Source organism: Lathyrus oleraceus, chromosome 7, assembly GCF_024323335.1.
Source record: "Lathyrus oleraceus cultivar Zhongwan6 chromosome 7, CAAS_Psat_ZW6_1.0, whole genome shotgun sequence".
NCBI classification, from domain to species: domain Eukaryota; kingdom Viridiplantae; phylum Streptophyta; class Magnoliopsida; order Fabales; family Fabaceae; genus Lathyrus; species Lathyrus oleraceus.
In genome coordinates this window covers 405,416,896-405,488,984 of record NC_066585.1, presented here as the reverse complement: position 1 = coordinate 405,488,984, position 72,089 = coordinate 405,416,896, and the positions used below count along the sequence as shown (strand labels likewise).

Genomic DNA, 72,089 nt, shown 5'->3' with positions numbered 1-72,089 from the left:
GCAAAAAAAGGAGAATGTTACTTGGCCTCAGAGGTGTGCCGAGCAATGTTGAAGGACCAAGAAGAGATGCCTAAAGTGATTGTTATCGAGCGTGTTACCACTTTGATGAATTCAGTTACAAAGGTACCGAGTGTGATATCACATAACAAAGAATGTGAGAAGTCGGGTTAAACCTACGGTAGGGGCAAAATAGATAAAGTTCGAAGATGGAAAAATGGTGAAGGCGGGTGTGGTAGTGGAAGAAATAGTGGATGCATAGAATGGTATAGTAAATTCTTTCACTAAAGAGTTATATGTCAATTCCGTTATACATTTCAAGAAGGTGTGCAAGAAATATTCTGATTTGTTGAAATATGTTGAAAGCATAATTCTTAACCAGGTGAAGGAGAAAATTGTTTGTGCATGGACCGATCAGGTCAGACACCTTGGGAATACAACAACAAACTGTGTTGAGTCTGCCCATGCTACATTGAAGAATTGGTTGGGAAATAGTAAGGGCGATTTGTCTAGAGATTGGGACTCCGTGAACCAAATGATCCAGAACAAGCATAATGAGATACATATATCATTTGGTCAGAGCATCACAGTTTTGGAACACAGATCTAAAGACAACAATCTTTACTCTCAGGTGGTCGGAAACATATCTCGAGCGGGTTCAAATTATTTTTTTCACGAAGATAAATGAGCTGATAATGTAGGCTCTGATAGCGCAAAGTGTGGATGCACAATTGTGAAAACCTATGGTCTCCCATGTGCTTCTCTTATTGCAAATGAGGTGAAACTTGGTAGTGCGTTAAGAATGGATGAAGTTTCCAGTCACTGGAAGAGGCTTAGGTTTGATGATTATGGTGTCATGAAAGACGGTAAATCAAATATCTCTATCATGACAAAATGGGAAGTGATACAAGAGATATTTTTGAAAGCCGATGACAATATGAAACTCCACATATCAAAGAACAATTGAGGAAGATTTCTTATCCGGAAATCACTGACTTGAAACCACCCTCTCAATTAGGGGTGGCAAAACGGGCTCGGCCCGCGGGGCATGCCCGTTTTGCCCGCACTTTTGTGCGGGGCGGGCCAAGGATTTAGGCCCTCACCCTCAAATGTGTCCGTCTCGCCCCGCCCCATTTTTTCGCGGGCTTTTGCGGGCACGTGTATTTACATAATTTTTTTTTATTTTTAGGCTTAAAGAGTGCAGTGCCCGCGGGCTTTCCCCGCCCCGCCCTCACTTTTTTGTGGGGCAGGTCTAAGTTTTAGGCCCGCATCCTCAACTATGACCGCCCCGCCCCGCCCCGTTTTTTTGCGGGCTTTTGCGGGGTGGGCATGCCCGTTTGCCATCCCTACTCTCAATTGGTAAAAGTCAAAAGGTGCTCCGAAGAAGCTTAAGCTTACACCTAGTGACAATTCAACGACGCAATCTCCTTCGTATTTTGAACATGTTGACAAAGTTTTTCCGGACTCACCAACTCCAAAATCTCAAAAAAGTGCTTTTAAAGGAGCTCGCATTAGCAAACCACCTCCTTCACCGCCTCCACCAAAGATTTCACTCATTGACGAGATGCCGATTTTTATGCACAAATACATCGAGTAGATCGTCAATGTTGAGGTGAAGATAATTGCAATTATCGAGTTGTTTTGGATTTACTTGGTAAAGGAGAAGATAATTATACACTTGTCTGCCATCAACTTATCCATGAGTTGATGGATCATAAAGAATCATACATACGACTTTACGGAAAGAAAGAAAACTTTGATGAAATTTATGAGTCTCTTCTTTCTTGCATTAGTGGACCGACACCGGAGGCAAAATGGATGTGCTTCCCCAAAATTAGTCACCTCATAGCACGTGCGTATGATAAAGTGTGTATTGATCTTACATGATACGATTTTTCAGAAATCTTTTTCTCACTGCGCACCGTCCAACCTCAAAATCCAAATGATCGTATTATGTGTATTGAGTTGCTTTCAAAATCACGACACTTTGTTCAAGTTTACTTGAAACTGGGATGCCTTATACCTCTTAGATTTAGCCGACGACAAATCTTTCGATTAATTTTAGTTTTATGTTTAGCTGGACCAATAAGTGTATGTAATTGTGTCTTAATATTAATGAAGTGTAATATATACAATTTCTATATATTTTAATACATTTTTTATCTTTTCCAAAACATTTGTTCATTTGCCAAACAAAGTCATCAATTAGGTTATGTTTTCTGCTTGGTTTATTTTGCCTAGTTTAGGATAGGTTTCGAAGATGTATCTCCAGAACAAGATAATATGGTATCATTCCAAAGATATATCTTCGAAACCAGCACTGATACACATGTTAGAAATTTTGAGATCCACATTTGTCCACAACTTCTAGAAATTAAGGGGCTCTTGCTTTTTATTTCACACAAACAAAAAATGTCTCAAATGTCACAAATAAACATCATCTGGTATGTCGCACATGTCTCCTTCTCCAGTGTGACACCCGGGCAAAAGTTTAACCTCAACGAGTATATCTCTTTTGCAGATCTGCAATACGAAGTTCTTAATCTCCTATCTTACGGAGATAATCAAAAAATTATGAAGCTCGAGTACCGTTCTCCATCAATTAACAACGAAGACAAGATTGAGTTCAACAACTATGAGCTCAAGACGGATGTAGATGTAAGGGCTATGTGCAATATATTTTTCCGTTTAGAAACAAAAATTCCGGTCGAGTTGGAATAGACGATTTCAAGATCGGTCGAAGATATTGTCAAGATGTTGAAGCGTCTACCTGGATATTGAAATGTAATGTTTCATTTTATGTTGAAATCACACATGTACTGTTGATTTTATGTTATGAATGATAATTTTATTTTGTCAAAATACAAGTTTTTGGTTTCTGCCTCTGATACTGGTGCACATATGTTATAGAAATTGATTTACGGACAAATTCCGGAGATGCATCTCCAGGTTAAAGAAAACCCAACTACTAGGGTGTCACTCAGAATGACCTAGGTTGTGTGTGTATTAGGTGCGTTTAGAGAGATATCTCCGGAATTTGTGGGCATTTTAGTATTTTCACGTGGTGTACTATTAATATATAAGGTGCATTAAGAAATTCCCTAAAGATTTTGGAGGGCTTCCATTGATTCTTTAAATATATTTTATACTTTTATAATATTGTGAAGATTAAAAATATAGTAATGATAAACATTTATTTATCATTCTATACAAAAGCACAATTTCAAAAAATGTTAAAAATTTCTCTATTTATTTTACAAATATTTCCTCCAAAATCCTCAATTCTGCTCCCCTCAAAACTCAAGCAAAGTCTTAAAGTTTTGAGTAGAGATGTGACGTCTCTCTTGCGGTCTTGGAACATTGGTCATCTTGCTAATTCGGCCTTCTCCATACTCCATAACACCTAGATATATGTGATTTGCAAAACTAACTTTTAAAGATTTCCTTTTGCATGAGAAACTGAAAAACTAATAGCCCTTGTTGTTTCACGATTTTGAAAAATTGCCATGGAAGAAATTACCGGGTCAATTCATGGACTAGGTCGCTCTCTTTAAGACGCCTTGTGACACTGTCCAAAATTATGTAAAACAATCACTCAACCACGATGCCTCTAGGATAAAACAACCAAATTTTATATTGTTCAATTACCACTTTTACGATAGATAGTCGGTCTAGAATTACACCCTCTGATGGTACTATGGCCAGTCGAATATTGTATAAATACAATTCTTAGTATCTGGTTTTTATATAAGTCATAAGTGGCGCGAAGAAGCCACTCTAAAATAAAAAACAGAAAAAGGAAATTATAGATGAAGTAGAGACGATAGATATGATACAGATTTTAGAATGCAAAAATCTTGAGTGAAGAGAATGAGATGGGAATGCCTATATTTATAGGCGATAATCAGACCCAAATGGGAGAAAACATGGGGGAGATGGAGTGGATCCGACCCAAAACTAGTTGTTATGGAACTTTGTCAATAAGGAAACGTAGAAGGCAAGGCAAGATCATTCAACAATTAGGGTTATCATGAAAGGCAAGACAAACTCAGTCAACAATTAGGATTATCCTTAGAGACAACACATTAATTAATTAGTTAACTATTATTAATTAATATACAACACACCAAAAATTTAATTAATTAATTAAATAATTTTCACCATTTCGTGCACCGAAAAATAATGGATTACCCAAGTCCAAACTCGGCCCGAACCGAACCGAACTGGCCAACTAGACAGACAATAGTGACAGAGGGCACGTGCGTACCTCTTGGGTTACACCCTAAGACACAAATCTTCCATATATAAGCACTACTATAGTGTGATATCCCTCAAATGTGGGACTTTAATGAACTTTTTAAAATTCACTTCTACACACACTATTTCTTACCTATGCTTATTTATTGTCAACTTAAAGCCAACAATCATTTCCAATTCCCCATTAATTCTTTGATTTCCAAAAATTCCACACTTGAGATCTTATCCTTGGATATCTCGAACAAGATATGATTTGTTTTTAATTCAAATTCAAATTTAAATATGAATTAAACTCCATTCAGCTATCAAACAAATCATTTAATCATATTATTAAATCAATAATAATAAAATCTTTAACAAATCTTCTGCATAACACACTCCAAAACACAAAATGTTGGCGCCTGTTGCACAAGGCCTGGATGTCGTACCAACATGTTGGAGGATCGTGCCTATCATGTGTCCTTTCTGCAGCTTGATACAACTTTAGCAACCTATACCAATCTTGAACACTTCTCAAAGTTATTATTTTTTTAAAATGCAGTCAATCCAAAGGGACACTCCAATAGGAACAACAAACTTATGATATTTAAACAATAATCTTAATTTTCATGACATTTATACTTTTAACCACAAACTTACTTACTATTAATTAGACCCTTTAAATCTTTACTAATTAAGCAATGGTCCAAACACCTTAATTGTTACATTTATAACCCAAAATTCTAATAGGAGTACGAACTTGATTTCCAACACAGTAACAAATACCTTAAAAGAATACATTAAACACATTACTGATTTGCTAGATGTGTTTCTAGAACTGTTTTGGCTTGTCTTCTATTGACCTAACCTTTAAATATGGTGTTTCTTTTTTGGTATGGTTTTTGTTCAATCTGTTTTTTTGGTAGGCTTCAGGGTCGATTCATGTGGCTACTGAATTATGATCTTGGTTTGAGTGGTTGACGGTTCTAGATATGAATTTAATGGGGTTTATTCCTCAATTTTGATGCCTCAAAATCTTTTGTTAGAAATGATTGTGATTTCTTATAGTGTGTCGCTAGAAATATGTGATAAAGATTACCTCACATATTTTTCAATAGAGACCGACGATGAAACGACCTCTCCACATCGTTGTTAAGAAGAACATCACAAACACGATGCAACCTTGATTTTTCACACAAAGCAAAAGGTTATTGCAAACAACCAATGTCATTTTTTATCCGACCACCACTATCATGTTAAATAATGACCTTCCTATTGTGGTTTGAGGGTGATGTGCTAAGATGGTCGATTGAACCACGACATGTATTAGGTTACATGGTGTGTTTCATATATAATCAAGTAATTGGTAAATTTTTTACTTTTTACATATTTTTAGCCAAAGTTAAATAAAAATGAATTTGACTAGTCAATAATAGAAACTTTTGTTATTTTTTATATATTAAATTGACTTAAATAGTTTTTTCGTCCATCTAATTTTGGCTTTAGTCCCAAAATATTTTTTTCTTGAAAATATCCCTCAATGTTAATTTTTCTTTTAGTCTTTAAAATCAGAATTTTTATGCGGATTTAAAAATTGTTGATTTCCTGCGGATTTTTCTTTGAATTTTTCTACGGATTTTCACTTTAGGGACTAAAGTAAAATTAATTTTAACATTCAGGGACTATTTCCAAAATAAAAATAAGAATTTAGGAACTTAAGCCAAAAATACGCTAACTTGCAGGGCCGAAACACTATTTAAGCTTGTTAAATTTTTAAGAGACAATGTTAAGAAAATCAGGAGAATTAATAAAAGGAAGAAACGTTGAATTTATTTTATTAAAAAAAACTAGTAAAGGACCCGTGCGTTCGCACGGGTCGCGCAAGTGCAATAATTTATTTAAAAAAAATTAAAATATAATATATTTTTTTGTTTATATATATATATATATATATATATATATATATATATATATATATATATATATATATATATATATATATATATATATATATATATATATATATATATATATATATATATATATATATATATATATAGTTGGATCAACGTACACAAATTTATTGCATAAGAGTTTTCTTGATTGAATTCTAAAGGCCAACCACTCTCTTATTGTAAGTCGAATTCGCTTTGTTGCTTCTTCCCAAGGAATATCTTTATTGTTCTGTTCTGACTGTGTTATATCTGTGAAGTGGCGAATATTTGTCCCTTTATCACGGTGCCTCACATTAGGTCTATATTCATCCTCACCATATGGAAATAATAATGGGTACTGATATCCTAAATAACTGGTATGATACTCATCTATCCTTTGAAGTTCGCCACATTGTTTTTGCACTATAATGTCTCTTTTTCTGCAGTGTCGACATCTCCAACAATTAAAGCAGCTACTTCGGATACAGTTGGTTGATTATATATCCTTCCATCATTTCTTCGTTCAGATATTAAACGAAGTTTTAAATCAGAAACACCTTCTTCACAAAGTCTGTCCCTTGCCATGCGAAATGATTGTGCATGAACATTATGTTCATATAACATTTCAGATAGTTTTCTCACAATATTAACATCAACTCCACTTTTTGACCTATAATGAAAAGAGTTGAAACAGTTTATTGCAAGTTTCTTAAATAAATAAATTTAAAGTTTGGAAAATAATAGATATCTAACCTGAATCCATGCATTCTGTTTTCAATTTCATTCTCAGTGTCATAAACATATAGTTGTGCAAATCGTGGATTTTGACCTGGCATCGGTAACATGCTTCCTATTCGGTGACATGATTGACCTTGGATACGAAAATTGGGAGGGCATCTACCGTTGTTAAATCGATTGTCCACTTTCGCACTGGGAGATGTAAATGCAAACATAACGTTGTACGTTCGAATTTGTTGTTGGAAATTTTTTGATTCACATGATTCGTTGTCAAACAACAGATGTTGTAGAACTTTAGGAGCGGGTTTTAACAAAGGTAACTGAACTTTTCCTGATCCACAACACATGGAAAATTTAGGATTGGACGCATGACGACATTTGTTTTTCCTTTCCGAATACCACATATTTGCACCACAATATTGACATTCAATGACAGGATCCCCTATATCATAATACCCTCCTGATCATCAATAGTATTTAATTCATATGTTAAATGAGTTGTATTTCATAATAATAAAATATTATTTATAATAAATCATTTTAAAATACCTGATGTAATTTCAAAAGTTTCCATAGCATCTGTTCCATTAGACATTTCATCTTCATCAAAACTTGAATTTGTTGCTGAACTGTAACCTTTTGACATAACATTTATTGTGTTAAGAATATTGTAATATTCTATGACATATCATAAACAAATTAACTCAAATGAAAAATAATTAAGAATATACCGTCAGATTCATCATTCATATTATCGTCTCCACTATCAGATGCAAAAAGCTCATTGAGTTGCAATTCTGGTATTGGATCTTGGTTTGATGTTGTTGCAGCAAATGTATTGTCAAACCTCTTAGATAAGTTAACTCCTAATTTGGTAATGTTTCTGCTTGATATCTTTTTTGATCTGATATTATTATTGGTACTTGGCTTAGTCTTTAAGGACGAATGAAGTTGACGACTTACTTCAACGTTGGCTATACCACGACCGTCATTTAGTATGTTTGGCGAAAGTTCTGATAGTGGTATCCTCAAAGCTGTTGAGTCATTGCCGCGTCTTTTATCAAATGTACCGTTTTCTTTTAGAGCAGTTTTCAACCTCTTAGATTTCTTGTCATCAATAACACTCTTTCTATAAATTCTGGCTTTTGCAGCATTCTTCCTCCTCAAAACAGTTTTAAAATGTAATTCTTCATCTACCATTTTGAATATTTTCTATTATAGTACTCACTCAGGCTCTATAATTCAAAATGATCATACTTGATCATACATCTGAAAAAATTACACATATATAACAGATATTATATATCTTCATCATTATAAATAAAACAAAAGATATATAATTTTATAGTGAATAAAAATATCAAATGTTCACCTGATAAAAAACATAACTTACATTGCCATGGCTTTATTTGAATAAAGTTTTCTTACAGCTTTTGCTCATTCAACATGATAAGTTCATTTCTTGAATTTGGAACAATACTTGAAATGCTAATATATAATATATAAGGTACATGTTAAGAATGGATCATTTCCATTATATATATATATATATATATATATATATATATATATATATATATATATATATATATATATATATATATATATATATTGGTACGAAAATTCGTCTGTTCCCTTCAAAATAATTGGCAATTACGTAACATGTGGATATGTGTAATATAGGGAAATGAAAAGTTTTTCATCAGCCTATGTATTAATATAGCCGTAAAACCTAAAGGGATTTCATTAGAGCATGTTTATCTATAGTTTTCCCAAGTTTCTACACATTTACCGATGTTGCTGTGTCAGAAGCATTTGGATATTTGAGATTTTCCAACGTTCTCTCATTTGCAATGTCCATAAAGAAACACACGCTCCTACAATTTAAGTGGTTCATATTTATTATTAAAAAAATTCAATTTGTCATTTAAAGAAAATCAAACAACGATAATATTTGGCAAAAAAAAATACAATAATAATTAATTTGATTTCAGGATATTGATTTCATTTTGGAATGATAAGATTGCAACAACAATAAAATAACGGTAATATTTATTATTAAAAAAATTCATTTTGTCATTTAAAGAAAATCAAGCAACGATAATATTTGGCAAAAAAACTACAATAATAATTAATTTGATTTCAGGATATTGATTTCGTTTTGGAATGATAAGATTGCAACAACAATAAAATAACGGTAATATTTTTTAGTAGTATAAATAGGTAAGAAAAAATATTGTCAATGTAAGAAAAAAACAGTATTAAGAAAAAATATTGTCAATGTACAGAATGAATTTATAAAAATTGCAATTACATAATGATTTTTTTTAAAAAAATATATATGAATCCAAACAGAATATTGTACCTGGAATTAATTTAAAATTGTATTTTAGTAATCTTATAGGGAAATGAAATAAATTTGTTAGATTTCAAAAAAATTAATATTATATTATTCAAATTTGGTTTCTATCTTTATTGAAAAGTATGATAGATATAGGTTTGATGTGATGTTAAAGTAGAACATTAATGATGGTTACTTTTGGGAAAGTTTGCTTCAAATATAAGCAAAAAATATTGAAGTGAAAGGTGTGGATATACTGATTTTTTAGGGTTGAAACACGTGTATTGGAAGTTGCATATCTGTATCCATTACATTTAAAATGGTATAATATTGTCAGTGGTTTTGGAATAGTGGTTTTGGAATATTTTGAGTTATTAAATGGGTAAATGGGATTAATAATGAAGATAATAAATATTAAAGAATAACAATATTAATAATAATAATAATATCAATTTATTCAATTAAATAAAATCCTAATTTTCATCAACCCGTTTCATATTACTTCTCCCTCTTTTCATATTCTCGGTTTGACATCTCAGAAAGACCACTTAAAAAATCAGTATATTTATTATTAAAAAAATTCATTTTGTCATTTAAAGAAAATCAAGTAACGATAATATTTGGCAAAAAAACTACAATAATAATTAATTTGATTTCAGAATATTGATTTCATTTTGGAATGATAAGATTGCAACAACAATAAAATAACGGTAATATTTATTATTAAAAAAAATTCATTTTGTCATTTAAAGAAAATCAAACAACGATAATATTTGGCAAAAAAACTACAATAATAACTAATTTGATTTCAGGATATTGATTTCATTTTGGAATGATAAGATTGCAACAACAATAAAATAACGGTAATATTTTTTAGTAGTATAAATAGATAATTTATTTTATCACATTTTTCACTCACATCTAGTATAAATTTGACCAATTTATTTTATTTAATTTTAATTTTTTTGTGTACACATTTCATTTGAAAATGAACCTCAATCAACATAACACATGCTCCAATTTTATGCAAAATGATGGAAGTCCTCTTTGTATCCCAAATCAACAAAACACCCCATATTTTGGAAATCCACCTCTTATTCCAAATCCACACCATAATTCAAGATTTCAAAATTCTCTTTTTATCCCAAATCCATAAAATAATTCACCCATTGGAAATTACTCATATCATACATCACCTTACCCAATAAAAAACTCTCTTTTAATGTATTTTGATATATTTGAATCAATTTTTTAATTATATTTTATATAATATATAGTTGAATCAATTTTTATGTTGTCGAGGCAAATTTATTAAATTGTAAAATGGTAGAGTTAGTTAGAGTATTAAATAGAGTTTAGTACGAAATTACTTATAGGAACATGAAATTAGCTGTATTATGGATTGTAATTAGGATAATTAAGTAATTATGGTGGTAATTAACTTTTATATATTAAAAGTAGATTATATTTTTTTTCAAGTAAAATAATGATATATGTAAACAATATGGTAAAATTATATTATTGAGAAAAGGAAAAACATAAAAAAGAAATAGTTAATGGAGGAAAACTTTTTTTTATAAATTAAATTTAATAAAAATTTAATGTTAATAAAAAGTAAATAAAATTGTGGGTTATATTTTGTTAAAAAAAATACTTTTTTCCTTTTATAAATATGATAACTAAACTTTTTTTTTATAAAAACATATTGTTAAGAAAAAAAGGAAGCAATAAAAAAAGTTAAAAAAAAAGAATGTACTTTTATATAATTTGTATATAATGAAAATAAATATTTTAAAAAATTAAATAGTTAGTGAGAGTAAATTTTGAAAGTTTTATATATAAGATAGTTAAATGCATAATAATTATAAAATAAATATTTTTCAATTTCATTTATACTAAAGATTCATTTCCAGTTGGCTAGAATTTTTCAGGACAATCATAATGATAATGTTGTCACTCTCGAGTAAGAGTTCTTTAACACTCGCATGAAGTTTTTTTCAATGTGTCTGCTCACTGTCATCGTCTTAAGATGCTCTATGACTAGTTGAGAAATGTTGTCTCTCTTGTCAACAACCATCGTCTGATTCTTCAACTAACATCTGGTCTTACAGAAGCTTACAACAATGTTGCTAACCTTGATTCATTATAGTAATCCTCTTCATGTCTTTCATAAAGCTCAGTCCATGCTCACTTTGGAATAAGCTAGTATGTCTAAAATGACTAGCATCAGTTCTCATTCTGCCATGCACACCGCTCAACATTGACCTTCTAAAGACATCTCTCAACATGGCAACTACCGCCCATGAAATCGTGTTAGCTCTTGTGGCAATCGAGGACAAGGTGGCGGGCGTGGTAACTATCATGGTCCTCATCCTAACGCCCCTCCACCATGGTTCTCGCCTCATTGACAACAACAATAACACTACTCAATCTGGAAACTATGGGGTTGGACTCCGCCACCATGGGCTATACCTTTGTGCTAGTATCCCACCTCTTTATGGGCACGCCTTACTGATCCTCCAAAGCAGTTAGGCATACTAGGACAATATCCTCAGACATTTGGAGCTACTACATCATCTTAGATACCAACAAACATTGAGACCACTATGCATACCATGTCTATCCACACTCCTAACAATCAGCAATATATGGATATTGGCACAACATTTCACACGATAACATCACAACATAATCTTTCATCTTATTCTCTTTTAAGTAATTCAAATCAAAACATTATTGTTGCCAATGTCCACATAATTCCAATTCACGGCACCAGGCAAGCACAAATAACCACCTATCACCAACCCCTTCACTTAAACCATGTCCTGCATACCCCCAAAAGTTATTAAAAATTAAATTTTTGTCAGACGTATCACCACTGACAACAATGTCTTGTCTCCTTTGACCCTTTTGGTTTTACTTATCTGATTTTCAGGTGGGGATCCCTCTCATGAGATGTGACAGCCGTGGCGATCTATATCATATCACCACTCTCTCCAGTTTTTCCGATCTTACGTCCAGTCTCTGGCATAGTGGTCTTGGTCACCCTGGCGTGTATATTTTAAATTCCCTTTGTAATAATAAGTTCATATATTGTGAACCTTTTATTTCGTCTGTTATTTTGTGACTCTTGTGTTTTAGGCAAACAAGTTAAATTGCCATTTCTAATTATCAAACTACAATTTTGGTGTCATTTGATATTTTACATAATAATTTATAGACGTCTCCAATTTTAAGTTATGTTGGTCATAAATATTATGTAGTATGTTTGGATGATTTTACAAATTTCTTGTGGACCTTTTCCTATTAGTAGAAAATCTCAAGTATTTGAAACATAGGGAAATCAAATTTGGAATTTTTAGTGAAGATGATGTAACTTTTAGATGTTTTTTATGAATCCAAAATAATCAATTTATAGGCCAAGTAGTGTTGTTTCACAAGGTTGCAACCTTTAATAAAACACACCCTTTCAGTGACATTTTTTTTTGCTGAGTGTTGAAATATTTGTCTACTGTAGCAATTTAGAAACATTGTCTATTTCTGACTGCATTCTGCAACACTTCACTTGCATATTTCATTGTCATTTTGGAACACACTCGTGGTTATTAATTATTGTTATTAATTAACAAAATCCTTCAGTTTATCTAATAATGACAAGATCAATTCTTAAAAGAAAACAAATACTGTTAATACAGTTAAGTATCTCTCGATTTGAACTTAACCTTAGTAAAGATAACAAAAAGTCTAATAGGAATTTTAGGTAGCAAAGCTTTGAACATGTTATCCCTTGTGAATATACCAACATTACCTTACACACACTCTTTAAACATTTTTTTGCATACATCTCTCGTCTAACACTATTTATGAAAATGTGCTTTTCCTGTTTCATGAATTTATCGTGAGAGAAATTCCAATTCTCACTTGGAGATGCTCTTTAAACATTTTTTTGCATACATCTCTCGTCTAACACTATTTATGAAAATGTGCTTTTCCTGTTTCATGAATTTATCGTGAGAGAAATTCCAATTCTCACTTGGAGATGAAACCATCTCGAGATTCACATAGGTGGAGTTCATATTGTATATATTTTTCTTGAAATTTATATTCTTGATATTAAACTTCATTAAGAGTTTTAAAACTCAACCCTCAATATGAAATAGCCAACATTATCACATAATGTTGCACAAACATCCAAATCAATAGTTTGTTGTTACCCATTGAATATTATGTTAAAGTTTTTTAACTTTAGATTGGGTTGCTACCGTTTTTGGAACTCTTACTTAAGGAGTTTCAATATCATACCCCTCGATGTAGTCTTTACTAAATCTCTAGTCAATGGTTTAGTAAATGGATCAACAAAATTATAGCTTGAATGTATATTTGTGAGTAAAATTATTTCATCCTTAATCAATATTATCACGAAGGGATGTCTAAGACATATGTTCCTAGACTTTCTATTATACACTTTATTGTATGCTCCTGTTAATATGGATTGATTATCGCAATGTATCGACACTTTTTAAAACATTATCTTTAGCCAATGGAACTTCCAACAAAAGGTCCCCCAACCATTCAACTTCTCGACCAGCGGAAGCAATATCCAAGAACTCTGATTCCATGGTCAAGAGAGTGATACATATTTGTTTCTTTCCCTTCCAAGAAATTGCACCCACAAATAGTGTAAATATTTACCTAGTTATAGATTTATGATCTCCGACACTCGATATCAACTCTTATTGGTATATCCTTCTATTATGTTAGGAAGCCTACCATATTGGAGGCTAAGATTGTCGTTGTCCAAAATATAACCGAAATTCTTTGTGATGGCCTTCCAATGCTAACCATTTGTATTACTAGTAAATATACTTATTTTAATAGTTGTAAATTCTATGTCTGGTATGATACTTTGCATCAAACACATTAGACAACCAATTGCACTTGCATGTTCCAATTGAGCCATAAGCCTTTCATCATTCTTTTAAAGTTTGACAGTAGGATCAAATGGAGTACTTAGTTCCTTAACCCCCACTATTTTGCTTTACTTTGATCCCCAAAAGAGTGTCAACAAGTCCAAGATCTTTCATCTTGAATGTAGAAGTTTTCTCAACAATGTGAGTTTGACTAAGTTCACAACCCCCATTGTTTTGGTTTACTTTGATCCCAAAAGAAGTGTCAACTAGTCCAAGATATTTCATCTTAAATGTGGAAGTTAGAAACTGTTGGGCATGTGAGTTCGCACACAAGAGGGGGGGTGAATTGTGTGTTTGAGAAAAACTTAAATTTGATTTTTTTTAGGATTAAAATTAGAGTTCAAACACATTTTAGAAAAGTTTTAGAGTTATGCAGCAAAAAAAAATTGCATAAAATAAAAAGCGGAAATGTAAAGAGTTTAGGGAAAAGAGAAGACACCAGGAGTTATAAAGGTTTGGTCAAAAAATAAAAAGACCTACTTCTCTCCCCATGAATTATTCTTTAGAGTATCATATAAAATTAAGAGCTTTTAGTACGTTTAACCTCTCGAACCCCCTTATAAAAGGAAAAATGAATTTTGTGGCTAACTTCTAACCATACAAAAAACTCATGAGAGAAGCGATGAGTCTTCCTTCCAAATGATGGATCAAAGGGGTTAGTCTCCTTTCCAGAATAAAATTGGAGCAATTAGTCTTCAATATTCAAACAAATCTTGGGAGCTTTTAACACCAGGATGAGCTCGCGAACCTAAACTTAGTTTTATGTCAGGCTAACCAAGAATCTGTGAGATTTTACCTCTGGGTTGATCTCGAATCAAAAGAAGATTTTTCACGGGCTAAGCTTTAGCCGAAACTTGGTTTTATCACAGGCTAACCAAGAACCTATGAGATTTTATCACATACTGATCTCGAACCTTTAAATCTTTTGAACGTGCTAAACTTTCAAACCTAAGCGGAAATTTGATTAAACAATCCTCAAACCAAGTATTTTTACGGGTTTATCTCTGAACCCAAATAAACAATCCCTAAATGGAAAAATAGTTCAAACAAGGTAAAAATAAAGCTTCCTTGGTGAACTTACAAACCTGCCCTTCTAGAATTACAACTTCCTCACTCAGAAAATGACTTTCTCGAAAGGCACTTCGACTAAACTTTTAGTGAGAGAAAGTAAACAAATTTTTTGTTAGAGAAAGTGAGAAGTGATAAATGAAGTCACATTTTGAATGATTTTTAAAGTGGTAATGGACCTTTATATATAGGCTAGAGGTTGTAACAAAACAGAAACAAATTTAAGGCCAATAATGATGTGCCAATCGATTGGCATAATGCCCCAATTGATTGGTAGGCATGAGTTAATTAATTAGCAAACTCAAAAAGGTAAGAAAATATATTTAGTTGTTACCAGTCATTAATGTGATATCCTAATCGATTAGGGCACCATTTTGAACTTTTATGATCAATTGCAATAAGATACCAAACAATTGGCAAGAGCAAAAACTTGTGCATATCTTTTTTGACAGTTCCTAACTCGTCTGGCACAACTTCAAGACAATTTTAATTTTTTTTATTGAGAAAATTGGTTTGTAAACTTGTTTGTTTGTGTGTGTGTGTGTGGGTGTGTAGGTGTGTGTTATGTGTGTGTGTGTGGGTGTGTGTGTTTGTGTGTGTGTGTGTGCATGTGTATGTTTGTGTGTGTGTATGTGTGTGTGTGTGCATGTGTATGTGAGTGTGTGTGTGTGTGTGCATGTGTATGTGTGTGTGATTTAACCATTCATTTTTACTAAAAACCATTATGCTTTTACAATGTATTGACTTAGACGTTTTGAGGCAAGCTTCCATATACTTCAAGACTTATCAGATGCTTCATCCTTATAGACACTTGTTTGAGTTTATTTTAAGATGAGGCTTGAGTTATATTTCATTTGGTTGTCATCATCAGAGAGTCAAGTTCATTAAACCCTAATATCATAGTTTGCTCCTTTAACCACTTAACTGATTTATGCTTGACTTTAGTTTTTTTTTCATTATTAAGGGCATGTTCATCTTTAATATTTGTCATCATCAAAAGCATGTTCTACGACCTGTAAAACAAGGTTTCACATAAACCTATTTGTTTCTAAAATTCCATTTATCTCGTTGTTAATGATCAACATGTTATCGATATAGAGATAAAGGAATATCACAATGTTCTCACACAACTTTGTGTACAAACACTTCTCACAAGAATTAGGAATAAATTCGTTTGAAATTAATGAGTTCAAAAGTGAATCATGAAGCATTGTAATGAGTTACACACATTTTGACTTATGAAAAGTTGCATTTTAACACTGGTGTTCGAGTACCACATCTTGGTAGTCGAATACCATATTGCTTTCAGTCCTTAAAATGTATTTTAATATCAGAGTTTCATGTATGATCATGCATGATGACGCAAGAAGGTTTTTAGATGAAGTGAGATATGAAATTTTAAGCAATTTAAAATAGTATAATATGAATTACAATGAGCACCTTAGTTATGTTCTCTTGTCTCAAATCTTCACTTGAATTTCTATGTTCAACCTTTTTGATCAACTTCATCATTGATGTGAATGATACTTTTGATCTTTTTTTTTCTTTGATAATTTTTGTCTTCATCAAAACTAAACTAGATATAAGATGTATTCTTCATAATCTCCCATTTTCATGATGGCAAACTCTTTGAATTTTTGTTTTGATAAGGATTGAAAAGTCTCCCACTATGTTGTGTGTTTCCCTCTTTATTGGTGAATCTTGAAATGACGGAGTCAAACTTTTGATGTCACTATTTCGATGACTTGTTTAATCCATACAAGGATTTGAGAAGATTGCACACCTTTTGTTCATCACCAGAAAACACATAACCTTATGGTTGTTCCGTGTAAGCTCCTCATAGATATCTCTATTTTGGAATGTCATTTTGACATCCATTTGATGAACTATAAGGCAATGGAAAGAAGCTAATGCAAGCAATACTCTAATTGTTGTCGACCATGCTACTAGTGCATATGTTTCAAAATAATCAACATCTTCATTTTGTCTAAACCATTGGCTATTAATCTAGACTTGTAGGTGTTTAGTGCACCATGTAATACCCCAAAATTTACCCTTCATTTTTCCTGGAAGCATACGCTTTACACCTCATGCATGCATTCATTTTTAGGTCATTTAGCATTTGCATTTCATCATGGCAATCGGAATCGGATCCAAGAACCTTGAACATCATCCAGGATACTTTGTGGGCTCTATTTAGATGATCAGTCAACACAAGGAAAAGACTTGAGTTACTTCAAACAGGGGTCTATTCGTCAGTCAAAACGTTAATCTTGAAGGAGCAAAGGTTTGTTCATGAGCTGTCATGCTCGCTAGGCGAAGCCCACGTGTTTTGAAAAAAAAAACGAAATAAATAAATAAATAAATAAATAAAAGAAAAAATCTTGGACTTGGACCTCTCTCATTTGAGCCCACAGGTCCACAAAAATCAGGTTATAAATTCAGAGTTTCAGTGAAACAAAATTACATTCTATTCCTGTTACCCTGTTTGGGAAAAAGATAGTGAGAGAAGAACCCTGGGAAAAAAGATAGTGAGAGAAGAGCTAACAGAGTTCAGAGCAGCCTCCAAACCCTGAAGGGAAATCAACTGCACAGAATCACCTCTGCCTCACATAAACCCTAAAGATTGTTTTGTAAACCTCACGGGTGCAACTCAATTTCAACCAAGCTCTCCAATCAGGTTTGCCCTTATTCCCATTACCTTTGAGCTTTGAATTTGAATACTCTGAATGTTTGAGGTATTATGGGTGAATTTGATACCCTTTTGATGCATGTCTTTTTTGTGAATTTTAATGGCATGATTCATGTGGTTACATTTTGATTTGGGGGCAACCCTTGATTACCCTATTTTTTTGTCTCTAACCTGTTTGTTGAGTTTTTGTGAGGGCTCACATGACTTTTGCAGGGATAACTTGCGTGGTTTTCCACTTTATTTGTGGGATACCCCCTGGAGGTTCATTCCGGTTACCTGTACTGACCCACTTTCTTTGATGATGTTAGCTTGGAGGGATCTCAGGGTTTATCGTTCCTTTAATTGCTGTTACCTCGGGTCTTCATCCGTGTGGTACCTTTTACATTTTTCCCGCATTTTACTGCTTTCCTAGCTGGAAGACCTCGATAGGAGACAATGTTTTAGTGTGTTTATTTTTTTTACAAGTTCCTTCGTCAAGGACTGCCTTTTTGCATGAGCATCCCAAACCCTAACCCTTCATTGATTTTTCTTCTCCTAAACACACATTTACTCCTTCTACTACAGACGAGTAAGTCTCCAAAGGTCGAGCATCCGGTAGATTGCGTAGTAACGTCGTTCGTCCAAAACCCAATCCATAACCCCATAGTTAGCCGAACTACGGCTTGCTCTGATTCTCATTCCAGATGAGATACGTAGGCATAAGGCGCGATGTCTTAGCGAGCACACATCCCCCCAACCCATAGGTCAGCCGAGCTACGAAGACTCTGATTCTCATATTCAGATGAGATACGTATGTAATGGATGCGATATCCGCGCGAGTCATTTTCATTTAACCCTTTTTTTTAGTAAACAGCACAAGATAAACTCACACCCTTTAGACAAGAACTACAAAAGTGGATCCCGTAGAGTACTACGGATGCGTAGGGGTGCTAATACCTTCCCTTCGCATAACCGACTCCCGAACCCAAGATTTGGTTGCGAGACCTTGTCTTTTCCTTTCCTCTTTTCAGGTTTACTTCGAGCGTTTCCTTTCCCTCCTTTGGGATAAATAACGCACGGTGGCGACTCTTCTGTCATTTTATTTCGCCGGTTGTTTTTTCGCACACTGTATTTTTCAGGTTGCGACACACCATTACTATGATATTTCCTTCTAAACATCCACTTGCATCTAATGGGTCTTGATGCATTAGGTAGATCGACAAGTTCCTAAGTACGGTTTGATAATGTTGAATCAATTTCCTTTTGGATAAAATCCTTCCAAAAGGAGGAGTCCCTTGAAGCTACTGTTTCCTTATACGTTTTAGAATCATCTTCCACTTAAAGAATAATAGGAATCTTATGAAAAAAGTTCTCACTATTTCATCCTAGATCCTTAGCCTTTCGGGCTTTTGCTTATCCTAAGTCCAAGTTGTGTTTTAATAATCCATAAAGAACTGTTGGATTGTGTTTCAACACTCCATGGAGAATCTTCCTCGCGAGATGCTTCATTTATGGGAGTCTCAGATTCCATATTCTTCAAGATGAGGTTCTTAGAGAATTCCACATTTTGGGATTCAATAATTTCATTAGACTCCAAATTTAAAAGTATATATGCTTTAATGTTAGGTGCATAGCCTACAAGATCAAATTTGATCCCTCAAGGATCCAACTTAATTCTTTTAGTTCCCATGTTCTTATAATAAGCTACACACCCTCACACTCTAAAACAACTAGTATTTGACATTTTCCTTTCCATACCTCATATGGAGAAATATTGGTTTTTATTCAAAGGAATTCTATTAGTTATATGACATATGGACTTTAATACTTATACTTAATTGATTTTATTTTTCCTCTTTACAATTTTAAATGCATTAAATTTACTATCTTTATGATTTAAAAGATATACATGTGTGAATCTAGAGCAATCATCAATAAAAGTAATGTCACTTTTGTCTTTTAACTATATTGTGTCACATACAAAAAATTTATGTCATTCTTCCATTGTCAATAAAATATTTAATATTCATTTTATTTTGAAGTTACACTTCCACGTGAATATATCTAAAATATATTCAATGCATTAAACATTTATAGAAATCGACAACCATGATTACAATTTTTATTTTATAAAGAGGTTTAAATATAAAAGTCATATACACCATACCAACTAACACTCATTTATTTATATTCATAAACATTTTTTTTGCATAACTATCATATGCATCATGAATAATTTCTAAGCTTCATGTTTAACAATGTTCTATGTTATACTTCGTGCACAAACAACAATACAATTGAAACACGCCCTTCATATTTTTTTTAAAACTTTTATTTATACCATTTTATGTTTTCAATATGTGCACTATAAATTTAATTTTTTTACAATTTTTAAATCATTTTATCCACAAATAAATGCATTATTCATCTTATGACATTTTAAGTATTAATTATAAGTTAATATTTTTTTTATAGAAGGAGATTCAAGTAAGTGTCAAAGAACACTTAAACCCAAATGAGTAATTTATTTTAGGTTTAACACCCTTTTTGATCCGGTATGTTAATCTTGGGGTTCATTTTTGTCCCTTAACTTAAAAAATGTTCAAAATGGTCTTTTAATTCTTCAAAAAGTACTATGTTAGTCCTTTTTGTCTAATTAGCGGTGAATTTAGTGACTATTTTTTGAGTTTTTCTGTCGCTAATTAGACGAAAATGACTAACATAGTATGTTTTGAAGATTTAATGGATCAATATAGATATTTTTTAAGTTAAGGGACCAGAATGAACCATGATACTACTATATGAGACCAAAAAAGATATTAAACATTTATTTTAATATATAGTTCATTTATCGTCCACTTATCTTTTTTCATTTTCTTTCAATACATTAGACATATTAACAACATCTCAATATATTTAATATCAATATCAACTTGCATAGAAAATAATTAATAACCAACAAAAAAATATTTGCATGAAAGAGTATAATATCACATGTTAAATATGTACCTTTCATCATGGTTGTGAATAAACAAACATGAATGTTTATCTCTTTCACCATCATAGAGAATTATTATCATATTTTTTAAAGTTGCATCCTTTAATATTAATCACAAATAAAAGATCTTCAAGGCAACTAGGAGGAAGAACATCTTATCTTGGTTGATCACTTGATGCTTTAAACGGATGCCTCAATTGTCATTATTTGTGATATTATAAGATTGTTGGAAAATTGATTGTAAATTAAATTGATCGAGGCTTGAATCGAGAATGAATCATTTTCTTTATAGTTTTTCAAGCACTCTCAAATTTCTTAGAGTTAACACGCATGAATACCTATGATTATTCATCCTATTTCAAGTTTGCATAAGACTGATTAAAATCAAATGTAGATAAGATGAAATTTGGAATTTGTAGCAAATCAGATGTATCTTTTACATGCACTACTACAAATAACTCCATTTCACCTTAGACGCGAAAGGGATATAACCTCGATTACACATGCAAGGTAACGAAGGATGACATGAAAACATGTCACTTTATCCCTCGATTTTTGAAAAACCGAGGGGAAAAATGGCACTGGTTATGAGTTCGATCCCTAGCAACTGTATTTTTTGGATTTTCGAATCTGCACTGCTTTTTACCTCGATTTTTAACAATAACCGATGGATAAAGTCCTGTTTACAAAATTTTATTTTTAACCTTTTTATATTTTAATCTGCAAAGCATAAAATTTGTTGACAAATTCTAAATCTATTGCATCATCATCAACAACTACACCAACAACAAAAACAAAATCAATAGAATCCTTAAACATTAAATCTCAACAACAAAAACAACAACAACAACAACAAAATCCATAAAATCTTTAAACATTGAATCTCAACAACAACACCACCACCAACAACATCATCAACAACAACAACAAGAATAACAAATAAACAAAACCAATACAATCATTAAATACTAAGTTTCAACGACAACAACAATAACAATATTAAACATTTTACTTGATACAACTACAACTAACATTAACAAGTTACTTTCATGTTTTCCTAACTAACATTAAACATTTTTAACAAGATTTACTAGAGAAAAGGTTATGCTAAGAAACTAACCATGAAATATTGTCCTGCTGTTGCTTTCATTATCATTGTTTTTAATATGTTAAGTTTAAATTTCAGCATTTTGCATCCATGATGGAGAGTTGTGTCATTCACATTTTGATTGGCTAGTGAGAGTTTCACGCTGATCACAATTGTTTCATGTGATTTGATGATTTGACAATGTCTTAACCATTGTTACTTTATAAATGGACGGGAAAGATTCACTACTTAATTTTTTCATCAAATTGGTCATAAATAAAAAAATAAAAAATACGCTACTTTACCCCTCGTTTTCAACAAAACCAGGGTAATAGCTTGTAAAAAAATTAAAAGGTGATAAAATGTAATTGTTGAGATTCGAAGACGTGTCATCTAAATACTTTACCCCATTGGTTCTCAGCAAAATCGAGGTAATAAGTCATAAAGAAATTAAAAGTGATAAAATGTAGTTGTTGGGATTCAATAAAGTGTCCTCTAAATACTTTATTCCTCGATTTTCAGCAAAACCGATGTAATATGTCATACAAAAATTAAAATATGCTAAAATGTAGTTAATGGGATTCAAATGCGTATTTTCTAAATACTTTACCCATTGATTTCCAGCTAAACCGAGAGAATATATGATATTTTAAAAAAATTAAATTAAAATGTGACGTGTTTATGGTTTGCACCACCTCAGTTTTTGTTGGGTTAGGTGAAAGTTTAGTTATAAAATGTATTATTTGTAGTAGTGACGTATTTTCTGAATCCCGAATAATCAAATTATAAATCAAATAGTGTTGTTTCACAATGTTGCGACCCTTGATAAAACATAACATGCAACACTTTTTGTTGAATGTTGTAACTTTTTGCCTACTGTAATAATTCAGAAGTGTTGTCTATTTCTGAATGTATTCTACAAAAATTCATGAACCATTGCATATTTCTGAATCTAAAAAATGAAATGTGTACTGCAACACTTCACAAAGCGTTGCTTATTTCTGAATTTAAAAACAAACAGCCTACTGCAACACTTAACAAGTGTTGCCTATTTATGAATTTAAAAAACAAACTTCACATACATTTTTTCTACTCATTGCTTGTTGTCGATGATAATTATGAGATTGTATAACTTCTTCATGTGAGCTTCTTCTTTGTAACCGCAAAAGGGTACCATTCTAGTGATCTTCTTCATTGTAAACCTTCTTAAATAACACGTATATATGTATTAGTTTACGTGTCAATCTTGTTCTTTCTTCTCTCAAGAATTTGCTGCTAATCAATTCAGTGAAGTTATGGGCTGGACTCATGCGGTTGTCATCTTCTCCTTATTTTTAAGTTTGTTGTCACAGCATCAAAGAATGAGTAAAATAATAACAAGTATTAGCGTACATTGCATGGATGGTACGTGTTACTAAACATTGCATGGATGGAAGTGTTACTTTATTCAACAAGCACTAGAGTAAAATAAATATCTCTTTTCCTTCTCAACAAATACATCACTCCAAGGCACAACTTTATTCATTGTACTATGACGAAAATGGAGTTCCTTATGTAAGAATTTTTCAAGATAATTTAAATCCTTATGTGTTATTGATCTTTATGATTTGGTTTGGCCTGAAGCTATTAAGGAAGTTTGCAACTGAAGATTGGTTCTTTTTAGCACATGTGATGCACTGCACTGTTGAAATATTAAACTTGATTTGGGCCTAATTTTATTATTTGATTTTGGACTTAGTTGTTTGGGCTTAGTTTATATTGGATAATGTTTCTAGAAAAGTCTTGTAGAATTTAGAGTATCTAGATATTTCTTAAGATTGTAATATTTTCTAGAATACTCTTTGAATATCTAGAGTTGAGAACTCTCTAGAATTAGTGTGTCTAGAGTTCTCCTTAGAGTACTATAAATAGAGATGTAATCCAACACTTTTGAATCAAGCAAAAATATAAAGTTCTCTCTTCCATAAATAATTCTCCTACCTACCAAGTTTCTATTCAAGCCTCTAATATTCCCACACATTTTTCTTAATCACAAAAAAGGTTTATTTCCAACAAAGTGGCATCAGAGCTTCAAGGTCCTAAAAAAATGGCGAATGGAGGTTTCCCTTTTCAAATGTCGATGCTCACAAAGAACAACTATGACAATTGGAGTATCAAGATGAAGGCGTTACTAGGAGCTCAAGATGTGTGGGATATCATTGAGAAAGGCTTCAATGAGTAAGATGAAGCCTCGCTAAGCCAATGAAGGAGAATTGCGACCCAAAGCGCAGCGGAAATTAAAAATTTCTCCTTTAGAGATCCTTACGAATGGTCATGATCAGTGATAGAATATTTACCTCTTGTGACGGTTGAAACCTTTGGTGCAGATCTCTTGTGACAATCAAAACCTTTGATGCAGATCCACAGAGCGATCACGAACGTTGAACGATGACAACGTCTCTACTCAATCCACACGAACGGGTTCCTTCAATCTCAGTGCTAGCTGGTACGAATGAAGGCTTTTAGTGAGAGAGAGAGTGAGAGAAAACGAAAATAATGCAACCGCAAATTTTTGCTTCTGCACAAGGGTTCTATTTATAGAACCACTTGTGTGGGCTTCAAGCTAAAAGCCCACTTAAGTGTATTTTGGCCCATACCTTATAATATGCCCAAAATCACTTAAGCCCATGGTACCTTACCATATTTCGTATTCTACTCAAGTACACCGTACCTTACGATGTTCTATAATTCACTTAAGGGCACCGTACCTTACGGTATTCCTTAGTTACTCTATCTCTCATCAATCCGTCCTTTGTGTGTGACCCTGTAGGTTTTCGTGACGTTGGCAATTATATTAAATCACGCATTTAACATAATAAACAGTGAGCGGTATCTAGCAACACATCACTGCTACCCAAGACACGAAAATGTCAAGTGATCTGACAATTCCTTCTGTGATAATAATTATGTGTATAATTACCCTTTTGCCCTTATGTCTCTATTGAACACAAGGTATAGACCGTGTCATCCTTGTCCAGTTCAATATTGGGCCCATAGACATTTATCCTGTTATGCAGGATGGGCAAATTCCATCTAGGTCACTCATGTCCCTCAGCATGCTTTGTGGAGTACCCATCAACTGTCTTTATGGTTATCCAGTTACGGACAACGTTGGATCAGCAATAAAGCACTCGACTCTACATCTAGGATCCATAGTGGTTTCAGGTCGAAGAGTGGAATACACTATTATCACCATGAGAATAACTTATGACACCTTGCATAACTTTCTATATAGTATTCTCATAGCGGGTCAATCCGGTATAAATATTACTCCTAACATTCATACCTATGTTTAAGACTTGATAACTCTTTATCCATGATCCATGAGATGTGATCATCAGTCTACAAACATAATAGTCTTAATACTTTAATGTTATCCCACTTCACACTAAAGCTCGACTACGGATACTTTAGGAATAGTGTCCTTATGTTTAATGTGTTCTCATGATTAAGTCACACTTAATACATTAAACGGACTATCTATTCCAGGGACTTTATTAATCAACCATAATAAAGAGAATGCCTTTTATTATTCGATACAAGTACCAAAATGTATTGGCCTCTAGGGCTTACACCAACAACCAAGGTGTAAAGGAGACATTGAGGGAGTCAAGAAAGAGAGACAAGAAAGCTCTCTTCCTCATTTATCAATCGGTGGATGAAGATACATTTGAGAAGATCTCCAACGCAACGACGACCAAAGAAGCATGGGACAAACTTCAAACTTGCAACAAAGGAGTGGAACAGGTGAAAAAGATTCATCTTCAAACTCTTAGAGGTGATTTTGAACGTTTATTTATGGAAGAGTCCGAGTCAATTTCTGATTATTTTTCTCGAGTATTGGCCATAGTCAATCAACTTAAAAGAAATGGTGAAGATGTTGATGAGGTAAAAGTCATGGAGAAAATACTTCGCACTTTAAATCCAAGTTTTGACTTCATTGTTACCAACATTGAAGAAAACAAGGATTTAAAGACCATGACTATTGAGCAACTCATGGGTTCCTTACAAGCATACGAAGAAAAACAAAAGAGAAAAATTAAACAAAAGGAGGCTATGGAGCAACTACTACAACTCAACATAAAGGATGCAAATAATGCGAATTACAAGAGCCAAAGAGGACGAGGTCGTGGCCAAGATCGTGGGCGTGGACGAGGACATGGAGGAGAAGGAAGAGGAAGTTACAACAACTACTCTAACAATGGAGAAAGAAGTTGGAATCCACAAGCAACAAGAGGTTGTGGAAGAGGAAATTCATGGTCGAGGTGTGACAAATCACAAATCAAGTGCTTTAACTGCAACAAGATCGATCACTATGCATCTGAGTGTAGATTCTTGAAGAAAGTTGTGGAGAAAGCTAACTTTGTAGAAGAAAAAGGCAGAGAAGAAGAAACTTTGTTGTTCGCGTGCCAAAACCAAGTTGAAGAGAAAAGAAACAAATGGTACCTCGACACCGGCGCAAGCAATTACATGTGTGGCGATCGAAGCATGTTTGTAGAGATCAATGAAGCGACAACTGGAAATGTCTCATTTGGAGATGACTCAAAGATACCGGTCAAAGGCAAAGGTAAAATTCTTATACGCTTAAATAATGGGAGTCATCAATTCATATCCAATGTCTATTATGTTCCTAACATGAAGAATAATATTTTGAGCTTGGGACAATTATTAGAGAAAGGCTATGACATCCACTTGAAAGAACACAGTCTTTTCTTAAGAGATTGTAGACATAACTTGATTGCTAAGGTGCCTATGTCAAATAATAGAATGTTCCTCTTGAACATTCAAAATGATGTTGCAAAGTGTCTCAAGACTTGCTATACCGACTATTCGTGGCTATGGCATCTACGATTCGGACATCTCAACTTCGATAGTCTAAAATGTTTGTCAAAGAAGGAAATGGTGAGAGGCTTGCCTAGTATAAACCACCCAGACCAACTATGTGAAGGATGTCTAGTTGGGAAGCAATTCCGGAAAAGCTTTCCAAAGGAATCAATGTCAAGAGCGACAAAACCGCTAGAGCTCATACACACTGATGTATGTGGACCAATCAATCCAAACTCTTTTGGTAAGAGTAAATACTTTCTCCTCTTTATTGATGATTATTCTAGAAAAACATGGGTTTATTTATTGAAGGAGAAGTCAGAAGTGTTTGAAAACTTTAAGAAGTTCAAAGCCCTTGTGGAGAAAGAAAGTGGTCTTTCCATTAAGGCCATGAGATCTGACCGAGGAGGAGAGTTCATTTCAAATGAGTTCCAAAAATATTGTGAAGACCATGGAATCCGCTGCCCACTAACAGTGCCAAGATCACCACAACAAAATGGAGTAGCAGAGAGAAAGAATCGGACCATACTTAACATGGTGCGAAGCATGCTTAAGAGCAAGAAGATGCCGAGAGAATTTTGGGCTGAAGCAGTGGCATGTGCGGTTTATCTGACAAATTGTTCCCCAACAAGAAGTGTGCATGAGAAGACACCACAAGAAGCATGGAGTGGAAGGAAGCCTGGGATCTCTCACCTTAAAGTGTTTGGAAGCATTGCCTATACTCACGTTCCTGATGAAAGGAGAACAAATCTCGATGATAAAAGTGAGAAGTATGTATTCGTCGGTTACGACTCAAGCTCCAAAGGGTACAAGCTCTATAATCCAAATAGTGGAAAGATCGTCATAAGTCGTGACGTGGAGTTCGAAGAAGAAGATTGTTGGGATTGGAGTCTTCAAGAAGACATGTACGATTTTCTTCCTTACTTTGAAGAAGAAGACGAAATGGAGCAACCAATGATAGAAGAAAATATTACACCACCGGCCTCACCGACACCAAGGTTGGATGAAACAAGCTCAAGTGAGAGGACACCACGACTAAGGAGTATTGAAGAGCTTTATGTGGTAACCGAAAACATAAATGACATTAACCTTTTTTGCCTTTTGGGTAATTGCGAGCCTCTAAGCTATCAAGAAGCAATTGAAAATGTAAAGTGGAGAGACGCCATGGAAGAAGAAATCAAGTCAATCACGAAGAATGATACATGGGAACTTACTACACTTCCACAAGGACACAAAGCAATCGGAGTAAGATGGGTGTACAAGGCGAAGAAGAATGCAAAAGGAGACGTGGAGAGATACAAATCAAGATTGGTGGCGAAAGGATATAGTCAAAGATAAGGAATTGACTATGATGAGGTATTTGCCCCTGTTGCTCGTATTGAAACTATTAGACTGATCATTTCTTTGGCAGCCCAAAATGAATGGAAGATCTATCAAATGGATGTGAAGTCGACCTTCTTGAATGGTTTTCTCGAAGAAGAAGTTTATATCGAGCAACCACAAGGCTATGAAGTAAAAGGGCAAGAAGAAAAAGTCTTGAAGTTGAAGAAGGCATTGTACGAACTCAAGCAAGCACCGAGAGCTTGGAATGTTCGAATCGACAAGTACTTTCAAGACAAGAACTTCATCAAGTGTCCATATGAGCATGCACTCTATATTAAAGCGCAAAGTGGAGATATTTTGATTGTGTGCTTATATGTTGATGACTTGATCTTCACAGGGAACAATTTAAGCATGTTCGAAGAGTTCAAGAAAGACATGTCAAATGAATTTAAGATGACAGATATGGGGCTCATGGCATATTATCTCGGCATCGAAGTAAAGCTAGAAGACAGAGGAATTTTTATCACCCAAGAAGGTTATGCCAAAGAAGTCCTTAAGAAGTTCAAGATGGATGATGCCAATCCAGTTGGCACCCCGATGGAATGTGGAAACAAGTTGAGTAAGCATGAAAGTGGAGAGTTTGTTGATCCAACTCTTTACAAAAGTTTGGTTGGAAGTCTGCGTTACTTAACAAGTACAAGGCCAGATATTCTCTATACTGTAGGAGTCGTAAGTCGCTACATGGAAGCTCCAACAACAACTCACTTCAAGACGGCAAAAAGAATCCTTCGATACATTAAAGGTACAACAAACTTTGGCTTGCACTATTACTCTTCTAATAATTATGAGATTATTGGCTATAGTGATAGTGATTGGAGTGGAGACTTGGATGATAGAAAAAGCACTACTGGTTTTGTGTTCTTCATGGGAGATACTGCTTTCACTTGGATGTCAAAGAAGAAACCTATCGTCACACTATCAACTTGTGAAGCTGAGTATGTTGCTGCCACATCATGTGTTTGTCATGCAGTTTGGCTAAGAAATTTGTTGAAAGAATTAAAAATGCCACAAGAAGATCCTGTTGAAATATGCGTTGACAATAAATCAGCACTTGCTTTGGTAAAGAATTCTGTATTTCATGAAAGAAGTAAGCACATCGACACTCGTTACCACTTCATAAGAGAATGCATCGAGAAGAAGAAGGTGAAGTTGAAGTATGTGATGTCTAGAGATCAAGCTGCCGACATTTTCACCAAGCCACTCAAATTGGAAACTTTCGTGAAGCTAAGGAATATGCTTGGAGTCACAAATCAAGTTTAAGGGGGGATGTTGAAATATTAAACTTGATTTGGGCCTAATTTTATTATTTGATTTTGGACTTAGTTGTTTGAGCTTAGTTTATATTGGATAATGTTTCTAGAAAAGTCTTGTAGAATTTAGAGTATCTAGATATTTCTTAAGATTGTAATATTCTAGAATACTCTTTGAATATTTAGAGTTGAGAACTCTCTAGAATTAGTGTGTCTAGAGTTCTCCTTAGAGTACTATAAATAGAGATGTAATCCAACACTTTTGAATCAAGCAAAAATATAAAGTTCTCTCTTCTATAAATAATTCTCCTACCTACCAAGTTTCTATTCAAGCCTCTAATATTCCCACACATTTTTCTTAAACACAAAAAAGTTTATTTCCAACATGCCATTAGTTTCAAAGTTTGATGTGATGATAATGCGTCCCACATCGATTTGTTTTCAAATTATAAAATGTGATACATTATACTTTATATTTTGTTCTTGGAAGCAGTATTAGTAGTAGTCACTGGATAAGAAATCTCAAGGGAAGTTGTATCATATATAACAATATTGAAGTAAGAATTTCCTTGATACTTGAAATCTAAATAGTAACCATAATAAAGAGAATAATGTTGTGAGAACTCTTGCCATTGGTTGGTAAGGAAAACATGGTTGTTGTTGTGGCATTTGTTGGGTTGTATATCCCATTGACGACCATCTGAAACAGTAAGTGTAAAAGGAGTGTTGAGGTCATATCTTGGTATGAATTTAACGGGTGACCAAGGAAATAATTCATGACCATATTAAAAACCAGTCATATCTATGATAATCCTCAAACATGAGTTTATTCTTTTTAGGTTAGAAAGGAAGCTAACATGATAACAATAATGTTGAGTTCATTGCCAAATCTCGATATGAATTTAATGGGTGACCAAGGAAATAATTTCTGATCATATTAAAAATCAGTCATATCTATGATAATCCTCAAACATGAGTTTATGCTTACTAGGTTAGAAAGGAAGCTAACATGAGTTTATGCTTGCTAGTTTATTAAGCTAAAAAAATAACTTTCAGGTTATTGACCTTACTGCAACATGAGTTTATTATGCATGATATAGAAAGAAAGCAAACATTCAAAATGAGTTTATTATGCGTGATATAGAAAGAAAGCAAACATTCAAAATGAGTTTATTATGCGTGATCTTGCTGCACTTGGTTTCTTATAACACTTGTTAATCTTGCTGCACTGAATTTCATACACCTTATGGGTAGAAAATGATGTACTTTGGATGCCAACTCCTACTCCACACAACACATGTTATGATGAAATGAAATGAGTCCCACATCGATTTGTTTCCAAATTATAAAATGAATCTTACTAAAATGGGGATATCATAAATGAAATGAGATTTAGACCTATTATTATCCATTCCCAGACTCTCTCAAAAACAAACTGAATACATACACATTGTAATATTTGAAAACCAAATAATTAAATAAATAGGATTTATCAATAAATAAATGCATGGGCACAAAACAAGTCTCCATTCACATAAGTAGAGTTTCTATTTTATTATTAAACCGTTTTGGTCCCTTGAACAAAAAAATTTATGATGAAAAGAAGAAGAAAAAAAATGTAACAATAACAAAATGAAAAGATCATGGTAATATTTGAAAACCAAATTATGATTCAGTATATAAACAATTTGGGTGGAAATTTAGTTGCAATCATAATAATAATTAAATAAATAGGATTTATCAATAAATAAATAAATAAATGCATGGGCACAAAACAAGTCTGAAAACGTAGAGATCGGTTGCTTACCCTTTTCCTATCCACAAAACGTCAAAAAGATGTAACAAGAATTCAGAAATTTGTGTGGCCAATCATTTTCACTAGTCTTTCCAGAGTCTTTTCCCAGACTCTCTCAAAAACAAACTGAATACATACACATATATGTTTGACACCACGATTTGAAAAATATAACTTTCTTTTCATAACGTAGCCACCACCCTATCACGTCAAATATATTCCGATTCATCTTAAATATCCTCCTAGAATCTCTCTCCCTCAACTGAATCTCTTCATCTTGTTTTTTCAAGAGTTATTATTACCACTCCATCTGAGGTAGCCATGGTTGACAGTGAACCTCCATCACGTCTTCAGGTGGTATATATAATATTAATTTGATTATTTCTTTATAGTTAAAACATATATGCATTATTTTTTATTTTAATTCTTTGGTATTCACAGGGAAAATTTACTGCAACAGTGGTTTGTTGGCTTCTTGGCAATGGAGTTCTTTTCTGTTGGAACAGTATGCTCACCATTCAAGATTACTATGTTTCCTTGTTTCCGGTAATTTATATACTTTCATGTATATGAATTAATCTGGTTTAGCAGAATTCAATTTGGTGTAATTTCATTTTTTAATTTAGTTTCTTTCTCTCCTTGTGCAGAATTACCATCCCTCTAGAGTACTTAGTCTTGTATATCAACCATTTGCATTTGGAACACTAGCAATACTAACTTATTACGAGGCGAAAATCAATACAAGGAAGCGGAATCTATTAGGATATGCACTCTTTTTCTTCGGCGTTTTGGCTGTGTTAATTGTAAAATCTGTCCATTTGTTTGTAAATTTATGATTCCTCGAAAATATAGATTTTGTTTTTGATTTTTGTTATGTATTTATCTTAGTTGGATTTAGCAACATCGGGTAAAGGAGGGGTTGGAACTTACATTGGTATATGTATAGTTAGTGGTGTGTTTGGAATAGCAGATGCTCATGCACAAGGTGGAATGGTTGGAGACTTGTCCTACATGCATCCTGAACTTCTTCAGGTCATAATCACGATAGAATTGACGAGGATACTGAAAAAATTCCTTTGATATATTCAATTTTTGAACATTTTGTTGTTGTTGCTGTTGCAGTCTTTTCTTGCTGGTGAAGCAGCATCGGGCGCGCTGACATCCACTCTGAGGTTAATTACAAAAGCTGCATTTGAAAATTCTCAGGATGGTCTTCGCAAAGGAGCGAGTAAGTTCAACTCTTTAATAACTTTGCATCATTCATTATGTTTATTGTACTGACTTGCATATTACTCTATCAACGTGCTGATAATTTGTAATGATACTGCTTCTGCAGTTCTCTTCTTTTCTATATCAACATTCTTTGTGCTTCTTTGTGTTGTTCTCTATGGATTTGTGTATCCTAAATTACCAATTGTGAAGTACTATCGATCTAAAGCAGCATCTGAAGGGTCCAAAACGGTTTCTTCTGACCTTGCTGCAGCTGGCATCCGTTCGGTACTGCTTCTTTTGTTTTGCTTCTACTCATTTCAGTTTTCTTTTTCATGGAAATTCCTAACTTTTGCGATTTTATTTATTAGACTAATTTGTGTTTTTTCAGGAAACCGAAGAATCAAGACAGTTTGAGCGCAAAGAAAATAAAGAATTGTTACGGGAAAACATTGATTATGCACTTAATTTGTTTGTGATATATGGGTTGACATTGTCCATATTCCCTGGATTCTTATCAGAAGATACCGGAAAACACAGTTTAGGCACATGGTAAGTTCATTCAAAAGTTCACAACATTGTTTATCTACTTTGTATTTCTCATCCTTTGTTGTTTGTTCATTTTTAGGCATAAACCTGAGTAAATACAATATCATTATAGTAGATGAATATATCGAAAGTACAAATTAAATTATGAGTTTACATTCTGTTTATTACAGGTATGCTCTTGTGTTAATTACAATGTACAATGTGTGGGATCTTATCGGAAGATACATTCCACTGATTAAAATCCTGAATTTGGAGTCGAGAAAATTGATCACTACCGCATCCATTTCTCGATTTTTATTTATTCCAGCATTTTATTTCACGGCTAAGTATGGTACTCAGGGTTGGATGATAATGTTGACATCTTTTCTGGGATTGTCAAATGGTTACCTCACTGTTTGTGTTCTCACTTCTGCACCCAAAGGTTACAAGGTGAAGGATCCTTTAAGAAACTATCACTTTATAAAGGTTCAGAGTTATTTAAATATTGATTTGTTAATACTTGTGTTGTTACTTTTGTAGGGACCTGAACAAAATGCCTTGGGAAATATCTTGGTATTGTTTATTCTTGGAGGTATTTTTGCTGGGGTAACACTTGACTGGTTGTGGTTAATAGGCAAAGGATGGTGAGATTTTGATCAAGCTAAATTATGGAAATCAGAGGCCTTACTCACAAACAGATGTTGGTGTTTCATTAGTTTCAAACACAATTCCAGTTTTGGTCAATTTTTTCTCTATTTTTCTGAGGACTATTGTTGCTAACTCGTGCTACTTATTGTAATCAATTATAATTGATTAAGACGAAACAAAATGCAGAATGGATAGGTTTTGATCAATCACGAAACAAAAGAAATTCAAGCTAAACCATGTATACATTTAGTGCATCAACATATTAAAGTCATGTGATAAATTGCAGAATGACAAGAAAACACAAACAATTATCCTTCCCCCAAAAACTTGGTATATGTAAAACATCTCTCTCCCACTGAGTGCCTGGTAAAATTGTGTAATGTAAGTCTTAAAACGAGTACTGTTATATCAGTTCCTGTGAGCAAAATAACTATTTTTTTTATGTTGGCCGCAGATTCAATTCCCGTGAGTGACTTTTTGTGAATTAACCAGTGGTCTGGGGTTCGATCCCAGCCCTGGACATGCAGTGTTAAATTTTTTTGAGGAAGAGTTTTATCATCTATTGCAATTTTATCCAATTCGAGGGATTAATTTCTGCAGTTGCGTGCAGAGAATATTCAATTTTTAAAATGAAACAATAAAATTCCTTGACCTCATTGGTCGCGTATCAGTAATACTTGTACTCATGACCTCAACCTCACAAATAGACTTAATGTGGTCGCACTACTTTGAAATAAAAAATACATATTTATATGAAACAATATGTTTGGGGTGGCTAGTGGCCACCTCTATTCATGTAGCTCCGTCCCTTCACATAAGGCTCTAACCAAATGGGCCCAAAGTATGACAAGTTTATTCTAGAAGGGGCAAAAGAGGGAATTATGGATAACTCTTGGGATGGTTGTGGGAAGAGCAACAAACTGTAACCATTTCTATTTAATGAGTTATTATGGATAACTCTTGAGATGGTTGTGGGAGAGCAATAGACAGTAACGATTTTCCTTTATAAGGAGTGGAGGTAGGGGGTTGAGAGGGCATCTTTGTGTATCTGAGAAATTAGAATGAGTAGGGTGTTGGTGTAAGTCCTAGAGGCCAATACTTTTGGTACTTGTATCGAATTATTTATTAATAATAAAAGACTTTTTCTTTATTATGTTTGTTTAATAAAGTCCCTAGAATAGCTAGTCCGTTTAATCTATCAAGTGCGACTTAATCATGAGATCTCATTAAACATAAGGACAATATTCTTAAAGTATCTGTAGTCGAGCTTTGTTGTGAAGTGGAACATTAAAGCATTAAGACTATTATGTATATAGACGGATGATCACATCTCATGGATCATGAATAAGGAGTTATCAAGTCTTAAACACATGTATGAATATTAGGAGTAATATTTATACTGGATTGACCCGCTATGAGAATACTACATAGAATATTATACAAAGTGTCATAAGTTATTCTCATAGTGATAGTGGTGTATTCTTCGACCCAAAACCACTATGGATCCTAGATGTAGAGTCAAGTGTTTTATTGCTGATCAAACGTCGTCCGTAACTGGATGACCATAAAGATAGTTGATGGGTACTCCACGAAGCATGCTGAGGGACATGAGTGACCTAGATGGAATTTGTCCATCCTGTGTAACAGGATAAATGTCTAAGGGCCAAATATTGAACTGGACAAGGATGACACGGTCTATGCCTTGTGTTAAATATAGACATAAGGGCAAAAAGGGTAATTGTACACATAAGTATTATCACAAAAAAAGGATTTGTCAAATCACATGACATTTTCGTGTCTTGGGTAGCAGTGGTGTGTTACTAGATACCGCTCACTGTTTATCATCTTAAATACGTGATTTAATATAATTGCCAATGTCGCGAAAATCTACAGGGTCACACATAAAAGGACGAATTGATAAGAGATAGAGTAAATAAGGAACATCGTAAGGTACAATGCACTTAAGGGAATTGTAGAACATCGTAAGGTACGATGCACTTAAGTAGAATACAAAATATGGTAAGGTACCACACGCTTAAGTGATTTTTGATATACCATAAGATATGGGCCACATACACTTAAGTGGATTTTTTAGCTTGCATCCCACATAAGTGGTCATATAAGTAGAACCCTTGTGCATAAGCATTTCACTTGATGAAATTTCGTTTCTCTCTCTCTCTCTCTCTCTCTCTCTCACACACACACACACACACACACACACACACACACACACACACACACACACACTCAAAGCCTTCATTCATAGCAGCTAGCACTGAGACTGAAGGAGTCTGTTCGTGTGGACTGAGTAGAGGCGTTGTCACCATTCAACGCTCGTGATCACTCCTTAGATATGCATCAAAGGTTTCAGTCGCCACAAGAGATAACAGTTTCTATCACTGATCATGCCCATTCGTAAGGATCACTAAAGGAAATTTTTTAATTTCCGCTGCATTATGGATCACAATTTTCCTTCATAAGGAGCATTAACTTCCTATAGGAGCCTAGCTCTGGTCAGGAAATTAGGGATTCTTCTTCCCCTTTCTTGTAATCACCCTCTAATTATAATCAATAAAAGCTCTCTCCCTCATATTGTGTTTTTTCTACTATAATTTTATTGTTTGTTGTTTATTGATTCCTATCAAACTGGTCCAACCTACCGGATTCGTTAACAAGACCAGTGAATGCCACCTAAGAAGAAACAAATATCAACCTCATACAGTGAAACTCGATTTCTAATAATGGAGGCTAAAGTCGTAGAACTGGAAAATGACTTATTAGAGGTGAAATCCTCACTTAATGATGTGCAAAGTACAAAAAAATGGAATCAAGACTATCTTGTTTCCATGCTTAAGAAATGCATAGGAAAGTCAATAGATCTAGAAGATGAAAGTGTCAACAAGGAGGGTTCGCCACAGAAGAAAACTCTGGAGTTCAAATACAGCATAAACAAACTGCACTGCGAAGCCTTAACAGAGTTTCGTCAATCTGCTAAAAAGGTTGAGCTGCTCGTGTCAGACGGAGACGATCCTACCGACTGGATTTCTCTGATGGAGGTGTATTTTCGGGTACAAGAGACGATTAAAGAGGTCAAAGTTAGTCTCGTACAATTGTGTATGGAGGGACCGACGATCCACTTTTTCAACTCTCTCCTTGATGAAGAGGAACCACTCACGTGGGATAAGTGTGCGTTGTTAGAGCGTTACGGCGGTCACGGTGATGGAGATGTCTATTAGCAACTCACGGAACTTCGACAACGGGGTACGGTCGATGAGTATATATGTGAGTTTGAATACCTCATTGCTCAAATACCCAAACTCTCAGAGAAACAATTTATGGGGTATTTTTGCATGGCCTGAAGGTTGAGATCAGAGGTAAAGTGCGTAGTATGGCGGCATTAGGAGGATTGGGCAGAGTGAAGTTTCTTCAGGTGACTCGTGTAGTAAAGAAGGAGGTGAGAGGTGAAAACTGGTTGGGTGTCTCATGGAGCTCTAGATCTGGTGGGTCAAAGTTTAAACCTGGGGCTAATGGGTCGGGTCGCAACAGTGGATCAAATTGGGTGTTTGTGAAAGGGAATAGAGACAATGGGTCAGGTAGTGGATCTAAGAGTGGGTCGTTTGGGCCCAAGAATGAGAAAACATCCCAAGGTGAAAAAAAGAAGTTTTGGCCACGTGATAGGGGTTTCACTCATCTCTCCTATCAGGAGTTTATGGATAGGAAACAAAAAGGCTTGTGTTTCAAATATGGAGGCCTGTTTCATCCTATGCATCAATGCCCAAATAAATAACTTAGAGTTTTGGTGGTTGAAGAAGAAGAAAGAGAAGATGTGGAGGGGAACCTACTGGAAGTAGAGGTAGATGAGATTGAAGAAGAGGTTGATGGAGAAATGAGTGTGCTGTGTTTGAACAATCTCATAACAGATCCAAGAGACAAGCCTCAAACAATAAAATTTCAAGGTAAAATCCAAGGGGTACCGGTGTTAATCTTGGTAAACAGTGGAGCCACCCACAATTTCATTTCCCAAAATTTAACACATAAAATGGGTTGGGCAGTAGAGGATACCCTAAACATGATCGTTAAAATGGAGGATGGATTTCAAACAACCGCACGACGGAAACGTAAGGAGGTAGAGATAGAAATTGGTGATTTCAAATTCTTCATGGAGGCATTCTTGTTTGAATTAGGAGATTTGGACGTAGTGTTAGGAATAAAGTGGCTCAAAACTTTAGGCAACACTATCGTAAATTGGACTAAACAAATGATGTTTTTTTGGAACGGAAGAAAAAGGGTTAATTTACAAGGTCTGGGAGGACTGCCAAAGCACTTGGTGGATTTACAATGCATATTGAGCAGGTCTAAAGGTTACGCAGGTAGCACGCTGTGGTCTTTAGAGAAATAACAACAAACAATGACCAAGGAAGGGTATAACACTGAATCACAACAAAAGGAGTTGAGCAGAGTGTTGAACAAATATGAAGGAGTGTTTCAAGAACCTTCGGGTCTTTTTCCGAAAAGGGGAAAGGAGCATGCAATCAATCTTTATACGGGTCAAGGCCTTGTTAATGTGCAACATGTAGCGGTAAATTCATGACCATCAAGCTATGGATAAGCTTAACGTCAATAAAAACAGAGTCGCCACCGCGTTTTTATTATTTCCAAAGGAAAAGGAAAAAGTACGAACAAATCCCAAAGATAGGAAGTTTTCAAATAAAAACTAATAAAATGCCAGAGATTACAAGTAAGGGGATTGGTTACACAGAGGGAAGGTGTTAGCACCCAAAGTGTCCTAGGGAGCCCTTTTTTTATGTGTGTTTGTGTTTTTGGTATAAAAGATGTTTGAGAAAAATAGAGTGCGGGGATGAGAAAAGAATTCATTGATTATATTTTTGTGTTTGACAAGACCTTCGGACTTGTGCCTACGTACCAACATAAAAATGAGGGATCAAAACCTCGTAGTTCATGGTAATAATTTCAAAATGAGTAGATTGCTTTTAATCAAAAGTTTTAATAAAAAAGGGGCATAAAGGGGCCAAAAGTTTGAATGAGTGTTATCTCTTTTTGTCTTTTGAAATTTTAAGTCAAATATGATTAAGTTCATTTACAAGTTTGATTTAAGGAAAGAGTTTGAAAATTCAATGGCATAAGGCCAAAGTTTCTAATTTGAAGATAAGGTATAAGTTTGAAATCACAAGCAAAGAAAGTTTTTGAAAAGGGGGAGAGATTTTGAAATTTAAGAAGTGAGAGGAGATGAAGAGACTAATCTTAAGCACAAAATTAAAAGTTAAGAGTTGAAAAGATCTGACCAATGAGATGCAATCCAACATACAAGAATGTCATATAGAAAACCCATTTTCCCTTTGGACTTTAAATCAAGGAATTATCAACAAGCAATTAGCAATATCAGACATCATGAAGATCAAGGCATCAAATAAAGTTGGCCACATCCGAGCAAGCAAATCCCATAGCTAGCAGTCTTCTTTGTCTTCTCATGTATTAGATGAAATACTCCTTGACCAACTCATAAGAAAGCATCAGACACCAGATCAAAATAACATTTGCATCAAGGCAATGTAGCAGATAAGTTCAAATGGATCCCAATACTTGCATCAGATGAAAGCTCAAGTCACAGTAACTTGGTCTCCAAAAATGTTGGCATTGTCCAAGTCCTTTTGCATACGGAATGTTGCCTAATACTATGTCCAAAAGTTCAGATCAAGCTCAACAGTCCACTCAAACATTTTTTAGGTTTTTGTTGTTTATTAGGTATTTTAAGGTCCTAAGACCATAAGCACAAACAAAATACACAAACAAATATATACAATCATAATATATGGCTCAAATGAGCAAAGTGGAAATGACATAAACATAAACAAGTTAAATGATATGTAAATGACAATGAATGGTAAATGACTAGAAATTAAATTGCATAAAGTAAATGACTTGAAAGTAAAGCAATATTAATAAGAGTTAGTCAAATGTTAGTCAAGGTTAATTACATGTTAGTGGTATTTTGCTTTTCAATTGATTAAGTCATTCTTTGGAGAACACTCAACCATCTATTCACAAGCATGGATCCTTGAACCAAGACATCTTCCAAAGGAAGGAAAAAAGGCCAAGTTTCCACACAATACCATGAAAGGGGGGAGACTTACAATCTCACTTACTAGAATGCTATGCTTTTGGGTCAAAATTTAGCGCTATGTTAAGCAATCGTAATTGGACTTATATAAAAGTCACAACTATCTGAGGCCGGGCAATAAAAATTTAGGTGTTAATGTATGTTAGAGATTTGGTATAATGAACCAAACTTCTAAAACATACCACACACTAAAAGAAAATATCAAATGGGGTGGACCTATCTCATTCATACTTGTATTGGTTCATCTGACACAAAGTCATTGATGAACCAATTAGCCTTAGGATATTGAGATTTCATTGGTCAATGAAAGAGATGGGAAAGAATGAGGATGGAGATGAAAGGGGAGGGGAAATGAGAGAAACACAAATTGATCATGGGAGAAATTTTACCAAATTAAAATCATTCATTCATTTTGGTAGATGAAATGTACATTTCATCAATCCCCTAAATCCAATGATTTTAATCCAATAAAAGTCAAATCAACCTTGACCAAGGCCCAAACAAATAGTCAAACATCACAATACCATAAAAATGACTCAACATAATTTTCATACAATTAAACAATTAAAAGTCAAATTAAAAATGCATTATAATACAAATTAATTTGGTAAAAACCTAAAACCTCTTTAAAACACCAAATAAATGGCCAACAGATTTATCCTAGGTCAATTTAGGTCAAAGGACCTTAGACAAATTTTTTCATGATTTTTAAAAAGTTAGAAGTATTTTTAAACAATTAAAAATATGCACAAAAACATTTAATTCATGAAAAATATCAAAATTAATCCAAAAAATAATTTTAATTCAAAAAGGGAAAGAAAAATATTTAAAGATTTTTGGTGAAAGTCCCATATTTTTGGATTAAAAATGAAATTAATATGAATTAAACAAAATAAATGGATTAAATGAAAAATCAAAAAATAAAAAGAAATTAAAAAAACAAAGGCCATAAGATCTCCCTCATTAATTGAGGTGACAAATCTGATGGTCAAGCACGCTCTTCCACCAAACGCTTCAGTCAATGCGTGTACACACATGGTATTCAAAAGCAAGGGCCTCGATTAAAATATGGAACCAAGATCAGATGGTTTGGGCAATGCCAGCACACCACCAGAGCCCTAGCTCCGGTCATCTTCTCCGGTGAGGACCACCAGAATGGTCCAACCAAAACTTCATGAAAAATGAAAAATGAAAAATGAGTACACTAATTTGAAGAAAAAATGCTCAGGAGTACGAATCTGACCTCCATTTCTTTCAATTCCAAGTATATTGAAAGATACATGGATTTGAAATTTGAGGTTCATGATATGAGTTGCTTCGATTTGACCTCAAAGCAACTCAATCTTGTTTCCTACATTGGTAGGACTTCAGCAAACCAAAACACAAAGAATAATGGAGAGTTGAGAGAGAATCGAAGAGATGAAGTTTCTGAATTTTCACCTTCGAGTTGCTTCAAATTTGCTTGATCTTTATTTGCTTGATTCCTCTTCCTCTTGCTTGCAGTGATTAATTGAGATGAAAAGGGCAATGAATTCTTGGAGTTTGAATTTCAAAACAAAACGTGAAATTAAAACTCGATTTTAATGAAATCTTCAAGAATTTCTATGGAGTGAAGGGTTTGAGTCGTCTTGGCAAAGCTTGGGCAAGGTATTGATGAAGTTTTGAGCTCATTGCACTTGTATTTATAGCCAATTCAAATGCTTTCTACACACTTTCATTTGAACTCCAAAAATAGCAATTGCATCATGAGCTTGCATGGGTGTGTACAAAGCCCAAAGAATGATTGGAATAAGTCCAAAGTCGTGCACATGTGATGCTAAAAGCAATTCACTAGGCCATGCAATGTGGGATGGAAATTGAACATGAGAATCCTCCAAATGGTACCATGCATTGCACCCATGTGCAAGTCCTTCAATATTGATCCAAATGAGAAGATCGTAGACTTTTTGGAAAGGCAAGATCAAGGGGAACAACTTTCATGTTGAACATTTTTCCATTTGAAGCTTGGATAATTATGAATTTTGAGGTGGAAGTTTAAAAAATCAAACATAAATGAAATTTTTTGAAGTACCAAGTCAAATGTTTACTTCTTCCACCTTGAATAACTTTTGTTATGGAATTCAAATGGAAATACTTCCTTCATTAAAGTTTTAGATATTTCAAACCTATTCAATTTAGTCACAAATTTGACCTTATTTGGATTTGGCATGAAGGAGTTATGCATTTTAGAAGTTGAGGAAAATCACTTGTTCAATGGTAATGGCCCAAAATGACCTATAATGTTTCCTCTTGGAAAATGAATTTTCAAGTTGAATTTGAACTTTATCCAAACATAAAAGTTGAATTAGACATCTTGAATTTGATCATGGAATTTGAATGGATTTCATATCATAGAAATTGAGCAAGTTAGGGTCTTGGGAAGTTGACCTCCTAACTAGGGTTCAGACAAAATGACCTATAATCTTTCACCATAAAAAATGACTTTCCAAGAAAAATGGTTGTTTGGAATGTCATTATGAGTAACTTGGATCTTGGAATCATTTTAATATGATAATAATTGTAGGAGATAGGATCCAGGAAACCCCAGTTTTGACTAGTTGACTTTCTCTGGTCAACCACCATGGACCATCTTGCTAGCTTGACATTCTATTGATTTTTGGGACTCATGGAGGATCATATATGTGTAAAATGATATAATATGAAGTATTCCTTGAAACATTTGATCAATTAATGAAGAAACTTGTTGAATAAGTCACACAAGATACCTAGATGAATTAGGGTTTCCAAGGCAAACAAACTTCAAACTCTTGGTGAATTCTTGATCAAAATGATATGTGAAGACCATGGGGATCCATATATGATGTCTAGAGTCAATATGAACCATATCTTGATTAGTCTCCTTGCATTGAGGGTATCAAACCCTAGATATGAGCTTGATGAGGCATTGGTGGATACACACACTTCCTACAAAAGTAACAAACTATACATAGACATATTTTTGATATTTTGGTTAGTAAATAATGAAAAACAAAGTATGATACAATCAAATGTGCTTGGCGATCTCTCCCAATACAAACCCAATGAATGAGAGGTAAGGAGGATGCCAAGGTGTGATCCCAAAGCCAATGCATATGATGAGATAGCATGAGGGATCTTAGGGTCAAAATTGGGGTCTTACACAACCATACCAATACTCACACCGCCATAAGAACGAAACCGAAAAATAAGGGAAAGAAATGCTCACAACAAGAATCATTCAGCATAGCACCAACTCTTATTCCAGCCCTGTTATCCTTGTCAAAAAGAAGGATGGATCTTGGAGAATGTGTGTGGACTACCGTGATCTCAATAAGGTAACAATTCCCGACAAATTTCAAATTCTGGTCATTGAAGAATTACTAGATTAATTACATGGAGCTAGATATTTCTCCAAATTGGATTTAAAATTAGGATACCACAAAGTTCTTGTGAATCAAGACGATATTCATAAAACTGAATTTCTAGGCATGCCAATCGGCCTTATGAATGCGCCATTTATGTTTCAAAGTTCGACGAACGAATTGTTTCGGTCTATGCTTAGAAAATTTGTGTTAGTATTCTTTTGACAACACCATTGTGTATAACAAGGATTGGGGATCTCATATGATACAAGTAGAGGTAGTACTGCAAGTGCTACATAAGAACTGCTTGGTGGCAAATAAGAAAAATGTTAGTTTGCTCAAGTCACAGTAGAGTATTTGGGACATTTAATTTCTGAATGTTGTCGACCCAAATAAAGTGATAAGTGTGACTAAATGGACAACTCCGCGCAATGTCAAGGAATATTTTTGGGTCTTACTAGATACTACCGAAAGTTCATCAGGGACTATGGCAAGGTAGCAATGCCACTGACTGAGTTAACCAAGAAATACGCGTTTCAATGGGGACCCATAACACAAAAAGCTTTTGATATTCTGAAGGAAAAGCTCATTACGACCCCAGTTTTAGCCCTCCCAAATTTTAACAAAGAATTTTTGATTGAGTGTGATGCATCCGATGGTGAGGTTGGCGTCATTATTATGCAAGGGAAGCAACCAATTGCTTATTTTAGCAAAGCTTTAAGAGTGAAAAATATGGCAAAATCATCCTATGAAAAAGAACTCACGGTGGTTGTGTTAGCCATCCAGCATTGGAGGCCGTATTTGCTCGGGAGACATTTTGTGGTATCAACAAAGCAGAAAAGCCTCAAAAAATTTCTACAGCAAAAGATTATAATTGTGGAATAGCAAAATTGGGTTGCAAAGTTACTTGACTATGACTTTGAAATTGTCTATAAGTCGGGGAGATTAAACCGAGATGATGATGCCTTATCCAGAGTGAATGAAGGCACTGAGATGAATAGTGTAGTTTATTACCCTACATGGAGTGACAAACAACATTTATTAGAGGAGATACACCAAGATCAGTATCTAAGGAAGATTACTGAAGCACTGTAAGAGGATCCAACTTCTCGACCTAGTTTTGTGTACAAACATGGGGTTTTATTCTATGAAAATAGATTTGTCATCTCTAACAAATCAACATTTATTCCTGAGCTATTACAAGAATATAATTCTACTCCTCAATATGGGAACTTAGGATTCCTCCTGGCATATCGTAGAGTTGTAGCCAACGTGTACTGGGTAAGCATGAAAAATACCGTTTAGGAATTTGTTCGGAGTTGCGATGTTTTTCAGCAACAAAAGTATGTAACTGCTTCCCTAGGAGGGTTGTTAAAACGACTACCAGTTCTGAACAACATATGGGAAGATATTTCGATGGATTTTATCACTGGATTGCCGAAGTCAAAGGGATATGAAGTGATTCTGGTTATTGTTGAAAGGTTATCTAAATACTGTCATTTTCTCCCTCTTAAACATCTGTATACTTCTAGGAGTATTTTTAAAGTATTTACAAAGGAGGGGGTGCGTTTGCATGGAATTCCTCTATCCATTGTGAGTGATAGGGACCCCATTTTTGTTAGTCACTTTTGGAAGGAATTATTCAAGCTTAAGGGAACACATTTGAAAATGATCTCAGCATATCATCCCGAATCAGATGGGTAAAAAGAAATGGTGATTCGTTGCCTTGAAACATATTTGAGATATTTCATTTCTGATCAACCTAAGTGTAGCGGTGCATTCATGACCATCGAGTTATGGATAAACCCAACGTCAATTGGAAAATCAGAGTCGCCACCGCGCCTTATTTGTTTCCAAAGGAAAAGGGAAAAGTACGAATAAAACCCAAAGATAAGAAGTTTTCAAATCAAAACTAATAAAATGCCAGAGATTACAGGTAAGGGGGTTGGTTACACATAGGGAAGGTATTAACACCCAAAGTGTCCTAGGTACTCCTAGGGAGCCTTTTTTTGTGTGCAAGAGTTTTGGTCAAAAATATGTTTGATAAAAATAGAATAGGGGGATGAGAAAAGAATTCATTAATTATATTTTTTTGGTTGACAAGACCTTCAGTTTTATGCCTAAGTACCAACATAAAAATGAGGGATCAAAACCACGTAGTTCACGGTAAAAATTTCAAAGAAATTGGTGGATTGATTTTAACAAAGATTTAAAGGGAAGAAGGCACAAAATGACCAAAAGATTTAAATGGAGTTGTTAATTATTTGTCTTTTTGAAATTGAGGTCAATATGATTAAGTTTATTCACAAGTTTGATTAAGAAAAAAGTTTGAAAATTCATTGGAAAAAGGCCAAAGTTTCTACTCATTAAAACATGTCTAAGTTGAAAATACAAACAAAGAAGGTTTTTGAAAAGAGGGAGAGATTTTGAAATTTAAGAAGTGGGAGGAGATGAAGGTGTAATACCCTAATTTTTACCCCTAAGATCCCTTATCATTTGTATTATTTTCATAACATCAAGGCCATCAAATACTTTTGTGTATATCCTTATGCTTTACTAACCCCACAAAAATACAAAAAATATATATGTTTTGCTTTGCTTTATTTGCAAGTTAGGGTTTTGGCATCAAGAAGTGCAAGGGATGGATCAATAAAGGCTTAATGGGATCATATTTATATCAAGGTTATCCAGAGTCTCCCTCCATCAACAATCAAAGTTTGTACTCACCTCAATTCAAGTTCATCAAGCCACAATTCATCTGACACTCAAAATTAGGGTTTGGGTCAAAGTCAGCTTAATGTTGGCTCTTTGACCAAAGCATGATTCTATGGCTTGAGGCATGATCCAAGGTATTCAAATGTGTCCTCATAACCCACTCATATAATTCAGATGGCTCAAGAGGTTAGGTTCATAAATAGATGAAAGTTTGAACACAATTGATGAAAAAGTCAACTAATGCTTAAAGTCAAAGTTTGACTTTTAAGATTTTTGGTCAACTATGGACTTTTCAAGTCAAGGATTATGAAAATATGATCATTGAAGTCATTTGGTCAAGTTTAGTCAAGAAAATCAAGGTTACTTGCAAAAAGGACAAAGGTGGAGAATTTGAAATTTTTACTAAGTCCCTAAAAATCATGTCCAAGTACCCAACTTTCCAAGACCATTACTTATGATCCAAGCCATCATTTTCTTTGCTCCAATGATCAAATTAAAGACCTCGCTTTATACCTCAACTTTTTCCTAGGTGATAAAATCTCAAAAAACGCACGAATAAGGAGATATGGGGCCATTAAGTGGATGATTCATTTGTTTGTCAAGTGGTAAAACACTTAATGAATTTTTCAGCATGCTGACCTAGTCAAGTGACCAACTTTATGCCAATATTTTACAAAGGTACCGACTGATTCAAGCAAAGTTATGAACATGAAAGTTGTAGATCATGATTCCATATTTCCAAAATGTCCAAAATCAAGAAATTCCCATGCTCGAGCTAAGAGAATCGAATTTGGGAAGACAACCTCATGGAATGGTTCATAAGTCAAATTCCAAGCCAAAGTACACTATAAATCCAAACAAATCTACAAGTACATGTACTTCTTGCTTCTAAATCTCACTCTAATAAGAAGATCACACACTTTTGATCCATTATCCAAGCAATCAAGCCATTACACAATGAATCATTCCATTTTTGGCATAAAGGTTACACTTCCATTTGTGTAAAGTGGCTTTAACCCAACATTAAGTATCATTGAGCTCCCAAATGGCTTTGGATCTGATACATACCAACTCTAAACATCAAGTCCACTCCTACACTTCAGACAAAGCTCAATAAAACACTTCAAGCCCCTCATACTTTTGCCATGCTTCCCACTTGGTGTTTTGTGCAAGAACCAACCAAGCAAGCAAACCAGTACGAGGCACAATTATTTTATGATATTTAAGGCTTCTTGAACCCTCAAGGATCCCTATAAATAGAGTACAAAACCTCATCTATCCATACACCAAGCTTTCTAAGAAAAACTCCATTCTTGAGAGCTTTTCAATCTTAACCTCCATTCTCTCATTTGGCTCGTGCATTCTGCAAACCAAAGGTTCCAATCATCTTCTGGGAACTCATAAGCATTAGGAGAGGCATCAAACAGTACCTGTAAGTAGTGTTGATGAGGAATTGGACCTTGATCCAATAGGTATATTCTTGCACTTTGAAACTCATCATACATACGTCATTTCATTTGGATTTCTGAAGAAAATATGTAGCATTTATTGTGTTAAGAAGCATCATTAGCTTACATGTTATTTCTATTGTTGTTTATGTGAAATTATGTTGCATGAAACCTAAAATTTCAGTTCTGGTGTTTGCCTTCGTGCATCTCCATCTTTGAGTATTAGCCAAAACCTACAGTACCATTGTGTTCCTTGAATTTTTCTATGCGATTTTGATCTTTATTTCATGAAAAATGGTTGAGAAATGAGAGAGATATGATTGATGGAAGATTGGAAAATTTGTGGAAGAAAAAAAAATGAAAATGAGAGAGAGAGGTTGAAGATGATGCTGAGTTGACATTAAAAAAATACATGGAACCCCAAGGACGTGGGTTCGAACCTGGCCAGCGTAATGTTTGTTTTTTTTCACTTGTTAAATGTTCATTTTTCTTCATGACTTCAAAAACCCATAACTTCATGATCCTTTAACCTTTTTGACCCATTCTTTTTGCCATGTGTTCATAAGAATGTCTATTTTATGATGATACCAAAAAATATTATTTATTTTACCACTCTTTATTGGATAGAAAACATGTGCTTTTTAGGTGTTTTTAGAGATCCTAATCAATCTCTTTGGTTCATCTCTTGTTTTTTCTTGTTTTTGAAAGTTTGTATGATCATAGCACACTCTTTCAAGTGTTGATTGTTGTACTTAACATGTTTAAACTTGATTATTTTCATATCATGTCTAAATTGATTCACCTTGAAAACATGTTTGAATGAATGGTTAGGAGATGATTATGGTTCCCGCTTGCTTGTTTATTATTCATGCCATGATTAGGGTTTATGTCTAAACTTGTCCCTAACACGCTCTTGCCTCTTGTTTAACTTGTATGCATAGTGATCCACTTAAGATTTTACTTTGTCCATACCATGTTCATATGATCCATGTTTTGAATATCCTTCTCTTGTCACAACTTGACTTGACAACCAATATCTTGATTATGATACTTTTCTTATGTGGTTTGATACCCTTGTATTGAGTAATGTACACTTGTTTAAATCATGTCTTGTAATTCTATCCCAATTTGTGATGTTATATCCATATCTTGTAATTGTTTATCACTTCATCCAAGTATTTCCTTTATAAACTCCCATGATGATTGAATACGTATCTCATACATGTTCATGTGCTATCTCTTGTGGTGTTATGTAAACCTTTGTCATGTCTTGTTTATGATCATCATACTTCAAAAACATGTAAGTAGCTTATCCATGGTTTACCAATTTATGTATCTTTATTTACCTAAATCCAAGGGAAATGATCTTATGTTGACTTCTTAGTCATATACTGTCTGTTTGTTTATTGACTTTATTTGTCCATTCATGCATTAACCCTATCCCCTTTTCAAACAAAAACACCCATTCAAACCTTGACTTACCTTTAGTCAATGGATCCTTCAACTACACTTGAAAATGCTTTAGTACACATGAAGCATTTCAAACACAACCTTTGACTTACTTTTAGTCAATCGACCTTTCAATTACAAATGCTTTAGTACACATGAAGCATATCAACTCAAACTTTGACTTACCTTTAGTCAAGTAACACTTTCCAAAACATTTTTTACCCCTTTTATTATCCCATCAAAAAAAATGCAAACAACTCTTAAAAACATAGATAAAATCAAAAGGTTCCTGTAGAGTAATATAGATGTTTAGGCCGCTAATACCTTCCCTTTGCATAACCAATCCCCGTACCTTCGATCTCTACTTGCTTTGCTCCTAGTTTTACTATTTTCTATGCATGTTTATTTTGAATCTTTTCCCCTTCCTTTGGAAAAATAAAATTTCGGTGGTGATATCAATGTTTTGCGAGTCAAGTTAATCCAATAGCTTGGTCTCCGATTCTCACTGCGACAGAAATGGCGACTTCACTGGGGACACTTCCCAAAAGGGTTACACCTATTTTATTTTCATCTATATTATTTGTTTATTTATATTGGCTTGGGTGATATTTGTGTTAAGATAAGTCCTAACCCGAACTTGAGTGCATATTGAGATAGGAGGGTGGTATAGTCAAGTTGGCTTGGATGGAGTAATCCCGAACAAGCTAACTTGAGAATACCCCAATCAGTGGAGGCCCCTTTAGGGATGGTATTTGTTGAATGAGCAATCGCGAAGACATTTTATATCTTTGACCTGGGAGCCTGAGAAGCTGATGACTTTGGTATCCCTTTACCCTATTAAGCCTTGTTAGGACGTAGTGTGGTGACTATGAATGTGTAAACATGAATTAGTTGATACACAATACTATACTCAGATGAGTTTCTCTTGAGAATATTATTGGTTGACAAGTAATTATACAAACCGGTAATATCCGAAAGATGAGATTATGACTCTGGGAACTTTCTTAGAACCTTAGTTCCCGTCTTGATGATAAACCCTTAGCACTTACCCTGTTGGAATGATGAAACCCATTGCCTCATGCTCGTGAAGTCAAATCTATGAACCCCATGTATTTGATATCTTGATTATGTTTGTTAATCTTGATGTGTTTGTGCATTTATACATTCGTGCATTCATTAACATCATCTTAATTAAAGTCTTCAAAGAACTTAAAAGCATTTGTTGCAAATATCATAGGAATCTTTCACTATGGATTTTGGAAGAAAAAGAACTCAAAAGTACACTTTCAAAAGTCCAAAATTGGAATATTTAAGAGAGCTAGGATCTTTGGTGGTTAATCCTGAAGACTTCAAAGGAAGATATGGGAGACTTCTACCTCTTTTGAAGACCAACATGATGGAGGGGATTCTTGGTACGTTGGTTCAATTCTATGATCCATTGTACTGGTGCTTTACCTTTCCAGATTATCAGCTTGTACCTACCTTGGAGGAGTTTTTTCACTTGATTGGCCTACCCATCCATGATCAAGTTCCCTTTTCTGGTTTGGAAGAAATTCTAAAGCATCAAGATATTGCAGAAGCTACTCATTTAAATATGTCTGAGATCAAAGCTAATCTAACTACAAAAGGAGGAATTCTTGGCTTGCCTGCTATGTTCTTGATAGAGGAAACTCGTTATTTTGCTAGCATGAATAGTATGGATGCTTTTGAGGTTATTCATGCCTTGCTCATCTATGGATTGTTCCTTTTCCCTAATGTTGATGACTTTGTTGACATTAATGCTATCAAAATATTCTTAATTAGAAATCCAGTTCCTACCTTGCTTGTAGATGTTTACCATTTAGTCCATCTCAGGAATTTCCATAAGGTAGGAATGATCATATGTTGTGTAACTCTTCTCTACAAGTGGTTTATTTCTCACTTGACTCGATCTACTGCCTTTTGGGACCTTAAGGATGGTTTGCTATGGTCATAAAAGATTATGTCTCTCACTCATTCTGACATTGATTGGTTTGATCGTGCTTATGAGGGGGTGAAAATTATTGATAGTTGTGGTGACTTTCCTAATGTACCTCTTCTTGGTACAAAGGGGGCATTAACTACAACCCGATTTTGGCTCGCCGTCAGTTTGGATACCCAATGAAGGACAAGCCCAACACCATCTTCTTAGAGAGTTTCTTCTTCAAGGAAGGAGATGACAACGAAGCATTCAAAGAAAAGATTGTGCATGCCTGGCGCCACGTCCATAAGAAAAGAAGAGAAGTTCTAGGAAAGCTAGGTTACGTCTCTTTGGAGCCTTATCTCCAATGGGTGCAAGCTAGGGCCGTCAATTTGAAAATGCCTTATCCTCGACAAGAGCCTTTGTCTTTAACTGTTAAAGAACCTTCTCTCATTTTCATGACTGACACGGAGAAACTCAAGATTGCTTTGACTAGGGTGCAACAAGAAAGGGATGCTTGGAAGAATAAGTATCAGATCGTCCATGCAGAGAATGAAGAGCTTCAAAGACACTTGAAGCAGAAGAATGATGAAGAGCTTGCTAATAAGAAAAGAAAGGTGCAAAAGGATTTATTTTCCTTTAACATTGTTCCAGTTCTTGGTTCAGATAATCGTCCTACCTCGGGTGCTTGGAAGATGATCGTCGACAAGCTAGTGATTGAAAAAACTCAGATGAAGGACCGAATCAAGGAGCTTAATAGGAAGTTACAAAGAGGGATTAGATCGCCTTCTCAGCAACTTCTTTAGGATTCAAGTTGTTTTCCTTGTATCTTTTGAAAGTGCACTTCAAAAAATTGTAATCTTTCCAATATTAATGAAATGAGACTTTTTTAGCCATCAAAAGAGTAATGTTTCTCTCCATGATGTTTGCAATAATTGTGTTTATTAAAGTTCCTTAAAAGACATTTTCATTGCACATCATGCATCATTCTAAACATTACATTTTTTTGCATTCCCAAGACTTATCCATGTCTTTCACTCCAATAGACAAATTGTTTCACCGGTACGACACTCGAGCTAGTCGTCAGAAGAGGATGGAACAACTTGAACAGAAAAATCAGGATCTCAGGGAAGAGGTTACTTCACCCAAAATAAATTTGGAGAGACTCACAACGATGATGGAAACGCTGGTGGCTGCTCAGAATCAACCATCTCGAGAGACCATTCAAAGAACTGTAATTTCAGGAGTCGTATCTACGCCCATTTCTGTGGCACCTGTGAATGCTCCTCAATATCAGATGCACCCCAATTTCCCTTGGGGCATGCCACCAAATTATACACCGAAAGGTTACCGCCCACAAGTTCCCGAAGCTCCTGTAGTGCCTGCTGTCATGTCTGTGTCACCTCCTATGAGACACACTACTCCATACCACAAAGAGCCCGTCTTTCACGCCACTCCAAGTGAAAGCATAGGAGTATATGATAAAATGTATGATTTCCAAGATCAATTCGCTGAGATGCAAAGAGAGATTAAATCCCTTAGGGGGAAAGATCTATTTGGGAAGAATGCCCACGATCTCTGCCTTGTGCCAAATGTCAAAATACCTGCCAAATTCAAAGTACCTGACTTTGAAAAGTATAAGGGGGATTCTTGTCCAAGGAGCCACTTAACTATGTATGCCCGAAAAATGTCCATTCAAACTGACAACCACCAGTTGTTGATTCACTACTTTCAAGACAGTCTGACTGGTGCCGCTCTCAAGTGGTACATGAACTTGGATAGTGCCCATATCCTCACATTCGATGATATCAGTGAAGCTTGTATCAGGCAATACAAGTTCAATGTCGACATGGTGTCGGACAGAGATCAACTTTAGGTTATGTCCCAAAGAGACAAGGAAACTTTCAAAGAATATGCACAAAGATGGTGCGAGGTTGCCGCCCAGATTTATCCTCCTCTCGAAGCAAGTGAAATGACTAAGATCTACTTGAAGACTCTAAGTTCTTTCTACTATGAACGAATGATAGCGAGTGCACCAAGTGACTTCACTGGCATAGTGAATATGGGGATGCGTCTCGAAGAAGGTGTCCGTGAGGGACGATTGGTTAAAGATGATGGTTCATCTAGCGGCGTCAGAAAGTTCAGAGTTGGGTTCCCTAAGAAGAAAGAGCAAGACGTCAGTGCGGTGGTACACAGAAGACCAAGGCAGAGATATCAACAAGAACATATTTCAGCGGTAGCTCCAGCCTACCAACCACAGTTCTTACAACAGCCTCAACCACAGGTCAAAAACGACAACAACAACCACAATTCACATAACAACAACCTCATTACATTCAACATAATACCACGCAACCGCAACAACGACCTCAACAACAGGCCCGTCCACAATACAATAATAACCAAGTTCAAAGAAGGCTACAATTTGATCCAATACTGATGACTTACATGGAACTATTCCCATCTTTGGTCGACAAGAAACACATTCAAACTAGACCTCCTCCCCCTGTTCCAGAGAAACTTCTGTATTGGTACAAAGCTGACCAATTTTGTGCTTACCACCAAGGGGCACCCAGACACAATCTAGAAGACTGTTATGGCTTGAAGTCTGATGTCCAAAGATTGATTAAAAGCAGAATTCTATCTTTCAGAGATGTCAATCCAAACGTATAAGTCAATCCACTAACTCAACATGGAGGAGCTTCTATCAACATGGTGTAAGTGGGGTCACAAGAAGCGGGCGTGTATTCACTATGGTACCACCAAGAAATGTTGAAGCTTCAGTTGGAAAGAAAATGCAAGTTGAGGCGTCAACTGTGAGCAATAAACCTGATATTGTGGAAGAGTCTAGTGGGGCTAATATCAATTCAGAATTTGATGAGGTTTTGAGATTAATCAAGAAGAGCGAATACAAAATTATGGATCATCTCCTACAAACCCCTTCCAAAATATCCGTTTTATCCCTGCTGATGAGTTCTGAGGCTCATAGGGAGGCTCTACAAAAGGTGCTCGAGCAAGCTTATGTTGACCATGATGTAACGATTGACCAATTTGACAACATCGTCGCCAACATAACTGCCTGCAACAATTTGAGCTTCAGTCATGAAGAACTCCCAGTAGAAGGCAAGGATCAGAACATGGCTTTGCATATTTCCATGAATTGCCTTACTGATTTTCTATCTGGTGTATTGGTGGACACATGTTCTTCACTCAACGTCATGCCAAAATCAACTTTGTCTAGATTGACTTTTCAAGGAGCTCCTATGAGATCTAGTGGGGTTATCATCAAAGCTTTTGATGGTTCTAGAAAGACTGTCATCGGCGAAGTGGATCTCCCCATGACCATTGGCCCACATACCCTTAAAATTACCTTTCAAGTGATGGATATCCATGCTTCTTACAGTTGTTTGTTGGGTCTCCCTTGGATCCATGAGGCCATGGTTGTCACTTCAACTCTTCACCAGAGGCTCAAGTTTGTAAGAAAAAGGAAGCTAGTCACAGTATATGGAGAAGAAGCTTTAGTGGTAAGTCACCTATCGTCTTTTTCTTTCGTTGATGCTGAGGACGAGATTGGAACCCAGTTTCAAACTCTATCTATTGCTGATGAGAATGTATAAGAGAATGGAGCTTCCATTTGTTCCTTCAATGATGCACGACAGTTAGTTGAAGATGGCTCAACGAGTGGATGGGGACAAGTTGTGAGTCTCCCTGGAAAAAAATTCGTGAAAGCCTTGGCTTCTCACCTACATCTTCAATTTTTTCTCAACAAGACGCAGTTCTCCGTCCTATTCAAGAAACTTTTCGAAGTGGAGGATTCATCAATCTTACTCAATTTGAAACAAATGTTGTCATTGAAGAAGACCCCGAAGAGGATGCACAAAGCTTCGTGATGCACGGGATGGTCTGCCAAAATTGGATAGTTGTTGACGTTCCTACGGTTTTTCATGTTTCTAAGTAATATTTTATTGTCATTTAAAAAAAATCCTTTCATTCTGCCCAAGACGAAAGAGTATTTTGTTGGGCTTTGTTTCAAGTTCCCGTTATCATTAATAAAAATGTTCATTTTGTCTTCCATTTCGTTTTATTTTTTGCCTTTCGAAAAATGGTAACCTAAAACAAACAAACAAAAATCACTTTCAATATATGCATGCAAATTCCATTATTTTTATCCTAAAAAACAAGCATAAATCATGTGTGCAGATTAACCAATGTCACACCCATTGCAAGTAATGACCCTATGCCCTCTCCCAACATTGATTTCCCTGTATTTGAGGCCGAAGAAGAAAGTGATGAAGCGATTCCATATGAGATATCCCGGCTACTTGAACAAGGAGAAAAGGCCATTCAGCCCCACAAAGAGGCAACATAAGTGATTATCTTAGATTCCGAAGAAGATAGAAAGGAGGTCAAGATTGGGGCATCGCTCGTCCCGGATGTCAAGGAAAGAATGATAGATTTTCTCAGAGAGTATACAAATGTATTTGCTTGGTCTTATCAGGACATGCCATGTCTTGATACTGATATTATGGAGCATCATTTACCATTGAAATAAGAATGTCCGCCGGTCAAGCAGAAATTAAGAAGAACACGCCCAGACATGGATCTCAAAATCAAAGAAGAGGTTCAGAAGAAAATTGATGCCGGTTTTCTTGTTACATCTGAGTATCCTTAATGGTTGGCCAACATAGTGCCCGTTCCAAAAAAAGATGGTAAAGTTAGAATCTGTGTCGACTACAGAGATTTGAACAAAGCCAGTCCAAAGGATGATTTACCTTTACCTCATATTGATATGTTGGTCGACATCACTGCAAAATTCAAGGTCTTTTATTTCATGGATGGATTATCTGGTTACAATCAGATCAGAATGGCGCTCGAAGATAGGGAGAAAACATCATTTATTACACCTTAGGGAACATTATACTACAAAGTAATGCCTTTCGGTTTGAAGAACGCTGTTGCAACCTATCAGCGAGCCATGACAACGCTCTTCCATGACATGATGCACAAAGAAATTGAGTTCCACGTGGACGACATGATTGCTAAGTCCAAGACCGAAGAAGAGCATGTTGAGTATTTATTAAAGTTATTTCAACGTCTGAGGAAGTACAAACTCCGTCTGAACCCCAACAAATGTACTTTCGGTGTCCGTTCAGGAAAGCTACTAGGCTTCATTGTCAGCCAGCAAGGTATTGAGGTAGACCCTGATAAAGTCAGAGCCATTCAAGAAATGCCTGCACCAACAACCGAGAAACAAGTCAAAGGATTCCTCGGACGTTTGAATTACATCTCCCGATTTATATCTCACATGAATGCGACTTGTGGGCCAATTTTCAAGCTTTTTCGCAAAGATCAAGGTTGTGTGTGGACTGAAGACTGCCAAAAAGCTTTTGATAGTATCAAGGAGTACCCGCTGGAGCCTCCTATTATGATTCCTCCGGTGGAAGGAAGAACTTTGATTATGTATTTGACCATATTAGAAGATTCCATGGGTTATGTGCTCTGTCAACAAGATGAAACTGGAAGAAAGGAGCATGCCATTTACTATTTGAGTGAGAAATTCATAGATTGTGAGTCTCGATACTCTATGCTTGAAAAAAACTTGTTGTGCTTTAGCTTGGGCTTCCCGTCGTCTCCGCCAATATATGCTCAATCATACTACTTGGTTGATCTCCAAAATGGATCCGATTAAGTACATCTTTGAAAAGTCTGCTTTAACTAGAAGGATTGCTCATTGGCAAATGTTGTTTTCAGAATACAATATTAGGTACCATACCCATAAGGTAATAAAAGGAAGTATCTTGGCTGACCATTTAGCTCACCAGCCAATTGACGACTATCAATCCATTCAATTTGACTTCCCCGATGAGGATGTAATGTACTTGAAAGCAAAAGATTGTGATGAATCGTTGCCAAGTGAAGGGCCAGATCCAGAATCCCGTTGGGGTTTGATATTTGATGGAGTTGTTAATGCTTATGGTAATGGAATTGGGGCAGTCATTGTCACTCCTCAAGGTTCTCATATTCCATTTACCGCAAGATTGACATTCACTTGTACGAACAACGTGGCAGAATATGAAGCGTGCATTATGGGTCTGGAAGAGGCTATCAACTTGAGAATAAAAATTCTTGACGTATATGGAGATTCAGCTTTGGTGATTAATCAGATCAAAGGAGAATGAGAAACTTGTCAGCCTGGTTTGATTCCTTACAAAGATTATGCAAGGAGACTGTCAACTTTCTTCAACCAAATTAAATTTCATCATATACCTCGTGAGGAGAATCAGATAGCAGATGCTCTGGAAATTTTATCCTCCATGATTGTTGTGAACCAGTGGAATGATGTGCCTATAGTAAATGTTTTGCGCCTCAACAAACCTACTCATGTGTTCTCCGCAGAAGAGTTCATTGATGGAAAACCATGGTATCATGATATTAAATGCTTTATTAAAAGACAAGAGTACCCACCTGGGGCATCAAACAAAGATAAGAAGACTCTTAGAAGGTTGGTTGGTACCTTCTTTCTGAATGAAGACGTGTTATACAAAAGAAACTTTGACATGGTCTTGCTCAGATGCGTGGATAGACACGAAGCAGGCATGCTGATGACGGAAATTCATGAAGGATCCTTTGGTACCCATGCCAATGGACATGAAATGGCTAAAAGGATGTTAAAGGCAGGTTACTATTGGCTGACAATGGAATCTGACTGCTACAAATATATGAAGAAGTGCCATAAATGTCAGGTTTATGCTGATATGATTCATGTGCCTCCAACTCTCCTTAATGTTATCTCCTCTCCTTGGCCTTTCTCTATGTGGGGAATTGACATGATTGGTATGATAGAACCTAAAGCTTCGAATGGACATCGCTTCATTCTAGTGGCCATTTATTACTTTACCAAGTGGGTCGAAGCTGCATCGTATGCCAATGTGACAAAGCAAGTGGTGGTCCGATTTATCAAGAATCAACTAATTTATCGTTATGGTGTTCCAAGTAAGATCATTACTGATAATGGATCAAACATGAACAACAAGATGATGAAGGAAATGCGTGCAGAATTCAAGATCGAACACCATAACTCATCTCCTTACAGACCCAAGATGAATGGGGTCGTTGAAGCTGCGAACAAAAATATAAAGAAGATCATCCAGAAAATGGTTGTGACTTACAAGGATTGGCATGATATGCTCCCTTTTTCTTTACATGGGTATCCTACATCCGTCCGCACTTCAACAGGGGAAACCCCTTTCTCTCTTGTATATGGCATGGAAGCAGTGCTCCCCGTGGAAGTTGAGATCCCGTCAATGAGAGTCTTGATAGAAGCAGATTTCTCTGAGGCTGAATGGTGCCAAAGTAGATTTGATCAGTTGAATTTAATTGAAGAAAAGAGGATGAAGGCTTTATGCCATGGTCAATTGTATCAACAAAGGATGAATAAAGGTTTTGATAAGAAGGTTTGACCCCGTGTGTTCAGAGAAGGCGACCTCGTGCTCAAGAAGATCTTGTCTTTTATTACTGATTCTAGGGGCAAGTGGACTCCTAATTATGAAGTACCATATGTTGTTAAGAGATATTTTTCTGGTGGTGCTTTAATCCTTACAACTATGGATGGTGAGGAGCTCCCTCGTCCTATAAATGCTGATGTAGTCAAGAAATACTTCGCCTAAAAAAAATATAAAAGAACTGCTTGCTAAGTTGAAAACCCGAAAGGGAATCTTAGGCAAAAAAGAGCGTCTCGTTGGGTTGTATAAGACCCCAATTTTGGCCCTAAGATCCCTCATGGCATCATAACATTTGCATTTGTAAAGCCTCAAGGATCATAAGCATCTTGGTTTTCCTTCCCTTTGGGTGGGATCTCTCTTGTGAGTGGTTTGAGATCACCAAGCATGCTTGAATTGTATATTATTGCTTTTCTCATTTTTGTTTACTAACCAAAAGCACAAAAATATGTCACTAACATCTTTTGTTTGTAGCTTGAGCAATCACAAGGTCAAAAGCTTCTAGGTGATCCTTTGTGCAAAGATATGGCCAAGAGAAGATGAAGGCAAGCATGGCAATGGTTCCAAAGGCTCTCATCCATCAAATATGCCTCCCTAGTATCTCAATTCATCATTTTGATCATAGCAAGTCAAAGGGTTTAAGGCTTGTGTCCCAAGGAACCCTAATTCATCTGTTCATCAACTGTGCCTTGCTCATGAAGCAACCTCAGCCCATGATCAAATACAATCAAGGGAAGTTATTTAATTCATCATTTCATACATATTTGAACTTATTTGAGTGTCCTCAATCATCAATTCATCAAGATATGAGTTATGGACTTGAAAAGTTGATCAGTCAATTCATCTGACTATTTTGAAATGCACTAAGACCTAACTTTTTATGTGTTGGTCAAATGGAGATGATCCCAAGAGAAACAATGTTCTTAAGGACAATATTAACGACTTTCATGTTTATCAAAAATTTATTTGAAGCTTGGAAGGTCATCTCCCATTCCAAGACATTATAGGTCATTTTGACTAAAACCCTAATTTTGGGTCAACTTCCCAAGAACATAACTCATTCATTTTTTATGATTTTGAGGTGGGATTAAATTCATTGGAAATCCTATTGTGTCTACGTCAAATGTTATGTTGAAAACAATTCAAAATCGCAAAATAAATACATGTGATAATGCAAAACATTATAGGTCACTTTGGACCGAATGCATTGAAAGGCAAAAAAGTCCAACTTCAAGTGCCCATAACTTCTTCATCAAAAATCAAAATGATGAAAAATTTAAGTCCATCTTGATTGTCTTGAAAAGATATACAACTTTTATGTTGAAGGTTTTTCAATTTGATGCATGCATCATCAAAACAGAAGGGCTTGAAGTTGGACCAATTTGACAAAATTCTCAAAGGCATGTCTTGCACTATGAACTTCATGGCCTGTTTTCATAAATTTCCACACTTCAAATGAGTTTTTGTCCAACATAACATTTATTCCTTATGTCAAGACCTTTCCAACCATTACCCATATGCTTATGTTTGGATTTTCTAATTGGCATTTTCGAAGAGGTGAACATTTGGGCATAATTTTGGAATTCATGATGAAACTTCATGCACAAGCCTTTGCCTTGCCATTTGCACGTCCAAAACTCATTCATTTGTGTTCAGCATGCAAAATCAATTGAGTTTGGGCCTCACATGCGCCTGTACAGGCCCATGCATGGAGGACCCAAGCTCATGCACACACGAGTTTTCCACCTCCTTGCATCACCTTGTGCTATAAATAGATGCACTGCTTCATTCATTTGGACACCCTGAATAAATCTGAAATGCTGCAGAAATCAAAACCCAACCATACCAAAGGAACTAAGTTCACATTTCTTCAAAATTTCAGATCTGAAATTCAATTGAATTTGGTTGAATCTTCAGATCTAAAGTTCCTAAACCTTCATCATCTAGTCTATTGAAGTTCTGTTTGGCAAAAGGAAGCAAGGAAAGAGACTCAAAGCTCCATAGTTCAAAGGTGTGCATCAACTGGTTTTTTCTTCGAAACTCCTTACTCCTTGATCTATTGGCCTTAATATTGTGTTGTCTGAAATCCTCTCTATAGAGGCATCATTGCTATATGCTCAATTTTTGAAATCCATGAAGTTCAGCATGAACACCATATTTTTCTCCTTCTGATTTCTCTTCCTATGGGGATCTAGAAGAGAAACTAGTGGTACAGGGGTGATGTACATCACCCTAGCTTTCCAATGATATGAGGATCGCTCTTTTTCATCAAGTTTTTATGACCTGCAACTCTGGCCGGAATCTCCATGCTCGCCGGAGAAGACTGTGGTGTACACCACCGTCCGTTTGCCAGTTTCAATCTCAGCCGTTGATGATGATTTCCAGATTGAATCATGGCTCTTGGATCTTACGACTTTTTTTAATTCCACATGTTACTCAGTTGACTAAGGCCTACCATGAGCGCGCGCATGTGGAGCGTCTGATCAGCCACGTCAATTAATGAGGCTTGATCAGACGCCTCTCCTTTTTTCTGATTTTTTTATTTTCCATTTTATTTTCTTTAATTCCATTTTATTTCAAATATTCATAACTCTTTCATTTTTTATCCAAAAAATATGGGACCAATTGCATTATTTCTCTTTTTAATTCTAGTTTCCAAAAATGATTTTTAATATTTTTTATTTCATCATTTGATATTTTTTAGTAATTTTCTCTTTTCTGGTTATTTTTAATTCATTTTAAATAGTTTTTGATATTCAAAAAATACAAAAATATTTTCTCAACCTATTTGAATGATGATGGATCTATGAAAAATATTCTCATCAATTTTTTAATTGATTTGAGATTTATTTGAGATTTTAGTTCAATTAGGTTATTTTTATTCATTTTTAATTGGTTAAAAATAGTTTCTGACTTTTAAAAATGCTGAAATTTTTTGTCAAACTTTGTTTGACCTTGTTGAACTTGGGATAAATCACTTGGACTTTTCAAAGTTGATTTGAAGTGATTTTGAAGTTTGACCTCTCTTTAATATTTTTAATTCAAGTTTATTTTCAAATATTAAAAATGCCAAAAATATTTTGTTCATTTCTTGACTTCCAATCTTCATCTCACTTCTGTTTTTGATTGTTTGACCATGATCCTCAATGTCATTGGTCAACACTTATTGATTGGTACATTCCATTTCATTTAATGCACTTGTTTCTTTTCATTATCCATCTTCTTCTTCTTCTTCTTCTTTTCTTTTTGATCAATGAGTTAAAGGTTGATAAGTTAGCATTGATTAGGGAGGCTTAATCTTCCTTGATTCAAATCTAATTCATCTTGATCAAATGATCAAGTGAATGACTTTGCATTAAGGATAGATTGCTTCTTAAATCATGCAAAGGACTTAAACCAATAAAAGATCATTTCCCTTCTTTTTTTTGGCATGGCAAGTTGTTGGAACTTGGTTCACTAATCAAGACTTCTAACTTGTGTTGTTTCCTACATTATTATTGACCGGCCTCAGATAGTTGTGACTTCTACATAAGTCAAATTACGATTGCTTAACATAACGCTAAATTTGCCTTATGGCACACTAATTACTAACATTAATCATTAACCATTAACATTTACTTTTTGCACTTTACTTTTATGCAATTTACTATTATTGTACATATTATTCATTTGCTTTTTCCTTTGCTCACTTGAGCACATGTTTATGTTAATGCAATTTGCCTTTTGCTCACTTGAGCACATATAATTGTGTATATATCATTTGTGCTTTTATTTTGTTTTGATTGTTGTTGACCACAATACAAAGAATTGGACAAAAATGGACTTAGACTTTAGGACTTTCCCTATGCTAATTTGGAGTCAAAGAGCAACTAGGCCTCATGCCTTTAGAATGCTTAAAATGTCAAAGAGCAACTATGCCTCATGCCTTTAGAATGCTTAAAGCTTGAAGATGACCTTGAAAGGACCAACTTCTAAACTCTTCTTGTCCATTCCTTGTTTTGTTTGCTAGAATATTTTAATGTGTGTGTTCTTGTGCTAGGGATTCCACCTTGATTCAAATTGAGGAACCATTGCCATGAGATTCTAAGAGAGAGAGATCCAAGATACATTTGGGAGCTTTTCAAGAGTTCTTTTGATTGATGATTGCTTGAGTTTATGCTTATGTGATTGCTTATTCCAAAGGATGGGAGCTACTTGGATCATCAATATGATCTCAAGAGAGGAACTCCATTTGTGGTTTTGCTTCTTGTCCCTTATCTCTTGTATGTTTAGGACTTTAGCCATTCTTCTTCTTCTCTCCACTCTAACCCAAGCCAAAACCTTTGTGCAAATATTTAACACTTGTTTTCAACATTAAAAACCTAAGCCTTATGCTTTTGATTTTCAAACTTTCTTTTCTTAATACTTATTTGGAATTGAATCTTTAAATCCACTTTAACTATATTTTGTAAATACTTTTCATTGGTAAATATAACCCATTCAAAATACTTTTTGTGGTTTCAATGGCCACCTTCTTAATCAAACTTTTCGTAACCTTTAACTATTAGGTTTGAGTTATCCTTGAGGTAGATGTAATACTCACCTATATCCTTAGTGATGGACAGTGAGTCTTCCATGCTTATTATAGGGTTAACCCCTCACTAGCATGTTGAAGCTATCCTCACATGGTGGATTTGTGGTTTTAGGTTGAGTTTTCTCCCTTGGATAACAAAAGACCTTGAGGCTTTTGGACCAATCAATTCACCAACTCATTTTTGAGACTTTTACCCCGAACTACGAGGTTTTGATCCTAATATTTTTTAAGATGGTACGTAGGCAATGGGTTTATCCATCCAAACAAAATATGTAAATAAACTTGTATATTCTCTTCTCATCTCTTCAATCATGTTTGCACAAATAAATTTTCACAAAATACCAACCTTACAACAAGTATGAAAAGGGCTCCCTAGGAGTACCTAGGATGTTTTGGGTGCTTAAAACCTTCCCATTGCATAACCAACCCCCTTACCCAGATCTCTGACATTTTTACTAGTTTTTGATTCGATAAAACTTTTAGGTTTTTGTTTGCTTTCTAACCATTCCTTTGGATAAATAGAAGTGCGGTGGCGACTCGACTTGTATGATTTACCTTGGATTTAGTCAATATCTCTAATGGTAACAAATACCCCGCGACAGAAAAGTGGCGACTCTGCTGGGGACGCTTTGCCTAGTGGGTTTTGCCTACTTTTCATATTGTGTTGTATTGTATTGTATATTGTTTGGTGACATATTTTTGTGCAATTTGGGATTACTGTATTGTATGTAATGATTGAATTGCTTGAATATTAATTCCTTGTATGCTTGGTGATCTTTGTGAGATGAGTTCTATACCCGAACTCGAGTGCACTTAGGATAGGAGAATGGCATAGTCTTGTTGACTTGTGTGGAGTTATACCTTAGCAAGTTGACTTGCAAGTCCATTCACTTGGTGGAGGTCATGTTGGGATCAATAATGTCACACAAGTAGTTGTGGTTAGGCATTACTCTTTCCAATATAGACCTTAAAAGCCAAGGACCTTAGTTTACCAAACCCATCTTGGCCTATTCTTAGGATGTAGTGCGAAAGTCGTTCAAGTGTAAGATTTGATACGATTGTTACGCGATGCTACACTCATAAGAGTCTCTCTTGAGAATATTTTTGGAATACGAGTAGTCGTTTCTCCGATAATATTCGAAAGATGGGATGATGACTATGGGAACCTCTTGTAGAACATGTTTGGCAGGTATAAACCCTAGTACACTCCTTTTGGGTGGTTCTCAATCGAGACTCCATGCTCGTGACTTGCAACAAACCCTTGATTCGTGGTTGATCCGTTCATGTATCCTTAATATCAATGGAACTTGGGTGTCGATAAGGTGTAAACCATAATCCACCAAAATGGATGATTGATATTAAGGATAACATGATCCATCCCACGACCTTTGTTTGGTGTGCTTTGCTTGATCCTTGAGTGTGATTGTTGCATTCATGCACCCATTTGCATCCATATCATCAAAACAATAAGAAAATTTTCAAGGAACTTAAGAGGTCTATTTGCAAATTTTCGGACATGGAAAGACAAAGAAGGAATACAAAGAAGTACAGCTTCAGACAACCAGACTTGAAAGAGCTAAGGAATTTGACATCCTATGTATTAGATCTTTTGGGTTTCAAGGCTCGTTTTGGGAAGCTTCTTCCTCTTCTGACTACTCAGGTGGATGAAGGATTGATGAGCGTATTGGTGCAGTTTTATGATCCTTTGTATCGTTGCTTCACATTTCCGGATTTTCATCTTTTACCCACGCTTGAGGAGTATGCCTACCTTGTGGGTATACCTATTCTAGACCAGTTGTCGTTCAGTGGCTTGGAGAGTATTCCTACTTCTTGAGAGATAGCTGATATGTTGCATATAGATGAATCTCTGGTTGGTGCTCATATGACTACCAAAGGTGGAATTCAAGGTATCCCTTCTGAGTTTCTTATTGCTCAAGCTACCATGTATGGGGAGGCCATGAGTGAGGACGCCTTTGAGGCCATATTTGTACTTCTCATCTATGGGTTAGTGTTATTCCCCAACATCGACAAGTTTGTGGATGTGAGCGCTATTAGGATTTTCTCTACTTTTAATCCCGTTCCGACTCTGTTGGGTGACACTTTTTTTCTTTGCATATGAGGAATGCAAAGGGTGTTGGTGCCGTTGTGTGTTGTTTGCCTCTGTTGTATAAGTGGTTTATTTCTCACTTACCACAGACGGTCGCCTTCAAGGAGAACAAAGGATGTCTATGGTGGTCCACGAGACTTATGTCTCTCACTAATGATGATATCTTTTGGTATAACCGTGTATATGATAGCGTGCAGATTATCGACTATTGTGGTGAATTCTCCAATGTACCTCTTCTTAGTACATGTGGTGGGATTAACTACAACCCTGTTTTAGCACGTCGTCAGCTTGGGTTCCCCCTAAAGGATAAACCCAATAACATTCTGTTAGAGGGTGTGTTCTTTCAGAAGGGTAAAGATCCCTAAGGCTTGAAGGGAAGGATGGTCGCGCTTGGCACAAGATTCATAGGAAAGGAAGAAAGGAGCTAGGTCCGAAGAATCGTGTCGCTTTGGAGCCTTACACTACTTGGGTTAGGAGGAGAGCTTCTGAGTACCTCATGCCTTACGAGTATCCGAGACCTACACCTTTGGTTATGGCTGGGCCGTCAGCCCTCCCTGACCAAGGAGTAGAGGAGTTGAGAGATGAATACCGTTCACGTGCTTGGATCCGTGAACGAGAAGAGTTGCTTCAACAGATTAAGGAGAAGGATGCTTTGATTGAGTTTCTCGAGCATCAGGTTATTGATGATCCTAATGATGCATGGACTTCTCTACTTCCTCAGTCTTCCAGGTTTTGGAAGAGGAAGTACGATCGACTCGCCAAGGAGAAGGCAGATATGGAGGCAGCCTATGAGGAGGAGGTTAAGAGGCTTCGTGCTTCTTATCTTCCTGTATCCCGAGATCTAGATGATTGTTTCTAGGGATCCATAGGATGATTATTTTCCTTTTCTCTTGTATTTGGTTATCAATGCTGTACTTCTTTGGTACAAAAATATTTTCCAGATATCATTGATGAGATGTTTCCATATGTGATAAAAGTGTAGTATTTCCCAAAATTTGCAAGTAGAACTCTAAAGTTCCTCTGAAATAAAAAAGAAATCATATGCACAAGCATTGCATGCATCATGTGCATAAGCAGGTTTTGTTCCCGGCTTCTTGTCCTATGGTCTAACTCTGTGTTCTTCATTTATTTCAAAGACAAGCTGACTCACCGGTACTACACTAGAGCCAACTCTTCGAGACTGATGGATCATTTGGAACAAGTGAACCGCGAGCTGAAAGAGGAGGTAGCCAGATTGACTGCCCTGATGGAGTCATTCTTGGCCGCTCAGAGCCAGTCTTCTCCAACACCCGCAACTCCTCCCCAGAGGACGGTCATTTCTGAGATCGTAACTTCTACTGTGCCTGCTGCAACAACTCACTTTGTGCCATCTATGCCAGTCGGGTTCCCTTGCGGAATGCCCGCCAATTTTATGCTAGAAGGTTTTGCTCCTACTCTTGCTTCTTTGCCGGCATCTAGCCCGGTCCTTTAAGTGCCACCACCCGTCGTGCATACATTACCAAGAGTTTAAGATACCATCTACCATTCTGAGCCATCTGAGGGCCCAGACGTTTATGAGAAGATGGATGACATGAAAGATCAACTCCTTGAGCTTCGCAAGGAACTGAAGACTTTGAGGGGGAAGGACCTCTTTGGTAAGAGTGCTGCTGAGTTGTGCCTTGTGCCCAACGTGAAGATCCCTATTAAATTCAAAGTACCTGACTTTGAGAAGTATAAGGGGAACACATGCCCACTATGCCATCTTGTGATGTATGCTCGCAAGATGTCGATGTAAACTGATAATGATCAACTGCTCATCCACTATTTCCAGGACAGTCTGTCCGGTGCCGCTCTCCGGTGGTACATGGGTTTGGAGAGTTCGAACATCCGCTCTTTCAACGATCTTGGTGAGGCCTTCGTTAAGCAATATAAATATAATGTGGATATGGCTCCTAATAGGGACCAGTTGAGGGCGATGTCCTAGAAAGAGAAAGAGACCTTCAAAGAATACGCCCAGAGGTGGCGCGAATTGGCAGCTCAGATAGTGCCACCCCTAGAGGAGAAAGAGATGACCAAGATCTTTTTGAAGACCTTGAGTTCATTCTATTACGAGAGAATGATAGCCAGTGCTCTCTCAGACTTCACCGAGATGGTGAATATGGGAATGAGACTGGAAGAGGGGGTCCGTGAAGGACGTTTAACTCGAGAAGAAGGCTCTTCAGCAAAGAGATATGGGAGCTTTGCAAAGAAGAAGGAGGGAGAGGCACATGCTGTGTCTTCCCATGTCAAGAGAAGACCCTCTGTGAAGAGAAAGATTGCTCGCCCAGTCAATAATCAACATCAGATGGCTCATATAGCACCTGTTTTCAGGGAAGCTCAACATTATCAACAACCACAAACTCAGCAATATCAGCAACAACAACAACGTCCACAACAGCAGGCCTACCAGCCTCGAAATAACAACAACAATGCCAGTACCAGCTACGAGAGGAAGAGGGTCACCTTTGATCCAATTCCGATGACTTATGCTGAACTCTATCCATCTATGATTGATAGAAAATTAATCACTCCGCGAGACCCTCCCGCTGTACCTGCTAACCCCCAGTGGTGGTACAAGCCAGAACTTCATTGCGTATATCATTCCGGCGCTCCCGAACATGACGTGGAAAATTGTTATCCCTTGAAGACCAAGGTGCAAGACCTTGTGAGAAGCGGGATTTTGTTTTTCGAGGACGTAGGTCCGAATGTGAAGAAGAACCCATTGCCCGAGCATGGGAAATCTGTCAATATGGTTCAGGGCTGTCCTGGCAAATATAAAGTAAAATATGCCAGTCATATCCGACAATCGCTGGTTGAGATGCATCGTCTGCTGTGTGACTATAGCCATTATGAGCATGACCACGATAGATGTCGAGTCTGTTCTGTTAATCAGAGAGGATGTCGCCAGGTGCGCAGAGATGTTCAAGAAATGCTGGATGAGGGAGTCATTGAGATCCTTCAGAACAGAAATGTTGACGAAGATGCTGTTGAAGTCAACGTAATCTCTCCGGTATTCCGGATACCTGAGCCTGTTGTCATCAAGTATGATGGTAGCAAGCAGAAGGTTTCTCCTGCTCTGACTATCAAGCCAGCCGGTCCTGTACTGTACTCTTCTGAGAAGGCGGCCCCTTATCGCTACAATGTTGTAGCAGTGGAAAATGGGAAAGAGGTGTCCCTGCCCTCTTCATCTGTCGTTAACATTGCTGACGTCAGCGGTTTGACCCGTAGTGGTCGTGTATTTTCAGCTCCGTTGAAGCCTCAAGTTGATGCTCGAGGAAGTGTTGATGCTGATTTTGTTGAACGCTCGATTAGGAACGCTGTGAACACTCCAAATCCGGCACTTGTTGCTAATCCCTCCTCTACGTTGAAAATTCCTGCTTCTGCTGGCCCGAGTGGCAATACGATAGAAGATTGTGATGAGATGCTGAGGCTCATCAAATAAAGTGAGTACAACGTTGTAGATCAGCTTCTACAAACGCCATCCAAAATATCTGTGTTATCATTGCTATTGAATTCAGAACCACACCGAGAAGCTCTACAGAAGGAGTTGGATATGGCGTACGTGGATCACGATGTCACGATAGAATAATTTGACAGCATTGTTGCAAACATCACCGCCTGTAACAATTTGAGTTTTTGTGACGCTGATCTCCCCGAGGAGGGAAGAGACCATAACTTGGCATTACATATATCTATGAGCTGCAAAGAGGACGCCATGTCCAATGTGCTGGTGGAGACTGGGTCATCATTGAATGTATTGCCGAAAACCACTCTCTCGAAGTTGTCATATCAAGGGCCTCTCATGAGGCAGAGTGGAGTAGTTGTGAAGGCTTTCGATGGGTCTCGTAAAACTGTGATTGGTGAGGTTGATCTCCCAGTCAAAATCGGACCAAGTGACTTCCAGATTACCCTCCAGGTTATGGACATTCACCCATCGTATAGCTGTCTCCTAGGCAGACCATGGATTCACGAGGCTGGCGCTGTGACATCCACCCTACACCAGAAATTGAAATTTGTAAAGAATAAGAAGCTGGTGGTGGTAGGGGGAGAAAAGGCTCTCCTGGTAAGCCATTTGTCTTCTTTCTCTTATATAGACGCTGGGGATGAAGTTGGAACTCCGTTCCAAGCTTTATCTATTGCTGAGCCTATTGAGAAGAGAACTCCTTCATTTGATTCCTATAAAGATGCAAAGTTGGCCATTGAGCATGGTGCAACTGCCGGTTTAGGACAGATGATTTAGTTGGAAGACAACAAGTCCCGGGCTGGCATAGGCTATTCTTCTGGGGTCTTCAACGAGCAAGGATTGTTCAAGAGTGGAGGTTTCATCCACACTGGTCAAGAAGAAGAGGCTGCTGCCATTTTGGAAGAAGAGGAAGAGGATTTTGGCAATTTCATCATCCCTGGAGGGGTCTGCAATAATTGGGTCGCTGTGGATATTCCAACAGTTATCCATAAGTCAAAGTAATGTTCATTGTGTTTTAAAACCCTTCTCCCATGCCAAAAGGAGGAGTGATGACATTGTTGGCGCATAAATACAATGATGTTTTCATTCAATAAATTCATGTTAAATGTTTGTTTTTCCAATTATTTTCCCTTTTTTGCTTTTGCATGAAACTGGTGATCACATAAAACCCTAAAAATAAGAATAAAATCAATCTTTTCATCTGCATAATGATTTGCCTTGTTTGAATTCTAAAAGTCTCTTTTATCCAAAATCATTATGCAGGTTAATCAAACCCATTGAACATAATGATCCAACACCATCTCCCAACTTTGAATTCCCTGTATTTGAGGAAGAAGAAGATGATGTTGAGGAGATTCCTGACGAGATTACCCGTCTACTTGAGCATGAGGAGAAGATCATTCAGCCACATCTTGAGAATCTGGAAACAGTCAACTTGGGGTCTGAGGATTGTGTTCGTGAGGTGAAGATCGGGGCACTCCTGGAAGAATCTGTTAAGAAGGATTTGATTGAGTTGCTACGAGAATATGTTGACATCTTTTCCTGGTCATATGAAGACATGCCTGGTTTAGATACTGATATCGTACAACACTTCCTGCCTTTGAAGCCTGAGTGCGTGCCTGTGAAGCAGAAGCTCAGAAGAACTCATCCCGATATGGCAGTAAAAATCAAGGAAGAAGTTCAGAAGCAAATTGATGCGGGGTTTCTGGTGACTTCTACATATCCTCAATGGGTGGCCAATATTGTGCCCGTGCCTAAGAAAGATGGAAAAGTCCGAACGTGTGTGGACTATAGAGACTTGAATAAAGCCAGTCCGAAAGATGATTTCCCTTTGCCACATATTGATATGTTGGTAGACAATACAACTAAATTCAAAGTCTTCTCATTTATGGATGGATTTTCCGGATATAATCAGATCAAAATGGCACCCGAGGATATGGAGAAGACAACATTCATCACACCTTGGGGAACATTCTGTTATCGAGTGATGCCCTTCGGTTTGAAGAACGCCGGAGCCACGTATCAACGAGCTATGACTACCTTGTTTCACGATATGATGCACAAGGAGATCGAGGTATATGTTGATGATATGATTGCTAATCGAAAATGGAAGTTGAACATGTAGAACACTTGTTGAAGCTTTTCCATCGTTTGAGGAAGTACAAGCTTCGTCTGAATCCCAACAAGTGTACATTTGGAGTCCGTTCCGACAAGCTTTTGGGCTTTATCGTTAGTGAAAGGGGTATTGAGGTTGATCCTGCAAAGGTCAAAGCAATACAAGAGATGCCTGCGCCCAAAACTGAGAAGCAAGTCTGAGGTTTTCTTGGCCGCTTGAATTACATTTCTAGATTCATATCCCACATGACTGCCACATGTGCACCGATATTCAAGCTCCTCCGGAAAGATCAGTCCCATGATTGGACCGAGGATTGCCATAAAGCTTTTGACAGTATTAAAGAGTATCTGTCTGAACCTCCGATCCTGTCTCCGCCTGTGGAAGGAAGACCTTTGATTATGTATCTGACTGTTCTTGAAGACTCAATGGGTTGTGTCCTTGGTCAACAAGATGCATCAGGGAAGAAAGAGTATGCCATCTACTACTTGAGTAAGAAGTTTACCGACTGTGAGTCTCGATACTCAATGCTTGAGAAAACATGTTGTGCTTTGGCTTGGGCTGCTAAGCGCTTACTCAAGTATATGTTGAATCATACGACTTGGTTGATATCCAAAATGGATCCAATCAAGTATATATTTGAGAAGCTTGCTTTAACAGGGAGAATTGCCCGTTGGCAGATGTTGTTATCTGAGTATGATATTGAGTATCGGGCTCAGAAGGCTATTAAAGGTAGTATCTTGGCTGACCACTTGGCACATCAGCCGATTGAGGATTATCAGTCAGTTCAGTATGACTTCCTAGACGAGGAGATTCTGTTTTTGAAAATGAAAGATTGTGATGAGCCTACGCTTGATGAAGGGCCAGAACCTGGTTCCAGATGGAGCATGGTGTTTGATGGCGTTGTAAATCAATATGGAAATGGCATTGGGGCGGTGATTATTACTCCTTAGGGAACACATTTTCCTTTTACAGCAAGGCTAACTTTCAAATGCACGAATAATATGCCTGAGTATGAGGCATGTATTATGGGATTGGAGGAGTGCATTGATCTTAGGATCAAACATCTTGATGTCTATGGTGATTCGACCCTCGTTGTTAATCAGATTAAGGGTGAATGGGAAACGAATCAGCCTGGCCTCATCCCATATAGAGATTATGCGAGGAGAATTTCAACGTTCTTTACTGAGGTTGACTTCCATCATATCCCTCGAGATGAGAATTGGATGGCAGATGCTCTTGCTACACTTGCTTCAATGATTGTGGTAAGACTTTGGAATGAAGTTCCCAATATCACTGTGATGCGCTTGGATAGACCAGCTCATGTATTTGTAGTAGAGGAGGTGCAAGATGATAAGCCATGGTATTATGATATCAAGTGTTTCCTTCAGAGCCAGATTTACCCGCCTGGGGCATCTGTGAAAGATAGGAAAACTTTGAGGAGATTGTCAGGCAGTTTCTACCTCAATGGCGATGTGCTTTATAAGAGAAACTTTGACTTGATGCTGCTCAGATGCGTGGATAGACACG

At 36.0% G+C, this 72,089-nt stretch overlaps 2 protein-coding genes and 1 pseudogene across 2 annotated transcripts; all 3 read left to right on the top strand.

Moving 5' to 3' along the window:
* Window positions 1-24,126: 24,126 nt before the first annotated feature.
* On the top strand, window positions 24,127-26,998 carry LOC127104048 (uncharacterized). The gene is made up of 3 exons (XM_051041265.1): window positions 24,127-24,257; window positions 25,646-26,825; window positions 26,954-26,998. The coding sequence occupies exons 1-3, from the start codon at window positions 24,127-24,129 to the stop codon at window positions 26,996-26,998; spliced, it is 1,356 nt and encodes a 451-aa protein (XP_050897222.1).
* A 4,654-nt stretch (window positions 26,999-31,652) lies between these two features.
* Window positions 31,653-33,070, top strand: LOC127105148 (equilibrative nucleotide transporter 3-like; annotated as a pseudogene).
* Window positions 33,071-50,096: 17,026 nt separating this feature from the next.
* Window positions 50,097-51,592, top strand: LOC127104047 (uncharacterized). The gene is made up of 2 exons (XM_051041264.1): window positions 50,097-50,805; window positions 50,937-51,592. The coding sequence occupies exons 1-2, from the start codon at window positions 50,097-50,099 to the stop codon at window positions 51,590-51,592; spliced, it is 1,365 nt and encodes a 454-aa protein (XP_050897221.1).
* The last annotated feature ends 20,497 nt before the right edge of the window (window positions 51,593-72,089 follow it).

What these genes read in the sequence shown, in the direction of transcription:
- LOC127104047 (XM_051041264.1), top strand. Translation starts at nt 50,097, where the DNA reads ATGGATTTTGGAAGAAAAAGAACTCAAAAGTACACTTTCAAAAGTCCA. An exon ending in CTTTTGGGACCTTAAGGATG is followed by an intron (nt 50,806 to 50,936) that starts GTTTGCTATGGT and finishes CTTGGTACAAAG; the next exon opens with GGGGCATTAACTACAACCCG.
- LOC127104048 (XM_051041265.1), top strand. Translation starts at nt 24,127, where the DNA reads ATGGCGAATGGAGGTTTCCCTTTTCAAATGTCGATGCTCACAAAGAAC. An exon ending in ATTGAGAAAGGCTTCAATGA is followed by an intron (nt 24,258 to 25,645) that starts GTAAGATGAAGC and finishes ATTGGCCTCTAG; the next exon opens with GGCTTACACCAACAACCAAG. An exon ending in GACATAACTTGATTGCTAAG is followed by an intron (nt 26,826 to 26,953) that starts GTGCCTATGTCA and finishes CAACTTCGATAG; the next exon opens with TCTAAAATGTTTGTCAAAGA.